We start from the raw sequence: 72,089 nt of genomic DNA on the forward strand, positions 1-72,089 counted from the left end.
CTTGATAAACAAACTACTTATAGAGGAAGAGGAAAAGGTAACTGCTACCAAAATGTTCTAGCAATATGTGACTTCAACATGGTCTTTACTTATGTTTATGCAGGATGGGAAGGAGTAGCACATGATTCGCGAGTTCTAAAAGAGATAGTAGCCAATCCAAATAATTGTTTTCCATTTCCTCCTCCAAGTAAGTGATTAGGGAAATGTAATTTATTGATACGATAACCTAATTATATATTTTAACTAATTCAATATTTTTATGTGTATACATTTCAGATAAGTATTACCTATGCGATGCAGCATATCCATGCTCTCGGAGATTTTTACCTCCTTATCACAATGTTCGATATTGGTTAGGAGATTATCGTCGTAGGCGTGCTGTAACAAAAGAGGAGAAGTTTAATCATGCTCACGCTCAACTTAGAAATGTTATCGAACGTTCATTTAGAGTTTTGAAAGCAAGATTTCCAATACTAGATAAGATGGCTCCATATGAGTTTCATGTCCAAAGAGATGTTGTTATTGCATGTTTTGTAATTAACAATTTTATCAGGAAGGAGCGTATCAATGATGAATTATTCAATCAATTTGATCAACCTCAAGTAATCTTTGAGGAAGGACCATAAGAACAAATAATGGAGGAAACAAATGAACCCAGTTGGAGAGCAGAAGATGCACAGTTCATGAACAATTTGAGAAATGAACTTGCATTAAAGCTAATGCAAAGAAGAGGAAACAATTGATACTTTAAATTTCTTAAAATTAATTCTGTTTTGTATTTAAATATTTGAATACTTTTTTTTTAAAATTAGATATAATATAATAAATTTATTAACATTATATAATTAAAAACTCTGAAAAATATATTTAGATGTGGAAAAAACAAACAGTCTATATTTTAGTATTCAGATATGATATCTTATTATTTAGATATGCATTCAGATTCAGTGGTCTAGATCTTAATAAAAACAAATACACCCTTAGACAATGTTATTTTATATTTTGTTAAACGGTCCGCTAATCGTGTTGCTCATGGCTTAGCTAGAGACTTATGGTTACATGCTGATCGTAGCCACTCAGTTACTTCTATTCCGAGTAGTATTTATGATGTAATTGCTCAAGAGATGTTTTATTAAAGTTTTCAGCTTTTATTAAAAGAAAAAATCCCATAAAAAAACTCAAATATATATATATATAAAAGCTATAAAAAATGACAAACATAAATATGTCATATTTATAGGAAAAAATTTTAAACATCCAATGTGTAATTTCCACATTTCTATAATCTCCCAAAGTGTTTTTGGAGTTTCAAAGCTCAAAAATAACTTTTAAAAGCCTAGCAAAAACTTTTAGGGTGATTCTACAATGCACTCTTTTAAAAGGGATGTACTGATGCACCTTTGACTTGTTTCGGTATCCAGAAAAAAAATTTAGTCTAATTTTTTTTCGTATTCATGTATGTTATAGCTATTTAAGATATCCTACAAAATTTTGAGAAATTCGGAATAATTTACAATATAGAAAACAATATTCAAACAGTCTATTTTACACGCGTATAAAATAAAATAGTCATGCGTGCAACACACTGTTTGAACGTAGTTTTCGGCATGTTAAACTTTTCCAAATTTCTTAAAATTTATACAGGGTGTCTTAAATAACTATAACGTACATGACCATAAGAAAAAATTTGACTAAAAAATTATTTCGAATGCTAAAATAGATAGGGGTGTATCAATGTATCCATTTTAAAGAAGTGCATTGTAGAATTTTCTAAACTTTTATATGGGCCTTTTAAGTGGCATTTGAAAAATTAACTCCATTAATGTAAAAGAAAAAAAAAAGCTCCTTTCTGTTTGTCTCGGCAAAGCAAGAACCTAACTGAAACTGAAAGTGTGGAACTAACAGGGCTGTTGCCGAAGACGACGACTGTGGATACTTTGAAATGGTTAAGACGAAGCATCAAAAGTCCAAACCCAAGAGGCAAACTCACGTAAGTCTCTCTCTCGCTCTTCTCTTCTCTTCTCTTCTCCAGTCCATTCATGTTCTTATTAAATGTTTATGGTTTTGATCGTACGAAAAGAATTGTTCCTTCTTATGAGTTTAATGTATACTAATTTTCCTTTTGATTTTTTTACTCTGCTCTTAAGATTTTGGATTTCTAATTGGATCGATGCAATTAGAGTTGGGTTGTGGAAATGGTTACTTTCATGTAATTGATTAATTGTGGATACAGAAAAAAATTTCAAGCCTGAATTTCATATGGCAGATATTGGCGAGACGTGGAACATGGTGATAGAAGTTGTGCTAGTAGGATTTTGGACTTTGTGGTATGATATAGTTAGGGCCTAGAAAGCCTAGTAGTACTTTATTTGAAGCAGTTTAAAGAAGTTGTTGAGTTGGTCTAGGAATGAGATGAAATTTTGACTTACGGGTGTATAGGGTTTTCCTGTTATAAAAAAAAAAAAAGATGAGGTCCACACTATGTATGCTTGTGTGACTTTGGAATATACATTGTTCAAGATGGGGCATGGTAATACCTTAGTTGGAACAGTTTCTCTGGTAGTGCTGGGCTGGTCTAGGAATGAGATGGGGTTGGACTTTTCGAAGTAAGTTATGTGTATGGAGTTTTCTTGGTGTGAAATTTTGCGAACAAAGATGTGGCCCGCTTTGCTTTAAGCATATTGTTGGGCAATCAAGGTATTACAAAGTTGTGGATATGAGTTGGTTCTGTTGTGGAAATGAAGAGCGATTATTGAGGATTAATATGGAGGAGGAAATTTGGGTAGATACATCATATATTTTATCATTTTAGATAGTTTTGTATTATATTTAGTTATCATCCTTTTCAAATTAGATTTGGTTGGATGCTTTAGTGAATGCCTTGAGAGATTTTATAGCCAACTGATATGTTGTGTTAGATAGAACTGAAGACACAAACTAGCTGTGATCCTTGATAGAGTAAATTGTGTAGTCTTTATAAATATATCATCACGACCTTTGCTTTATTCTTTCGAGGATGATTAAAACCATCTTAAAAGAATTAAAAGTGATACCATCGATCATGTTGAGGCGATTTTTTCATCAAGTTACCAAAGTTTTGCCATAGGAATTATCTTAGAGCAAAATTTGGAATGATTTATAATGGAAACCAGTTAGATGTTTTGATAATCAGCTTATAGAAAACTGTTTTGGTTGACAGATCAAAAAGCAGGGCAAACAAGTGGATATTTCACAGTTTCGTGCACAACTTGATGTGTTGGGCCTAAAAATAATTCAAGTGACTGCAGATGGTAATTGTTTCTTCAGGTAAGCATTTAAATGATGACTTTATTGTGAATACTGGGGTAATGGCGTTATGTGGATACTTTTAGTATAATTTTTAATGTTAAAAGTAAATTATTAAATTAATTTAGTATATGCAGAATGACAGATGTATGTCATTAGTTAAGTGTTTATTTCATCAAAAATGTTCCCCACGTGGTTGTACTACTAGCCAATGAACCGCATGTATAAGCTTGTTCAATCCTTATAATTTGCAGAGCTCTTGCTGATCAACTAGAAGGCAATGAAGAGGAGCATGCGAAATATCGCAGTATGGTGGTACAATATATTTTGGTACATGAATCTAGGAACTTTCGGAAGAGAAAAGATTTATTTTTTAAAATCTAGAATAGGTGTCTAATGTTGGAGTTACAATCAACAGAGGAATCGAGAAATGTTTGAGCCATTTATTGAGGATGAGGTCCCATTTGACGACTACTGCCTAAACATGGAGAAGGATGGTACTTGGGCTGGACATATGGAATTGCAAGCTGCTTCTCTTGTAACACGCAGTAACATATGCATTCACAGGGTGATTAATATACTGTAGTTTATGTTTGTTTCTTCTTACATTTATCTAGATGCTTCTCACTATTCTGAATCTCTCAAATATGCGTCATGAAAGCCTTGTATGTACTGTCTATATTGGTATCCTTGTTGGATAAGATTTTTCTTGGTTTCTGCTTTTTTTATTGTTAGTTAATGTACTGTATGTTGGAGTATTTTTTTTTTCTTTCCTGATTTACTTTGTGCTATATTCCAGGGCAATCTGACTTTTATTTTATTTTATTTTTGTTGTCGGGAAGTTTCTTATGTCTTACTCATATCTTGTTATAAACTCTCAAATTAAAAAAAAAAATCATAAAAATCTCATGTCATACAAATTATTTATTTATTGCAGAGCATGTTCCCTTGCTGTTACATAACAAATTATTTAATGAAGATCATTGTTTTATTTAATACAGAGTATGTCGCCTCGCTGGTACATAAGGAACTTTGAAGATCAATGTTTTCATATGGTTCATTTGTATGTACTCTATAACTAACATGATTTTACTGTTCTTTTTTACCTTTCATATCTATATTAAGGAGAGGATATGAAATGTTAGGATTTTATATGAAATCTTAATCAATGCTACCTAAGGATCTTTTAGATGACTTTGGGTGCTTGTGGAACTAAATTGTTTTTGGGTTATATGTTTGAGGATCAACAAATTGCTTTGATATCATGGGCTTGAGCTAGGGACTGTAGGGAGACATTGTTGCTTTTCATAATATCATAAATGTCTATGGTGTTCAAGCTCTGCATATTGATCTTTGAATTGTTTCCTCAGATCATATCATGATGGTGAGCATTACAATAGCGTGCGATCGAAGGAAGATTCCTGTGAGGGACCAGCTAGACCTATCACAATTAAGGTTTTACATTGTTTTCTCCTCATATGCATTATCCCCTCTTCCATGATTTCTTTTTAATGTGGATAATCCATGCATTTAGAATATTTTAATAGTAGCAAGGGCTTAATGAGTTCTAGTTTGTTAAAGGTTGATGCTGATCTTACCAAGAAATCTGATCAAACAAAAGCTGCGGAGAACAAGTGGAAAGGGGGAGCTGGCAGGAACATTATAGATGCTGGATCCATCAAATTGGTTATTGCTGGAACAGGTTGTGCTAATGCTGAAAAAGTTGAAGAGGTGATATATTGTCGCCTTATATACATAAAACCGTATATTGGTGTATGAATGTATTTATATATATTCATGTGAATGGTGTACATTATTCCTTCATGTCTATTGTTGATTTCATTTATAACCAGCTTTCTGACATGAGGTGAATATGTGGAACTTTGAGGTGTTCTAAACAGAAGATGGTTTTACATCAGGTTTTACTACAGGTAGATGGTGATGTGGATGCTGCCATAGAGTTTTTGGTAGCAGAACAAGGAACAGAAGAGTGTTCAGTGCGACCTGATTCACTTTCCAATGCTGCAGATAATTCTCCTTGTAATGGCTGGTCTGTATGTTTTTATCTTACATAATTTTCTTAAGAGTGGTTCACATATTTATTTCCCATTCTAAGAGTAGTTAGCAAGTTGGAACTAGTGAAAGCACTTTATCTATCTGATCAGTCTAGAATGTCCAGGAAGGAAACATGATTTTGGTATGAAGCTTGAGAATTAAATGCTTTCGTGTTTTATTTTTAATTTAATGCTTGAATCTGAAAGGGAAAAAAAAGGTCTCGTGTGCATGAGGATTGAGTAATATGAGAAAGAACAATGGTGTAAGGAAGATAATATTTGTTTTGGGGTCTTGATGATCTTTTATTCTTTCCCCTGTTGTTCTGTATCACATTTTGAATCAGGCTTCATTTATTGTTATTTTCTACATTTAAGAATTTCGTTGAAAAAAGTCACACAAAATGAGATGAGTACATGTTATGATTTTTCTTGAAAAAATTTAAACCAATGACAATATTTAAAAATTTGGCATTATTTTATTTTTTTTCATTTTAGTATGCGGTGTCTCAATTCTATCTATGCAAAAAATTATTGAAAAATGCGAACTTTCTTTGTATTCTCATAGAAAATCTTTATTCAAATGGTTTTATCAACCTCTCTTCATTTATTTATGTCTAGCGGTGATGACAGGGGTGAAGATAAACAAGCAATAGAAGTGGAGAAGACGTATAGACAGGATGTGGCTAGCAGTAGCAATAATCTTGCTCATGAAAACATTAGTTCCCTACCAGATGATAAGGTTATTCAATTATGTGAATGAGAATTTTTTTTCCCTCTATCTTAAGCTTGTATTTGTTGTCTACTCATTTACATTTATCTTACATACTGCAGAAGATCTCTAGAAACCAGCTCTGTCCATGTGGTTCGAAAAAGAAGTATAAAGCTTGTTGTGGAACAGTCAGTGCGAAGGCCTCTAATAAGTTTGTAATGTATGCTATTCCCTACTTGTTATATCTTCTTAACCTATACATAGGCTACTAATAACCACACCTTTTTTTTTATGGCATACTTCTGACTTTGTCATAAGTTAGCAAAGTGGTCAATAAATTCTTTAGCATAATTAAGCATTAGGTCCTTGAATTTACAAAATTAGTACATTAAATTTAGATGGAGCAAACATGCTAGTCTAAAATGCAAATCTACGATATGTTTAAGGAGTACACGTCAATAACTTGTTACAAAACTAACGGTGCACATTTAATTGTACTGTTGTGTATTTACTTAGTGTGTGATAATTACTGTTGTGTAAAAATTCGAGTATCTGATTGTCAAGGGCCATTTTTCCAATCCATGTATTATCTTGAAACCCCTTTATAATGTAAAAAAGGTGTTAACCCCATCATCTGGTTTGGCTTCTGAACAAGGATAAGCTCAATTTTGGTTGATGAAGGGTGTTATAATTATTTGTCACGAAAAAATATTCTGTTAATCTTTTTCCATGCATTGCGTGACCGTAATTATGGGCCTAGTTAGTGATGGTATTATTGTTGTATTTCTATTCACCGCACACGCACACACACATAAAAGGGGAGAAACTAAAACTAACAAAAGAAAAACCTATTTGGAACTTTGTTGTATCAGTAGTCAAACTATGGACTCTAGAAAGGGTAGAAGAGAGAGGAAGCATGGCAAGAAAGGAGCAAGCATAAAAGTTGTATCAGCCTGCGGCCCTAGTGGAGGGCCTCCTGACATGGGTGCACTCTGTATTTGATCTGTTATCCGTAATCTCAAAGTATGGGAAGATGACTTGTGAAAACACTTATGTACTGACTCTCTCCTTCCTGTTTACTATTGTAACATTTTTGTCTATCATGCTGTTCTTGACAGGTCTTACCACCTAACAGGATCTCATCGCTCATTCCCTTAGTTTCTGCCATGAACCCTGAAACCGAAAGAGCTTATTAATAAGCGAGGAACTTTGCATCCCAAACATGAACTTGGGACAGTGTAAAAAAGTTGGAAGGGAAAAAAATCAACTCTCAGAGCATGCTCAGTCCATGAATTCTCCATTGCTTTCTAAAGTAAGGATACTTTTTGTGCTGGTTTTTTGAGTGATTTCTTGTTCTTTTGTTGATTTTTTTAGACGAGTCCCTTCAAGACAGGAGTGAAAGAGGGCAAAGCTGAGGGAAAGGAAAAAGATAGATCAGTACAAGTGTTTGTTTTGGTTAAAATAGATGAAAACTACATGGGGAGAGAGCTTCTAGTTAGACTTTGAGTTGCCTGTGAGTGAATATACGAATATAAGCACATAATTGTTATTAAATCGGCATTTATCAATTTTATTGGTTTGGAGATTTACCTCATGTACTATTTGGCCATCTTGCTAACAAACTTTAAAATTGAAAAATCACGCAGATAAAAATAAAAAAATTGGTGTTTGGTAACACTTTTGTTTTTTAATTTTTTAATCACGAAAATGAAAGTAAAATTTGTGTTTTTAAAGTTTTGCTTTTAAAAGACAAAATATGTATTATAACTACTTGTTTTTTAATTTTAAAAATAGAAAATAAAAGTGTGTTTTATAATTTTTATTTTTGTTTTTTTATTTTATTTAAGTCGGGTTTGGGGTTGGAGTTCAGGTCCCAAGGTCCAAGTTGGGATCAGAGTCTAAAATATTGATTAAAAAAATTTAAAAGTGATTTTTTAAAAAAAAATATTGAAAATTTTGATTTTCAATTAAAAAATTAAAAAGTAGAAACAGTTTTATAGAATATGTTTTTGGAAAATAATTTCACTTTTCTAATTAAAAAAATATAAAAATAATTAAAAAAGTATTATCAAACGCACCCAAAATTAACAAATATTTTTTTTTTTAAAAAAAATAATAATAAGAATAATAATAATGATTTGCTTTAAATTCTCGTTCTCAACACATGATTCATATGAGCTTGAAGTTTCTTTAGTAACGCTCAGGACTTCTTTGTGGCTTTGTTCCTCTTTGATCGTGCAATAGGCAACTGCCCTCATGGAACTAAAAAACACTACTCTCATCCCTCTCCCGATGTAGCTATATGTATTCGTGCTTCTTAAGTCGATGTTGACTTGTATATAAGTCAGATGTTGGAAGGCTTGCAGACCATAATATGAATACTCTTTAAGTTGATTACCAAGTTGAATACCCATTTTAGTCTTTATTATAGTATAGATGGGTAGTTTTGTGTTCGGAATTGCGTGAATGAGGAATTTATAGGCACTTCTCGATATATTACTCAAAAAAATTGATATAGAAGAGTTGCTCTTTGAAGAGCAGTATGATGAAAGTTGTAAGCTGTGTTCAGGAGGAGTTATTGTCTATCGCTGGCCTCTATGGTATAATTAGTCGGGGGCCTGAGAGGCAGTGGTTTACCCTGTAGCGGATGTCAGCGGTCCGAGTCCGCTTATCTCCAACTCATGAACTTAGCCGATACAAAGCTATATGATAGCGCCCTATTTTTCCAATTCAGGACAAGTGATCCACAAACGACGAAAATATCTCTTTTGCTTACCTTTATCCTGATGGCTTATATGCCTTGCGAGGGGTACAATGCAGTACTCATTAATGAGCATTTGGTATATGGGGATATTTATACTTCTTTTAATATACGAAAAAATATGAAATATCGTCGGCTCCCCTATCATCAGGTCACCAACTTCCTTGAACTTTCAAAACTATCAGGCGTCAACCAAGGCCGACCCTAGACTAAGGCAGGCTAGGCTTGTGCCTAGGGCCCACTCATTTTAGGAGTCCAAATAAATAAAAATACCTTTAAAAAAATACATATTTTTTAATAGTTTTTAAAAATACAATTTATCTTTATAGTAAGGGCCTAAATTTTTTTTTACCTGTGGCCCATTTCAACTCAAGGTCGGCCCTGACGTCATCCCCCATACATGATCAATAAAAATATATATATATACGCATGATTCTTTCTTGAATAAATCTTATGTTACAAAACAGAAATCCATTTTTCGTGTTTCGACTTTGATTCCTATACTATGAAGCAAAATCACTATTTTTCACCATCAAACAAAAAAAGTTGTAGAGTTTATTAATCAGTTTATGGGAGGTAGTATGGGATCTGTAGTGGGCGAGAAAATAACACATTTGATCGAGTATGCTACCAATCAAAATTTATGGCTCATTCAAGTGTGTGCTCCCAAAGAAGCGCACACTTTGGAAGCGCACAGTGCTTATTTATGTCATGATATGACATAAAAGTTAAGATTCAACTTATATAATAAAGTGGATTCCCTACGTTCATTTCTTAAAATATCCCTTATATGTAGGCGGGAACAAAGGAATGGGCCAAATTTATCTCGTTTAACAAGCAACTCTATTCAATGTTAGTCAGATTTATCTCAAATATGTAGGTGAGAACAGAGGAAGGGGTTAAGAGAACGAATCACACTTTTACCACTAAATTGTACCCGCTACAATCCCATTATTATATATAAAGGGACTTTTTGTCGAACAAGAAACTCAAGTTAAAAATGCATCAGTAGGGGAGTGTTCTGCCTAGAGGGAAGCACCTATGCAAGTAGTGGTAGGCGAAGCGGAAGCGAGAATGTCAGCTTGAGTAATGCAAATATTGGTGAGAATCTAATGTCTCGCTACGTCAGGATAATTCTTCTTTGAAACACTTTGGTAGTGCTCCTAGATTGGAATGCACATCATGAATCAAAGCACGTGGAGCCATCTTTTTATTTTTCTATCAAAAAAGATATGGTAGACTAACCAATATTTATATCGGTTAATGAAAAAATCTCAATGCAAAAAAAAATAAAAACATGTTGGTTCTTTGAAACAGTTCAAATCATTTTGATAATAAAAATTTTGGTCTGTTTTACCGAGAAGGTCTACAATCATAATTTTTTTTTATAGAATTCCATAATAAATTTTCCAACAAAAATTGGGGATCTTCCCGATCTAAATAAAGCAGGTTTTACATGAAAAAGATTTGGCTCAGCATGTTTAATTCGATATGGGTAAGAGAAGAGCTCGACTCTGTATTCTTAAAAAAAAATATTCAAAACCAAGTCAAGATGATACAGATCAACTCCTTCTTCTTGGGCCAAAGATCTTACCGTTTCTGAGGGGAAGATCAACCTATTATCCCTAGAGTAATTTATATCCATTGAGTGACAACCCTTCCGCTCGGCACCGTCGAATCACTTGGGTTGCCCAAAAGCAGTATATAACGCGTACCCAGTAAAACTTACAAGTAAACCAAATATAAATTTGAGAACTATAATTGCTATTTCTATTATTATCTACCATTTGAAAGTATATGAGTAGGACTAAAATTCTAAGCGTTCATAGCTCAGAAACCACACACAGACAAACACATGGAGTCTTAGTCCAACTCATAAATCTTAGACTAACAAATATACGTGACATACACAACTTGCATGAAGTTGAGAGCTAGATTTTCTTCAATTGTTTGTCTCTTGCCTTTATCTTTACTCAAGTTAATTTATGTTATAACAGAAATTCAATGCGTAGTCTTAGCATTCAATTTGTATTACTGAATAATTTCATTTTTCAATTTGACTATTTTATTTTACTAAGTTCAATATTAGTTAGATTAATACAAAAGAACAGATTGCTGTGGGAAATTATTTTACCAGGATCTTAGATCTACTCACAAGTATGTTGATTAACACCCTAAATATGAACTTTCTAAAACGATGAAATAAACACATATAAAGTTTAGTAAACCTTACATTGGGTGCAGCGAAATATAATGACTCCTTCCGTTCAGATATCTAGCCCTTGATTCCTTTCTGTAGCAGAGCATTATCAATATCTGAACCTGGATCTCTTTCTCTGATTCTTTAGTGCTGAAACTCCTTCTTGCTGAAAGTCTTTCTTCACGATCTTCCTCACTATGATTGAGGTATCACTTGCTGTGTGTGGGCACTACTCTTACACTAAGAATTTCGAAATCTCAATGAGGAAGAGAAAAAGAGAGTGGTTTCGGCCAAAGATAGGGAGAGAGAAGGCTCGGGTTTTTCTCTGAAGGAAAAATAGAAAATTTAAGTGTAATTTTCCTGAAGCCTTCACTATCTATTTATAGCATTCCACTAGGGTTAGGTTTGAATTATTTGGCATTAAAATAATATAAATATCAGTTTAAAAATTCAAACCAAGTGGCCGGCCATGTACATTAATGGGCCTTACTTGGATTTTGCAGTTTTCTCAATTCTGCATCTGATTTTCTCAAAAACGCCAATTTTCTAATTCAACCATTTAAATGCCAATTCTAACTATTTAATAACTATAAATAATTATTAAATAATATTGTCATTTATCATATTTATTAATTGAACCATACAAAGTATCATAATTAACAAATATGCCCCTATAAACTTTTTCTTTACAATTTCGCCCTTACTTAGTGATAAATTCACAAATAGACATAGTCTAATTTGAGAATTATAATTGATTAATCAAAACCAATTATATGAGTCTTACAAGCAATATTATCTCAACTAGTGCGGGGACCATGGGTCTATATAACCGAGCTTCCAATAAGTAGATCAAGAATTTATTACTAAAATTCACTAACTTATTAATTCTTCGTTGAATCCACGCATAGAACTTAGAATTGCACTCTCAGTATAATAGAATGCTCTATATGTTCCACCATATAGACGCATCATCAGTTATCCATTGTTATAATCCTAATGTGATCAATGATCCTCTATATGAATGACCTACACTGTAAAGGGATTAGATTACCGTAACACCCTACTATGTATTTTATCCTTAAAACACTTGACCCCGTATAAATGATATTTCAGCTTATGTGAAATGAGTACTCCACCATTTATGTTCGTTTGGTCAAGCTCGAAGGAGATCATCCTTTGCTTACTATTCGCCAGATAGAAGCTATAGATTCCATGTTTATGTTAGCACTCCCACTCAATTGCACTACCGTGTTCCCAAAATGTACGTATCACCCTGACCTAAAAGTAGGCTTAACTAACAAATCAAAGAACACGAATAGCCTTTCAAGATTGAGCCTAATCATAACAGGATTAAGAACATTTGATCTAGGATTAACTAGGCGATATTGACTTGAATAGATATTACGGTAAGTTTAATAAATCTAAGTCAAAGTTCAATATCGGTCCCTTCCGATGCATACTCCATGCATCCAACCTGAGCTTTACTTTAACCAATGCTCTGGAAAGAACATAGCATTTCTCCAAATGCAAGTAAACTCTTGTTGTAGATTATCATATCAGTAAAACCCTGTGTTTGATAAATCTAGGAAACTTTATTCACATAGTCATGTTTACTTTCAATGTGATGACAACACAATAAACATGATCAAGTATGTGAAAAGGGTTTCAGATGAATTTATACATTATGTACATATAATCATGAAATAAATCATGTGAACCATGCAACATTAAATGTTATTTCTGATCTATATTAATAAGTAAATCTGATTATATTGAAATGAGTTTTATTTAGGGCATAAAACCCAACAATTGCTTGTTCAATGTTAGTCAGATTTATCCTGACGGGAACAAAGTCTTTTTTTTATTAATTGATTTATGTATAGGATTCTATTTGCCCTATAGTTGGGAACTAATGATTGACTCTATCTACAAAGATTTTGATTTGGCTCGTAATGAATAAATTATATTTGGTCTTGTTTCTACTTTTCTAATTATTTTAGATTTAATTTTTAAATATTAGATCTTTCGTTATTTATATATCCAATTATTTTAGTTTATTTTATTTTTTTGAAAGCATTATTTGCTGTCCAAGCTGATGAATATTGTTAAAGAAAGGTAAAGTCCGATTCTTGTTCAAGTGAGCATGTTTTAGTATTATATTTTACATCATCAACATTGTTGAATTAAATTAAATTTTTTTGTTTTCTTCGTAGATGTGTGGAATTTTTAACGTTAGTTTAAGACTATTAATTTAATTTATCACTATTAATGTCATTCTGAAATCTGCAATGCAAATTGAATCAAATTATTTTTATAAATTTCTTCAAAAGTATAACTACATTAATAAAATGTCATTATTACAAAAGGATTATTATAATTTGTTGACTCCCAAAATTCGCTAAGTGTAAATTTTGGAGTTATTAATTCGGACGAGAATTAATATTTGAAAAGTTATCTAAAAAATACTCAGTCATAAAGTCGGGGTTGTTCCACAATGAAGATCCCTGCGCAAAGAAGGTCCTGACACGAGGAGCAACAAGTCAACACAGGTCTCCATACGCAAGAACCCATGCTTCGATGCGCTCCTTGCACCCAACACGTTCCATGTGACAAGCACACAATGCTCCTCACACACGTGTGCTCCATGTGATGGTCTGCCTGTGTGCCAACCTGCTCGTGCACGTTAGCTAGCAGCTCGTCAGCTAGTTGTGCGTTATTTGGTCATGCGTCAGCTAACCGTGTGTCAGTTGGTCGTGCGTCAGCTGGCCGTGTGTCAGTTGGTCGTGCGTCAGCTGGCCGTGTGTCAGTTGGTCGTGCGTCAGCTGGCCGTGTGTCAGTTGGTCGTGCATCAGCTGGCTGCCCATCAACTGGTCATTCATTAGTTGGTAGCACGTCAACTGACCGTTTGTCGACTAACTGTTCATCAGCTTGCCGTGCGTACTTCTCATCCGCAAGCACACCACCGCCTTAGTACAATGATAAGGGGCAAATATTAATAAAAATTAAGTCTAAAATACCTATAACAAATAAGCTCAACACTTAGTGAAATTCTCAAAATGTCAAGTTGGCTTAGTGAACAAGAGAAAAATATACAAAGAAGGTACAAGTCCATTAAAGCAAGCACGCATCTGCCAAAGCCCGTGGAGAGGAGGTGTGTGCATGTACTAAAGGATTCAATGTGTACAAGTGGTGTAGGCATCATCTGCCTCATGATCAGTACGGGTTGACAACAGACCAACACACCTCCACTATTTCCCTTACATGTTGACCCACAATGTACTACCAGAATATTACCCGTTAACTTTTAGAACCACTTGTATTTTAAAGTCATTAGAGCTCCCTATAAATACCCCTTTTTTTTATTTTAAATGGGGTTTATTAATCAAGTTTTGTAGTCTCATGCTCTTAAAACTAATACAGGAAATATTTTTCACCATTGCTGCTTCTTTTTCTAGAACTTATTTAGTCGATCATATCTAAGCTCTCATCTACATTTGATTTTCCAACCTTAATATAGTTGATGAGTTCCTACAGTCAATAATTAGACACCTTCTGTGGGAAGTGCAAGTCCATAGGCTATGTCCTTCCCTAAGTATTAACCAACCACCATGCTTAGACATTCCTGATGTCTCCAAAACAATAGAGTTCACCAAAATGACAACCAGTTTGTCACCGCCATAAGGGAACCTCCAGTGCCGGTCGCCAGAGATGACCTCTAGGCCAATGCTCAAAAATAGCCCCCAACACAAGATGAGGCGATGACGACATTGATGGTTAACCCCATCAATATAAGTATTGAGCCATTGAGAGAGCTATCTCCGGTAAAACATATTCCACCATCTATGCTAGAAGACCATGATATTTCAAGACGTGGACCCAAAAAGGAGAAGTGGGTGTACTTAGTTAGCTCAAGCTCCCAAACTCACTACTATGAATAGGAGATAAGTAACCTCCGCTGGAAGAACCAAAGGCTAGAAACTGCAGTGGCTGACATGCAAAAAAATGTTGAGTGGTAACTCAAAGGCAAAGCCCGAGCCTCACGCTTCCAGTACAAAAGCCACCGACAAGGGAACGAGGTCTCATCTACATATGTTAATTGAGGAAACCCCATGTCCTCCGCTGATAATATCCCGCAAGGTCAGCTTTGAAACACCTGTCACGAGGTAAGAACTCTATGGGTCAGTTGAGATTACCCGAGCTTACTCACCATGAGAAGGTACACTAGAGGGAACACCTTATAACCTTAGGAAGAGACTTCACAAGAATGGTCTTATGTTAGGGGGCACCTTGCCTATGGCCCTTTCCCAAGAGCAAGCAAGTGTGAGGCCTTATCCTTCAGCCTTAGACAGAAGTCACATGATGATGGGATAGGAGTATTACATCTCACATGCCCTTAGAAAACCACAAAAAGGACCCAAGTTTCACTTGCTAACTCCCGAGAAAGGATGAAGGAGCTGGGAGCGGAGATGCAAGACTTACGTCATAAGATAGCTGACGCCTCAAAGGGAGACTTGGATGATGATGAGTTTGATGAAGAATCCTCTTTCACAAGGGAGATTCAACTTGAACCACTTCCACCCAATTTAAAAGGACTATGAATAACGCCATATGATGGTACAACTGATCCAAAATACTATCTCAGTGCTTATAATGAGCTAATAAAAATGAAAAGAGTCTCAAACAAAGCCAAATGTCAATGTTTTACGATCACATTAAGAGGATTTGCATATAAGTAGTTTAAGGGACTAAGGCTAAGGATAATCACTTCTTGAAAATAATATTCAAAAGAATTCCTCAAACAATATCAAGCTACGTGTGAGTATATTATGCCCGTCACATGTATCCCCAATGTGAAGCAAGGAGAACAAGAAACTTACAAAGCTACATCCGACGCTTGAACACGAAGTTACCAAAGTGGGGAAATTTTCTAAAGATGAACTCAAGATCGTCATGTTACAGGTGTATGCCTTAGGAGAGGGGACTATGGGTTAACATGATTAAAAGAGAGTTGGATGGTCTAGAGGACTTCTACGAAAAGGCAGAAAAATACATCTGCGTGGAGGAGGGCAATAAAGGCTTAAAAATATAAATGAGTGAACACTCATCTGGAAGCTCATTAGACCCTTACAGGGTCTGCTAGGTGATACCCCTAGCACCAATAAGCTGATACATTTGAGAGAAGTCTCCATCCCACAACCCGTAAACATTAAGCATCCAAAGTAAAATTCTCCTATTTCCAACAGTCGATCGAATAAGGTACTCCTAGTGATGGCAAGTATATCTTTAACAAGTTGTACTAAATTAAATAGGCACCTAAGTTGACCTTTAGAAATAGAAAATGTACCCAGGCATTACGCATTTGTCTTATCAATGAAATGTTAAGTTTTTTCCTTACATGTGGCATTCCTCACCCTCCACACTTTTATTCAACTTGTTCATGTTGGGTTTTATGCCCTAAATAAAACTCTATTTCAATGTAATCCAGATTATTCAATATCAATAAAGTAACAGAAGTATTTTTCATTCATTTGTGTATGTTTTGGTTCACTTAATTAATTGTTTGTCTATTTGATTTATAAATTCATCCAAACCCCTTTCACATACTTGATCATGTTTATTGTGTTGTCAACACAGTGGAAAGTAAACATGACTACGTGAATAAAGTATTCCTAGATTTATCAGAACACTGGGTTTTATTGATATGATAATCTAGAACAGAGTTTACTTGCATTTGGAGAAATGTTATGTTCTTTCCAGAACATAGGTCAAAGTAAAGCTCAGGTTGGATGCATGGAGTATGCATTGGAATGGACCGATATTGATCTTTGAAATAGATTTATGAAACTTACCGTAAATATCTATTCAATTCAATATCATAAGTTGATCCTAGATCACATGATTGAAATCCTGATATGGTTAGGCTCAATCTCGAGAGTGTTATTCGTGTTCTTTGATTTGTTAGTTAAGCCTAATTTTTGGTCAGGGCAATACATACATTTTGGGAACACGGTAGTGCGATTAAGTGGGAGCGCTAACATAAATATGGAATCTATAGCTTCTATCTGGCGAATAGTAAGCAAAGGGTGATTTCCTTCGAGCTTAACCAAACGAGATAAATGATTGAGTACTCATTTCACTTAGTTGAAATATCATTTATACAGGGTTAAGTGTTTTAAGGATAAAATACATTGTAGAGTGTTACGGTAATTTAGTCCCTTTACAGTGTAAATCATCCATATAGAGGATCATTGATCACATTAGGATTATAACAATGGATAACTAATGATGTGTCTATATGGTGGAACATATAGAGCATTCTATATACTGAGAGTGCAATTCTGAGTTCTATGTGTGGATTCAACGAAGAATTAATAAGTCAGTGAATTTAAGTAGTAAATTCTAGATCTGCTTATTGGAAGCTCGAAAAAAAAAACCCATGGTCCCCCCACTAGTTGTGGTAATATTACTTGTAAGACTCATTTAATTAATTTTAATTAATCAATTAAAATTCTCAAGATAGACTGTGTCTATTTGAGAATTTATCACTTATTAAGGGCAAAAACAATAAATAGAGATTTTGAAGGGCATATTTATTAATTAGGAAACTTTAATTAGTTTTATTATTAATAAAATAAATGACAATATATTATTTGATAATTAATTTTAATTATTAAATAATTAGATTTGACATTTATGTGGTTGAACAAAGGAATTGGCAGTTTTTGACAAAACAGGAAACTATCAATGTAGGAAAAGGAAAGTTGGAAAAGTGGCAAGCCTTGTTTCCACAATGCCTAGGCCGGCCACTTAAGTTCCCTTTTCTCTTTGATTTTTTCAATTTTAAATGTCAATTAATTCAATCATAGCCCTGGGTGGTCTTCTATAAATAGAAGGCAAAGGCTTCAGTTTTCAACAACACATTCACAACATTATTCTGATAGAATTTTCTCTCTGAAAATTCTCTCTGAGCCGCCACCCTCTCTCTCTATTCCTTCACTGTTTCGAAATCTATGAGTGTTAGAGTAGTGCCCACACACATCAAGTAATACCTCAATCATAGTGATGAAGGCTGTGTAGAATTCAGAAACAGCAAAGAAGGACTATCAGGCTCAGATCTTGATTATACTCTGCTACAGAAAGAAATCAAGGGTTAGAGATCTGAGTGGGAGGAGACATATATTCCGCTGCACCCAATGTAAGATTTCTGATACTTTTATGTGTTTAATTTTCCATCGTTTTAGAAGTTCATATTTAGGTTGTTAAATCAACATACTTGTGAGTAGATCTAAGTTCCTGGTAAAATAACATCCAACAGTTCACTATACTTGTCAATCAAAATTGACAAAGTAAACAAAGTGATGCGATGAGCAAAAGTGCCTAGCGGCGTTGAATGACCACACAAGGGTAAAAAAAAAAAAGAAAAAGAAAGAAGAAGAAAAAGTACGCTTATGAGAGGGGCAACTCTCTAAGTGTAGTACAAATTCTCTAGTATTCAAAACACGGTCCAAGCGCCACAGATGTGGTAGAAAAGGTTGAGTGATGCCTAAAAGTCCAAAAGCTCCCCTAATCAAATATTATACCACAAAAGGGGTTGAGTGGTGTCTAAGGGGCCAAAGCTCCCCTAATAAAACCTTATATCTTACAAAAGGTTGAGCATAGCCTAAGGGGCCCAAAGCTCCCTTACATCCCATGAGTAATCAAAAGAAGAGGTCGATACTGCTCTAAGAGTCAATACTCCATCCACGAAAAGGTTACAAAAGAGAAGAAATCGAGAAATCCCAAGTGGCAAAAAGCTCCCTCAAACAAAATGATAACTCATGAAAGAGGTGGATCTAACTCTCCCACCACATGATAAGTACCTACCATAAAAAGGGTTGAGATAGCTCCTAGACTTAACACTCCCCCATAAAGGGTCATAACAAAAAGACTCAAAGGTATAAATGCCTAAAAGGGTAACCATGAGACCGAACAACGGGAGAAAATTTCACCAAAATTAGTCTACAAGAACACTTGAAAGAATTTTTATAGACTAGGGGACAAGTGTTGACCCCCAAAATTTGCTAAGTGAAATTTTGGAGACACTATTTCGGGTGATAATTAATGCTTGAAAAGCTATCCGAAAAATACTAAGTCATAAAACACGGGCCATCCTACAGATCCCTGCACAAAGAAGGCCCCGACACGAGGAGTGACAAGTCGGTATAGATCTCTGCACTCAAGGCTCCTCGCGTCCTTGATCTCCCCATGCCCAGCGCATTTCTCACGCCCACGTGCTAGCCTGTCCGCGCGCATCAACTGGCCATTTGTCAACTAGTCATGCGTTAGGTGGTTGTTCGTCAACAGATCGTGCATCAGTTGTACGTCTCATTCGCAAGCACACTGCCACCTTAGTACAATGATAAGGGGACAAAGAACGATCATACTAATTCTAAAAGACCTATGACAAATAGGCTCAACACTTAGTGAAATTTTCAAAATATCAAGTTGGCCTAGTGAACAAGAGGAAAATATAAAAGAAGGTAGAAGTCCGTTTAAGCAAATATACCTTTGCCAAAACTTGCGGAGAGGAGGTGGATGTAAAAAAAGGATTCGATGAGTAAAAGTAGCGGATCCTCATTTGCCTCATGGTCAGTACGGGCTGACAACCGACCAACACACCTCCACTATTCCCCCCGACATACAACCCACAATGTATTAACAGAATATTATCCCCTAACTTTTAGGACCACTTGTATTGATGGTGTTTTGTGAGTCCATTTTCTAAAAAAAAAATGAAATTATAAAATAAGTGTATGAGTACATTTATTTACCCTATAATTTTTTAATGTTTACTAGTGACTTGTAAGTTGTGTAAGGAGGGACGTGGCCTTTTAGTATGATCCGCCTTATGATTACAGAAAAAGACGCAGCGTAGAGAATTAGAGTTCCCTTTTCAATGCTCTGTTAACAATATTTGATATTCTTTGAGTCCATAAATTCCCAAATCCTGGCCGTTGACAATCCTCTCGCCGGCGCCCATGGAAGATGCGGCGGCACCACCGTTTATGGCAGCAGCTGAAGGCGTATCGCAGTCAATCACTTCTTGTGAGCTGTCGGCCTATATCGATGGAGCGGTGGACGATGACGAGTGTAGAATATGCCGAAGCCCTGGTGAGCCTGATAACCCTCTTCGCTACCCTTGCGCTTGCCGTGGTACTATTAAGTACGTGCACCAAGATTGCTTGCTACAGTGGCTCAATCGCCGCAAGATTTCTCATTGCGAGGTATGATTTCCATTTCGTTAACTATCTTAGTTGGAACATATCTTTATTTCTAAGTTATTACAGTAGTGTAATTAGGGTTTACTCTTCGTTTTGTATGATAAATTGAGTTCTAAGATAGCAATTTACATTTTTTATGTCTAACGGAATGAATCATAATGGATTGTGTGGAAATGAACGAGAATGGATAATGAAATCAAGTTGTTTATGCTTAAGTACTAATTCTGTAAGCCATTTACCAAAATTTGTGAAGGCCTTTGGTTGGGAGGAATGAAAATATAGGAATAGGAATAGGAATGGGAATGAGAATAGGAATAGGAATGGAATGGAATAAAATTTAAAATGTATAAAAAAAATTGATAAAAAAATCATTAATTTTTTTTTCTTGTTACATTGGAATGGTCATTCTTTTCTTTTTAAAATGGAATAGCCATTCTACCAAAATGGTCGAAGGAGCATTCCAATACTTTAAAATGCAACCAAACAAAGGAATGGAATAAAAATTATTTTCTTTCCATTCCATTCAATTTCATTACCTCCAACCAAACACCACCTAAATTTATAGTGAAGCTCATGAATGGATTATAAAAGGAAACATTGTTTATGCATCTTACCCTTTTAAGGCCAATTATGAGCTATATACCTCAATAGGAGTCTTTTTAAGGAATCAAGGTATGTAGTTTTAATCTGACCGGAAATTTATCTCATTCTTTTTAAATTTGATGGAAATTGTAGGTTTGTAAGCATGAATATTCTTATGCCCCTGTCTATTCCATTGATGCTCCAGCAAGGCTTCCTCCCCAGGAGTTTGTAATTGGGCTTGCAGCAAAACTTTTTCATTTGTTACAAATTTTGCAGCACTTTGTGTATTTGCTCGTAGTTTGGCTCATTGCAATTCCATTTGTTACACATTGGATTTGGGAATTTGCTTTCTTCAAGGGTTTTAGTGAATTTCAAATTCTTTTTACAAGTCGTCTTACTGTTGCTGCGATCTTTGCTGATTGCATGCATGGCTTTCTTCTTTCACTTGGAATGGCATATATATTTCTTGGGATTTCTTTTATTAGGATTAGTTTTCTGCAAGAACCAATGGGAGCTCCACGTTTGGCTAATAGGATGTTAGCCGGAAATGAGATTGGTGAAAATGCTGGTAGAAGGCAAGGGACCTTGGCTGTTCTCCAGTTCATTAAAAGAATTGTAGCATTTCTTTCTCACTGGTGGAAGGTGTTGATTTCTCGAATTGTGATTTACCTGGGCGTCATTGAAATTGTTCCCCCAAATGAGTTTGAGAACATGCAGTTTCCTTTTGATGAGAATGCATTTGCCGTAAGCATTTCCTCTTTCCTGAAACTACCATTTAATGTTATTCATTTCAATATCAGTATTTTATCATATCCTATTGTTCTTATTTTCTTTCTCCTTATGAATGAACCAGCAGTTCCTATAAAATATATATATGTGTTCTAATTGTATCTCTTCTTCTGCACTAGTTTTTTCTTCCCAATGTCATTTTGTGATTTTAAATGTGCCCTTAATTTTGGTAATATATGTAATGGATCACTGGAGTATGATCTTAATAGGATGGTCTGAATAAAGTTGTAAGTTCAAATCTCAAATATTTATGCCATCTTGAAAGAGATGAGTCTAATGTAATCATTATCTTGTATGTTTTCATCTTTCAGTTTTGGTTTCTTTTAGTACTACTATTAAGGTGGTCAAAGTTATCTATATGCTGAAGTTGTGTGAATTGATATATTTCATGGTCTATAATATATTAAGGAACAAATGTAATTGAATGAAATCATTTCCATCTTACTACTAGAATATTGCTGATCCATGGTCCACCCCTATGGTTATTCATTTAGATCAGTATGGGTTAATATTTTTTTTTTCTTTATTTTTGTAGGTTGTTGCTAGCAATATGGCCTTTGTTGTTGTTCTCGTTTTTTTACCCTTTTGTTTAGGGCGGACAACTACTTTCTTGCAATATTGGTTTTTCACTCATAATACTGGAGAAACGCTGTCATCAGTTGTGTCAATGATAGAGGTAGCTCTTCTGTCAGTAAGTACTACAACAAAGGATGCACTAAATGCTATCACATATTTTGTATTATACCATCGTGGAGCTAGCATACCAAGCCAAGTTTTAAAAGGGGACTTGGAGATTCTTAATACAGAGATAATAGAGATGAACAAAGCCTCCATTGGTGTCAATGGCCTAGTTTCAGCTGGCCTCCTTAACGAACAACTGGAAGGAACACCAATTTTATCTGATGATGCTACTCTTTTAACCGGATACATAGTTATACTATCATTTGTTTTGCTCTACCTTGGGACTGTTTCTATGATGCGTTATGCTAGAGGCGAGCCTTTGACCTTGCAGAGGTTATCTGGAATTGCTTCAAAGATAAATGCTGTTCGGTTCCTTATTAGAAGATTCTTTACACTATTTAGGCAGGTTATGACGATGGTTAGTAGAAATTTCCTGGCTATTGTTAAGGTTTCTGCTGTATTCGGAGTGAATTTTGGTATTTTTCCTGTGATTTGTGGGTGGTGGTTAGATGTTTGTACTTTGAAGATTTTTGGACAGACAATCACTGGAAGGGTTGCTTTCTTTGTAAACAATCCTATTCTGATGTCATTGGCCTACTGGACTGTTGGAATTTTCTACCTCATATATGTTTTCATTCATGTGAACCTTATGAAAGAGGTATGATTTCTGCTGTGTATTTACTTCATCTAAGTGACATGGCTGGCATAATTACATATTTATCTGTGACAGGTATTGCGAGATGGAGTTTTCTTCTTTTTTCCAGACATTGCTGATCCAGAAAACTACTTTAGTAGAATGATTGAATGCCCGGTGTTCAAGCATGCTCGTGGGTTTCTGTTGCTTGTCGGTGTTCATGGTAGTTTGATTGTGATGCTGGTGTTTTTACCTATCAAGCTAGTCATTTTATATGCACCTTCTGTGTTCCCCCTTAATCTTTTGTAAGCGACTTTGTTTCTTCTCCTGTTGCATATGTCTCTTGCTTTGTTTTCTCCTGTTGCATATTCCTCTTGCTTTGTTTCTTCTCCTGTTTCATATTCCTCTTGCTCTATAACTATTAGTGATCTACACTTGAGTGCAGTAGTTCAGAAGCAAAATCTGTTGCTGCTTTTTCTCTGCGAAGGTGTCTTTTTCATTTCGGTGTCCCATGTACCATACGCTTTTACTATCCATCAGCAACATTTAAAGTCCTTGTACAAAAGTGGCTAAATGTCACTTGCTCACTACTCAGCTTAAGTGATCTTTTACTTCCTAGACATGAGAATGGTGATGGGAATGTTGAGCCCTTGAGGCAGCAAAGAGCACATAATGTATCAATGGTTGCCCTAATTGAAGGTCAGAGTGCGGGATTACGTACTTCAGGTCCAGGATCCGAGGTTTCTGATGATAACAAGGGTGAAGAGGGCCAGGAAGCTGACTCTCGGTAACTATTAATCTCTACTTTGATATGTCTCTGATACAGTTATACATTGAGTTTTAATTTTTATACTTCAACTTCTCTGGTATGTCTTAATTCTGATAAATAGTAGCAACACATCTTCCATCTTTCTTGCTGCTGCTGATTTGTTTTAATTATTGTGTACTTTCAGATTTCCTCGTGCAAAACCATTCTCAATTAGTTTTATTTTAGTATGTTCTGCCATAGATTGCACAGATTGAAGAATTTTTATTTAATTTCTTTCTTTCTTAATGTATCTAATTATAAAATGATTTTCCTTTTTTCTCAAGGCATGTAAGGGTCTATCTGACGAACTATTTTAACGTTCTAAACTATTTTGCTGGCTTATACATGTTAGTTGGTCTGATGAATAAGAGGTTCAAGACAGATTATTTTTTATTACTATAATCATGAAAAGCTGTTTTATTTTTTCCTGCTACAGATTTGTGCTACGCATCATAATATTGTTGGCGTTGGCATGGATGACGACACTTGTTTTTAATTCCTTAATGATGGCTTTGCCAGTTTTACTTGGCCGAACACTCTTTAAAGCAGCTTCTCACCTACTTTTATCTTATGGATTTAAGTATGATGGTAATATTGCTCTCCTATGATGTCTACCTTGTCTCATGCTTTTTAAAAAGGAATATAAATGAATATATGGTTTATTCTGTAGATTTTTGTTCTTTTATTATTGGAAGCTGCACGATGCGGGCTGTTATAGTCTGTGCCAAGTATGCAGTAGGGCATGTCCAAACAAGAGGTGTGGGGGCACTTTTCAGCCAAATGAGGCATTCTTGTATGAGTGCCTTCAAATTCTGTGCTGTTGTGTCGTCTGTGGTAGGCAATCTTATTCTTCCTTTCCCGTTTTCCATTTTTTTTTGCTTCAAAATGTTTAAGCTTGTTTTCATTCTGTTTCTGATTTATCTTTTCAGATGTTTGTCATTCCTGTTGTGATTGGTCTTCTTCTCGACCTCGTGGTGGCTGTTCCCACTCCATCACCTTTCTATGAAGGCACACTTTTCACCTTATTTCAATGCTGGGTACTAGGATGGCTCTTCCTGATAACTTTATTTGGGCTGGTAAGTGTTAAATCCTCCTGTTACATAGCCACAGTTATATAATTAGATTGTGATACGTGCAAATAAAGGAAAGCTTTTGCGTGCAAAAGTTCCAATAAAGTTGCATAAATGATTGTGGACATAGTAAATACTTATATCACATGGAAAATAGATTTTCCATAAGGATCTCGATTAGTTTCTGATAAGGGTATGTTTAGGTGATTCCAAGTTGTTAGGATGAGAGCCCTTTGAAAATTTATAAATCTATGTTGTATAAAATGTAATTTATTCTACAAAATGCAAACGACCAAGGTGAAAAACTGAATCTAACACTTGATTTGCTAAGGGTGCTGCAAATTTAACTGGTCTTCAATGTACAACTTTTAGTATTAATTTTTTCCTTTTTGATGTATATTTTCTGCATGGAAATTCTGTTAAACTTTTTTATGGAAATTCACTTGACCTCTATCAAGCCAAGGCTTTGTATTAGCAATACTATTATGTTGCCGAAAAGGCGTCACAGTAGTATGAATCCAAAACTCAGTCAGCTTACGTTAATCATCTTCCACATAGTAGTATCTTGGGAGGCTATTTTCTAACAAAAGCACATTCATTAACAAATAAACTCTGTTTTGTTGAACTCAATGTCTTGTGTGCACCACAGGTAATGGCCGATAGTGTGCATTCTGTTGACGAGAGGTGGTTGGTGAAGCTTCAAGGGATAGTTAATGATGGTCTTGCTCATCAGCCTGCCCTCTGGTTGTTAAAAGAGATCCTGGTTCCTACTATGACAAGGCTTCTCATTGCAGTTTGTACACCCTACATGCTTGTTAGATTGGCATTTACTGTACTTGGGTATCCCTTTCCAGTGAACTCGGCCATTCACCGGTTTTTCTTGCCTGGATGTTTTGCCTTCAGTATACTGTGGTTTAGTTCCAAGATTATATATGCATTCATAATTTACTTGCACAACAGGATCAGAGACGACCGCTACTGTGTGGGCCAGAGGTTACAAGATTATGGAGAAAATACTGAGAGGAAGCTAATTGAGAAGAACGCATTAGTATTGCAAAATGAATGATCAGAATCCTACCAAGTTACTTGCCTAGTAAGTAACTATTTTTGTACATATACAGGTTCATGGTCATATCTTCTGTACAGAGATATCTGGATGATAGGAACACAAAAAGGTACACTATATATAAATATAAAACTAACATTGGGAAGTAGTAGTTAGAACGGTGAGAGACAATCTTCTAATGGTAAAGCTTCAATTGTACAATTATGAAATTTGTTTGGGATGAAATATATGAGTAAGGGGTGAAAATGGTATTCGTTGGATAATTCTTTGTATAGTAATAGTAGTTTTCCCAACAAAGTGTGGAGTGTTATGCTTGCTTCACTAGTTGTCCAAGTTGGTTAAATTATAAGCATTTCCCATTAAAAAAAAACATTTTATTTTCTTCCTGGGAGTTCCAATATCTGATTTTACACTATGTTTTGTGGCATGGAAAGAAAATTAATTTATCCAAATTAATTTATGAGGGATAGAAAAGAAAGAAATGAAAACATATTTCTTTATATAAGAAAGAAAAAAAATTGGCATATAGTAAAGTTACTATATACATCATTATTTCATGGCATGGTTGTGAGTGACACCCTCAAAAGGAATAGGTTAAAGTGAGATGCCTAGTGTAGAGATAGAAAAACAATATCTTTAAGAGGATTAGGTTCAGAAACTAAATTAAATTTTAATCACAATAGGGTTTTTTTTTTTTTTTGTCAAAGTGGAGCTTACCTTTTAAATTGAAATGGTGGTAATGTTAATCTCCTCCAACATTTGAGTTTCATGTTCCCTTTAAGTCTACTCCCTCCAATTGTACTCTCTTTAACTCAAACTCACATAATAAACACTCTATTAGGTGGCATTTAGTTGGAAGGAATGAACACATAACTAGAATATGAATAACATTCTAATATTTTAAAATGAAACTAAACAAAAAAAATAGAATAAAAGTTATTTTTTTAATTTTATTTTATTACCTCAAACTAAACAGCACATTATTTAGGTAGATATATTATTTTGGTATAATTTTATTTTTTTTGTAAAAATATTTGTCATTTCACTTCACTTTTACTTATTTGTAGGAAACTTTTTTCTCCATTTTCTTTTTTCTAAATTGAAGAAGAAGAAAATTGGTGGGTTCACACCATATTTTTCTTTTCACTTTTCATTTCTCTCTATTTTTCTTCCTTACCAAATAACTTAATTTTATTTCTTCTCACTTTTCTTTTTTTTTTTCTTCCTACTTTTCTTCTCTTACTACCAAACATAGGGCTAGAGTGAAATGAACAAAAAGAAAATGTGATGAACTATACTTCTCTCAACAAAATTACATCATTATTTCATGGCAAGATTATAAGTGACATGCTCAAAAAGAATAGGTTTAGACCATCTCCAACCGAGAGGTAAAATCATATATATAATGTGATTTTTTCCACAAAGTACTCTAATGGAATTGCAAAATCTATTTTTTTTTTTATGGGAGTCTATAGTGTCTCACTAACAATAATTGGTATCGTAGACCACAATATTTTTTTTCATTTTACTTTTCAATAATTAAATAATACTTTTTGGATTAGAACTTGAAAAGTATTTAGTGCTAAAATAATAAAATAATAAAATAATTAAATAAAGTAATATAATAACAAAGAAATACTTTTTAGTGTAATTTATATTGTGGTTGGAATTCGAAAAAAAATTAGTACTTTTTTTTTTTATATTGATTTAACATCAAATTTAAATTTCACCATGAGAGAGTTGCTCTAACTCTAAGGGAAATAGAGATAATTAGAAAAATAATATCTTTAATAGAATTTTCTTTTTTCAGAAAAGGTCCTAAAGAAACTCCAACTTCTCAAAGAAAAGACTAAGAAAGGAGAGAGGACTCAAATTTGTATTCATCCAAAATTCGCATCATCCAAAATAAAAGTTTGAATACAAATAGGGGACACCAAACCTTGCTAATAATAGTCGATAAAACATATTTAGCTAAGGTATGAGCTGTGAGCTAGAATTAAATGTGAAGGGGCCAAATTAAACTAAAATTTAAATAATAAAGGGAAAGCCTGTAGTACACCCTCCTAAAGGGTTATTGAGGTAGACTTGATATCATGAGTTTTGAGCACATTTTTTATAGGCTAATTAGTAATTTTTCTCCCTGAACTTTGACATGTACTAAATCGTGCCCCTTGAACTTTTTTGGCCGTTAAAAATTTCCCCCGAACTATTGAGATTGTTAAATTTAAGGACTTTTGTCGAATTTTAGTAAAAAATTCTAACATGGATGAAAGTTTAAGGGGCATGATTTAGTACATATCAAAGTTTGAGGAGCATGATTTGGTAGATATCAAAGTTGGGGGAGCATGGTTTAGTACATAAACAATTCCTGAAACAGTAAAATTGAATGAAATTAGACAGAAGTCCTTAAATTTAACAATCTCAATAGTTCGAGGGGAATTTTTAACGGCCGAAAAAAGTTCAGAGGGCATGATTTACTACATGTCAAAGTTTAGGGGGAAAAATGACTCATTAGCCTTTTTTATATATGGTTGCTTACGTTGCAGCTATATAGGATTGCCTGTGAATTTTTAAAAAATTTAAAATAATTTACAATATCGAAAATAAGGTTTCCTTATTTTGTTGCATACATACTGTTCAAACTTTATTTTTCAGCACGGTAAACTATTCAAATTTCTTTTAAAAGTTATAGATGATTCTATAGATATTTTTTGAAACAAATTGGAGATTCTATCGAAACAACCTTTTAAGATGGTGTACTATAGATATTTCTAATAATAAATATTTAATATCAAGATTTTTTATATTTATTCACTATTCTTTGTTTTGTTATAGATTGCTCTTCAATTTATTACGGAAAACTATTATTAATTAATTATATATACTATTACTATCTTAATATTAATTCAAATGTATCTATTATTTAAATAAAGCTCAATCTAATTACTTCATTTGCTAGGTAGTGTATGTCAGGTGTAGCTTGGTTTAAATTGCTAAATTTTAATGCTATGATAAGAATTTTAGTGATTTAATAAATATTATCTTTTTTTTAAACTATCTATCAATTTTTTTTTTTTTTTATCAAGATAAGATCTTTATTAATCAACAAGCAAAGTAGCCAACTTACAACCTCAACACAACACAAGCCTACACCTACAAATAGGTCATTTTTAACAATAATAACCTCTCCTCATCTTTCAACTTCTTAAAATTAAAATTACTAATCCTATACTTTGCATCTTTTCTTAATATCTAATAATTAGTTATTAATAATAAATAAGAAAAATTATCCTATATACTATTCTTTATTTTTTTAAAAAAAATTTACGATTTGGGTTGCTCTGGTAGTTTCTCCAATGATTTCTATGTGAGTTGCTATGTGAATTTTGATTGCGATCGATTTAGGTTGTTTCATTAATTACTATAAGAGTTTCAATATAAAATTACGTAAAAATACAAAAAAAAAAAAAATTGAAATATAAAAATGAAAAAGCCCCTATAATCAAATGTCTAATTTTTTTTTTATCCCAAAACCTATTATAAAATAGTAATAGTGATATTGGACTTAATTATTGGCCGATTGGGCCAAAATGGGTAACTACAAAAAAAAAATATAAAATACAATGACATATATAGGGATATAATTTTGTCCCGTGATGTACTTTCACAGAATGTATTCCGCGGTACATTAGATGGGTCTCAAGGTACATTAAATGAGTGTCAAGGTACGTTTCTACTTTTTAACCCTAATTACCCCTACATCAATCTCAACCGTCAGATCAAATAACTCCCTCATCTGACGGATGTCGTACATCACGGAATACAATCCGTGAAAGTACAATAACGGGACAAAAAAAGGACAAAATATATATGTAAATAATATTTATATAAGCACCATATATATTTTGTGGTGGAGGGTCATGACCACTCTTGTAGGGTCGGTAAAATGGGTCAGACACGATAATATGACTCGAAACTCGTATGAGAGTTAACGAATTTGAGTTTGCCTTAAATGAGTTCGGATCGTATTTAGGTTGACTCGTCTAACCTGTTTAATTAATAAACGGATCATGTTCAGGTTGACACGACTAACACAAAACTGACCCATTAATGACATATTTAAAGTTATTTTAGTACTTTAACCTATCATAAATGGACCATATGCTTATAAACGGGTTACACGGGTTGTGCCATATCAACCCGTTTATAAAGAAGTCGTGTTTGGCTTTAATTTTTTGATACGATTATTAAACAGGGTCATATTCGGATCAAGCATATACTTACTATATATGAGTCTCGATACGATACGAATACGACCTGTAAACACGAATTACCACCCCTACACTCTTGAGATCTATGTGCCTCTGCCTAGTTCTAGGACAATACACAAAACTCACCTTATTAAAACAACAAAAAGACAAACTAAAATCATTCAACACTACTTCTAAATAACACTTCAACAAAATATAATTATTAAATTTTTTCAATAAACTCAGACAGTGAGACTCAAAAATAGTTTAGGTAGGTATATTGGTATAATAACATCAATTTAAGAGAATTATTAAATTTTATCACCAAACATGAGTATGAATCTTTAAGAGGATTATTTAGGTAGGTATATTGGTATAATAGCAGCAATTTCATCATTATATATATAAAATAGTTTAGTTTAACATTCAGTTTCTTTCTAGAAACATGATAATGTTTACTTTGTTTTTACTTATAGGACCAGAGGCCTATCTCCTAGGCTAGGCCCCTACCCCTCACTGGCTCTCCTCCTTCAATAGTTATTATTATTAATTATTACATAGAGTTAGTAGTAGAGGAGAGGTTTAGGTATGACCTTAAATGAGCAAGTGAAAAGAGAGACAAAAACTAGTCACTAGACCTGCCCTCTTTGACCATCCTTTCCTATGCTAGACTAGACTAGACTACACTAGACTACTCCTCAACCTCGAGCAAGCTCCCTAGCATTTTGAGCCGCCACCTAATGAAACTGAGGTTACACCATAACATCATACACATTTTTGTACGAACAAGAAACTATAGCAAACTCTTAAAATAAATAAATAAATAAATAAAATATCTCTCTCTCTCTCTCTCTCTCTCTCTCTCTCTCATAAATACTTGTATGAAAAAGGGAGATGATTTTGCAAGGATAAAGAGCTACATATCAAAGTGGAAGATACTATATTTTTTGTACATGCATGGAGAGTAAATGAAGGAGAGGTAAAAAAAACTAGAAAACAAGGGAAAAGAATTTACAACCCTAAAAGTCATTATATAATGTAAGCAAACGTAGCCAAATCAATCAAATCTAAGGAAAACCAAATGAGAAAGAAACCTGTTTGAGATACATCTATGTATAAATATTTTGGGGGTAGAACTAGCTATGCCCTTTTCCTAAATATGGAATTGTAGGTTATATTTTATACTTTTATGGGTGCTCACCACAATTAGTTGCATGATGAGACGTAAACTCTTTTATGTGATAGCAAATATATATCTATTGGAAATACAAGGCAGAAGACATTTTTTTTCTTCCCTTATTTGGAAAATTCGTAACCTCTTCTCTTACTGGCTATATAAAGAATTTTTTCATTTTTTGAAAAAAAAAAAATCAAACACTTATTGACGATGGAGAGCACCGTGAAGAAAAACTTTGTGATTTTTAATTTGAATGAGTGAATTTATTCTTCGTATTTATTCTATAACTTATCTAGAGCAAAAATCTCCAACTCAAACTCATGTTTTGCACTTAGTCCCCAATCCCTCACTTTTTTCCCTTTTTCTTTTTAATTAAATTCTTAACCTCTTCAAAAGTTAATCAGTATAGTCATTTTCACTTTTTTAATTCAATTTTTTCTATTGAAAAACTAAGATTTTGTGGTAAAAATATATGTTTTTTTTTTTTTTTTTTTTTTTTTGCATTTAGGTATATTTTTTAAATTTATTTTGAAAAAATAGGAGTCCCCAAATAATTTTAATAGTATTATGTGCAAGTGCACAAATCGAATAAATAAGAATAATTAGTATTTTTACACTCTGAACTTTCGATACTATCTGATTTTATCTCTTAAAATATATGGTCTTTTAAAAATTCTTCCTAAAATATAACAGTTACATAATTATATCATTTCTGTTATGTTATGTTTCTTTTACCATTAAAATTTAGTGTTTTTACTCCCAAAATTTTGACAAATACAAAACTCCTTCACCTTTTATTTTTAAAAAAATAATTTTAAAAATTATAATGTTCTATTAATTTTGGAAAAAAATAACAAAAATTCTTAATAAACCTAATAATATTTAACTAATAAATAAATATTAAATTTATTTAAAAAATCTAAATTATTCCTAAAAAAAATATTTTAAAACTTTATTTTATTTATAAACACGTATCTTAGAAAATCAAACAAAAAATTATGAAAATTCAATAAATAATTTACACAAACTAAGATTTTTTGAAGAAAAAATCAAGCTTATTTATATTTATAAACTCATATCTTAAAAAATAAAGAAAAATAATTAAAAATTCGATAAAAATATAAAATTATTTTGAAGAAAAAAGAGTTAGAAATCAAACTAAACAAATGTTATGTTTACTTTAACAAATCTAAATTTTTGGAAAAAAAAAATAGACTCAAACTTGTTCATGTAAAATTTTGTTTTTACAAAAATTGAATTTTTAATATTTTTTTTTATATCTCAATAGATTTTTTAACAAAAATAAATAATTTTTTAAGTCGCTTAATTTGTTAAATATTTTCTTAATCATTTAAAATGATTTGTAATTTAAGATCTAAATTAATTTTTTAAGATTAACTAAAAAAAAAATATTGAATATTTTTATTTTTATTTTGAGAGGGTATGATTTGATAGTTGTCAAAATTTAGGGGGCAAAGTTCATAATTTACCAAGACACGTTAGCATTTAGATGGAATAATGAGACGAAACGTAACAGAATGACTAAATTTGTGTAAATGTAAAAGTTCAGGGGGATTTTTAACGAGCCGTATATTTTAGGAGAGAAAATCAGTATTGTCGAAAGTTCAGGGGGCGAAATTGCTAATTTTTTTTTATGATTTTGATTTTTTTTGTGTTGTATAGGGTTTGGATACTCACGGTGTTGGCCGGAAAATCAACGACGGTGCTCAAAAATTTTATTAGTGGTGATTGAAAAATCAAGTAAAAATTTCTAACCTTTAATTTCAATCCGAAAATAATGTTGTTTAAGGACTTATTGTTGAAACCTATTAATAATTTATATAATTGTGTAGGATTAAGTGGGTTTAAAGTTAGAAAAATAATTTTTTGATTTTAAGGTTTTGTGGGTTTAAGGGCTCAGCGGCAGCGGTGTTGAATGGCGGCTTTAGTTTATGGTATAAATATCAATCTTTTTTTTTTCTTAAGAAAATACCTATATATTTTGTTGAAATAATCAAAGACAAGGTACCCTATATGTTTTTGATCATTTCGATACTTACGTCTTCGCCTTCATAGTCTTCGCACTTGAGTTTTTTTAACCGAAGATAAAGGCCATTTGTCTAGTTGTGACTACCAAAAATCAACATCCAAGCCATTAAGAATACTAAAAAAATTGAGAATATTTAAAAATAAATTCTAAAACTATCTAGAAAGTTTGAGTTCAACCCATTGTTGGAAATATTTTACCAGGATCTAGATTTACTAACAAGTATGTTTCATTAACATCCTAATATGAATTTCTAAAACAATGAAATAAACACATAAGGGTTTAAGAAAACCTTACATTGGGTGCAGCGGAATATAATGACTCCTTCCGTTCAGATCTCTAGCCCTTGATTCATTTCTATAGCAGAGCATTATATCTGAACCTAGATCTCTTTCTCTCCTTCCTTGAGCCCGATTCTCCTTCTTGTTGATTGGATTCTTCACAGTCTTCCACACTATGATTGAGATACCACTTGATGTGTGTGGGCACTCACTCTATCACTCAAGACTGAATAATATGAAGAAGAAATGAGAGGAAGTGGTTTCGGCCTAATAGAAAGAAAGCTCAGGAAAGTTTTCTGAAAGTGAAATTCCATCAATCTTTAAGTGTGAGCCATCACTATCTATTTATAGGTAACCACCTAGGTTTAGGTTAGATTTAATTAGCATTAAAATAAAAGAAAAATAAATGGTAAATTACACTAGTGTGGCCGACCATGGATTGTTATTGGGCCCCACTTTGTAATTTTTCCATTTTGTCATTTTCCTATCTTATTTTCTCAAAAACGCCAATTTTCCAATTTAACCACTTTAATACCAATTCCAATTATTTAATAACTAAAATTAATTATTAAATAATATTTTCATTTAATATATTTATTAATTAGACTTAATAAAGTCTCTTAATTAATAAATAAACCCTAGAAACTCTTTTCTTCACATTTAAGCCCTTGCTTAGTGAAAATTCATAAACTAGACATAGTCTAATTTTATAATTATAATTGATTAATTTAAACCAATTAACTGAGTCTTACATGCAGTATGGTCTCAACTAGTATGAGGAGCATGGGCCTATATAACCGAGCTTCCAATAAGCAGATCAAGAATTTACAAAGTAAATTGACTAACTTATTAATTCCTTGTTGCCTCCACGCATAGAACTTGGAATTGCACTCTCAGTCATATAGAACGCTCTATATGTTCCACGATATAGATATGCTATTAATTATCCATTGTTATAATCCCAATAATCAATGATCTCTATAGATGATCTACATTGCATGGGGATAAAATTACCGTTACACTCTTTCAATGTATTTTATCCTTAAAACACTTGTCACCTATAAATGATATTTTAGTGAAATAAAATAATCACTAAAATGAGATCCCAATCATTTATCTCTATTTAGCAAGCTCGAAGGAAATCATCGTTTCACTTCTAAATACCTATAGAAGTTATAAATTCCATATCTATGATTAGCGCTCCCACTCAATTGTACTACCATGTTTCCAAAATGTACGTATCACCCTAACCAAAAAGTAGGGGTAACTAACAAATCAAAGAACATGAATAACACTCTTGAGATCGAACCTAACCATGTCAGGATTAAGATCATTTGATCTAGGATCAACTAGGTGATATTGAATTGAATAGATATTACGATAAATTTATCATATCTAATCAAAGTTCAATATCGGTCCCTTCCAATGTATACTCCATACATCCGATACTGGTAAACTTTGCCAATGTCCTGGAAAGGACATAACACTTATCCAAGGTGTAAGCATACCTATCGCTGATTATCATGCCAGTCTAAATCCAGTGAACTGAAAAATGAGGGAATTAAACTTTCGAACATATAAACATGATTATATTCTACTATGCTGACAACACTATAATCGCAAACAAATACATATGTTCAGGACTTAGAATTTATACATAAAATTATGAAATAAATCATGTAAACCATGTAACATAAAATGTGATTTCTGATCTTTATTAATTAGTAAATCTGATGATATTGAAATAGGTTTTATTTAGGGCACAAAACCCAACACCCATACGTCTAGATCCATCTCTGGCTCCATGTTTTGATGCTTTACCACCGTAAACATTCCATAGTGCTAACCCCGAACTATGCCAGGCCAGGCCTTCACCAAGAACCCACTTAGCCTAAGAGTCCCCAAAAAAATTCTTTTAAAAATAAACATATTTTTTTTTTGGTAATTTTTGAAGATATCATATATTTTTTTAATTAGGGCCCAATAATTTTCTTTTTATTACTAAGGCAGTTACTCAAGGCCGACCCTAACATCCCATAAAACAATTTCTTTTGGAAACTCGGAGACATAAATCCATTAATACCAAATCATTTACAAGCTAACAACACATTTTTTTATAAAGAAGGCCTGATTGAACTATGCAAGTATATATCACATGTTAATCTATAATCTATCAAACCATTCCCTATCTTGCTTGTCAATAGACTTTGGCCAAACAAACAAAACTCTATTTTTAACACTTTCAACTATCCTCTTTACAAGTATACCGATTCGGGTAATTTTCAAGGACCAATAGGCCTCATTCTTAGCTTGCCAAATGTGATAAATCAAGACAGCTATGCAAGCTGTTGAACTTACTTTCTTTTGATTTATCAATCCACCTCACCAACTGTTGAAGAGAGATAGTTGAAACCTTCTAGTTAAGCCAATTTTTAACTTCCATCATCACCTTCTTGCTAACAACACACTCAAAAAAGAGGTGAGTGACAACTTGCGTCCCCACTCCACAAAGAAGGCACGAGCAATCTTGCACCAAATTAAGGCGATTCAACCTGTTCCTAGTCTTTAAGCGATTTTGGATAGCCAACTGAAAGATGAAACAGTGTTTGGGTAGGTTAAATCTATCCTAAACCTCTTTGCTCCACTGTAATTTATCAACCTCTGGTCAAATGAGCTTATAACCCTATTGAATATTTTAAGTTGCAGTAGAAAATTGAAGCTCACTTACCAAACTCTTAAGTTCTTCGTTCACTGCAATCACCTTTTTCCAGTGCCAACTACATTAAGAAGGAGCAGTGTAATCCTACCAATTCTTACTTCTAAATGTTTACACTATTTACCCACTCGATCCAAAGGTCATCCTTTGTTGAGATACCCCAAACATACTTGTCAATTGTTGTTTTATTCTAGATAAGGATATTTCAGAATATTAGACCTCCAACCTTCTTAGGCTTATAGACCCTGTCGAAGCAATCATCCCCGAGCTAATACCACAAGATTTCCCTTACCACAAGAAAACCCGACTAATTGCATTAATATCTCTTTAAAAAAATTTAGAATCAAGAAGATTTGGCTCCAATAAGTGTGAATGGAAATGAACACCGAGTTGATGAGTGTAATTTGTTCGACAAAAGACAAATTTCTAATACTCCATCTTCGTATCTGCGCAACCATCTTCGTATCTGAATTGTTTTTTTTTTTTTTGCATAAATTGAAACTCCCAAATACTGAAATGGCAAAGTGCTTCGCTGAAAACCTGAAGCATCTAACAACCTTTTAACCTCACTTTCAACCATTCCACCATAGTACATGGCTAATTTTGCTTCACTTGGGAATAACCCTGAGGATTTGGAGAATAGTTTTGACCCTTGTAACAAATAATAGATTGATTTGAAGTCACCATTACAGAAAAATAACACATTATTGAAAAAACTAAGGTGGTTCAACATAAGATCTTTGCATATTTCATGAAACTGAAAGTCAATTTTTTTTTCAGTTCTCCCCATTATGTGAGACAAGTACTCTATTCCTAAGACAAACAAGATGGGTGACATGGGATCACCTTGACACAACCTTCTTTTAGCCTTGAAATAACCGTGCAACTCTCCATTAAACATTAGGGAAAATTTTGGTGTCCGAACACAATTCACAATAAGCTTTATAAACTCACCAAGTATTGCCATTAAAAAGTGGCCAACACTAGCTCGTTAGATTGGAGAAATAAAATAAGAGATGTGCAAAGTAAATAGAGAGACACATAATATATAGTAGTTCACTCCCTATGTCGCGATAGTAATAAAGCTATGTGTACTTCGAGTTTTTATTTCTCACGAGAATTATAAAAAAATTGACTAAGTACGAAATTCTAATTTCTAGAGAGAGATGCTCTGACCTTATGGGTACTTTTTTGAATGTGGAAAATGAGTTAGATGAGCTCTCCTTTTATAGGAAATGAGAACCTATTAAAATCATAATGAAATATTCCATAAATATATATATAAAAAAAATATTTAGGCTATTTTTGACTGTTGATGATGATATAATGTTGAAATTGACTCCAGAGGTCGGTCGTTAATTTTTGGAACTTGGGTCACGTTCACGGGACCCACTTTGGGTAAGTTGTAGCTTAAATTTGTAACTCTCTTGAGAAAAAATTTGAAGTGTAAGACATGACTTGATAAAGCATTGAAATATCTTCAAAATGAAAGTTTAATTGCATCAATCAAATCAATATAGAGTGCGCTATGACTGTTTTACTGAAGACTACTCTGATAGAAGCGCCCAGGTTGACAGTCCAACGCCTAGGTTAACATATGACGTCAACATGGATGTTGGGTGAGTGGAAAAACATACTGGGATGTATTTTTAGATTCCCAAGTGATATTTTGACTTAGCTAGTTTCTTACTCTAGTGAAGTCGTTCACCAATTCTCGGAGATGTTGCTATTTCTCAAAATTGGGAGACTCAAAACTACTCGATTTGTGACTAAGTTACTTTTCCAAAAAAAGTAAGATTATGAAGTTGGGAATTTTACTTATCAAAGTTCATAGCTTTTGTTTACTATGAAAAACTAGACGAACGCTCGAGATGGAATCAAAATTGAATTAGTAGAACCCAACGCACCACGTCCCTTGTCAACCTGCGCGCTCGGTACTCTTTTTGGAGCTTTCAGGATGTCGTCTTGATACTTCCAAGGTTCTTGAAATCAAGAACAAGGTCTCCTAGCCTATTTATGACCATGCCGAAGAGAATGCTTGGAGAAGAATTTGCATTTGAATGATTAAAACCATCGCACCAGGTTGATTGTCAACCTAGTCGCTGCGCTCAGTTTTCATGTCCTTAGAATTCTCTTTTCTCTCCAAGTATACTTGTATCTTTGTTATTTATGATAGAAAAAATGCCTGAAACACTTTTTTAGAAAATATGATTAGAAACAGCCTGGGTCCAGTTTCAAGCAATTAGATGGTTCCGTTTGATTCTCAAAAACACTTGTGTCTTAATATTTGACAACAACGGAGAATATGCCCTATTGAATTCTCAAAAAAACTCCTTGAAAATGGTCCAGATTGACAAAATGTCAACTTGGGCACTGGGACCTTATTCTGGCTCCTAGAATTGTTTGTTTCTTCCTCAAACACACTTGTTTCCTCGTTTTTGATGAAGACAAAGAACATTCTCGAGATAGTTCTTTAGTTTCATGCTTGGAAGTGACCTAGGTTGACAATGTGTCAACCTGGGTGCCAAGTGCCTGGGGCACCTGGTGCTCCGGGTGCTCAAAAATGAAAGTGCTCCAAATCTGATTCTGATGCCTCAAATATGTTCGTGACATGTCTAATTCATGTCCCAGTACAAATTTTAACCCATTTTACTAAGACGGTCCTAGATTCCAAAACCTTAATTAGAATGTCAACTTGGGCGCTGGGTGAAACCCGACGCGTTCGGATTGACTTTTAGGGTGTTGTTTCATGTACTTTTAGCTTCCAAACCTCAGTCTTGGTTTCCTCTTGACTTCATTATTCAGAATACTGAAGGATGGATCCAAATACCCATTCCAAAGCCTCAAAGTCAACCTAGACACAGGGCTAGGGACCTTTTCCCAATTGACTGCCATGACTCGAGTTCCTTCACCTAGGGAATGTTTTATTTTTTGTCACGAGTCAAATATCGATATCCATGTCATCAGAACTACTTTTATTGTAAACACTAAGAAATATAAAAGCTTCAAGCATCTCCTCTACAAAATCCCATTCCATGGTGCCATATGCTTTCTTGAGATCAAGCTTGATCATACAACTAGGCTTGAAACTTTTCCTTCCATAGTGTCAAGATTCGTATAGATTATGATATTATGCGCAATGAATCTCCCGTAGAAAAAAACCACCTTGATTCATAGCTATTAAGCTAGGCAACACTTTCTTTAATTTGGAGCAAATCATTTTTCGTGTCACTTTATATAACATTATAACAAGCAATTGGCCAAAAGTCACTTACAGATTTAGAACACTTACTCTTGGGGATAAGTGTAAAGGATGTAGAATTAATCTCCTTCAAGATTCTACAAGAGTGAAGAAAGGATAATCTATAGAACCAGTTAACCGGTTCTCTGGAGAAAACCCTAAAAACCTTACCACAAACTCAAATTTTCCCTAAATCATACCAAACCTTTCAGAATACTTAATTAAGCCACAACAAACATAAAACACCCATAAATTGCAAGAAAACCCCCTAGATTCGATTTTTCCATTAAAGACCTAAGTTTGATCTTTCTAACCTTTCACCAAATTAACAGCTAAACCAGCTTAAAAACAACTTAAATAATCATAAAACATTAGCAGAAAACTCAACAAAATAAACTCAGCTTGTACAGAAGCCAAACCCTAGAAATTTAAGTATGAACTCTAACTTTTTCTCTCAAAAACACAAAGACAAAGAAAACTTGCTCAAAATGAATAATAAAACCGAGAGAGAGAGAGAGAGAGAGAGAGAGAGAGAGAGAGAGAGAGAGAGAGAGAGAGAGAGAGAGAGAGAGAGAGAGAGAGAGAGAGAGAGAGAGAGAGAGAGAGAGAGAGAGAGAGAGAGAGAGAGAGAGAGAGAGAGAGAGAGAGAGAGAGAGAGAGTGGAAAATAATAGTTTTTTTGTCTATTTGCTTAAGTGTGGATTAAAGTATATTATTCAGCTTATTCAACTAAAATTGATTTTAAAAAATTCACTAACTTAACTAAAAGACAAGATTAAGGTAAAGAAAATTACCTATTTGTCCTTTTCTTCTCTAAGAAGTAAGCTCAATTCTTAGGGGTAATATGGTCCAAAACTATAATCCCAAAAAAAATTTAACATTCCAAATGTCTAACTATATTGCCCCACTATTTCTAAACTACTTATCACTGTCTAAGTGACTATACAGGCCATATGTCGCATTCCACTATTACTGGACATAAAATATGAAAATCATAAAATTTCACATTTAATATACTTAGAATTTAAATATATCTCTATAATTACATAAATAATAATTAAAAGTCTATTTCTGAATATAAGCTCTAATTATTTGCTAATTTTCATAATAAAGCTAAGCAGTCATTACAAGTTTACTTTTAAAAATGTATTAAGAATGACTTGAAGGTTTGATTACAAAGGAAGACAAAATGGTTTGGGTTTGAGGTTCAATTTAAAATATTTCATAACTTTTTAACTAACTACATTTTTTTTACAAATTAATTTTTTTTAAATAGGGATATTTATGAAAAGTAAAAATAAATTATAAAAATACGATTTTATGAAATTTTAATTTTTTAGGGTCTATAAGTTTTGAAGGAGCACTATTCCAGGATTCCTTCTCTAGAAGTGGATAAGATTTAAATTTTGGATTCTTTAAAATAAAAAGAAAAACCATTAATAGGAAATTTAATATAAAATTTCTCTCTAAAATATGAAGATTTTACACTATATATGTAGTTGCAAATAAAAATAATTAAATAGGAAATGAGCTATTATACGCTTAGTAGTGTCTAACATCATCACAATGTGGTGCTTTATAATTAAATAGTTATTAATATTTTTTATATATAATAATTATAAATTAAAATATATGAGACTAAATCTTTAGGAATAATTGTTTGGTGTATAGAGTAGAGTATAGATGTTGGTGAATTAATGTATAGTAACTATAGTTTATAGTTCCTCACCCGTACAATACTTTCCAAGCTAATTCCTCAATAATCATAACAAATATTCCCTTAATCAATTCTTGTAATAGTGAGAATTTGTAAGAATTAAATTAATCATGGATGACACCAGTTGCTCCATAAAGCCACCTAACTGTCTAAGTGCCAAAATTGACTCACATTAAGCTCTTTAGTATTACTTGTAACTTTCATGTAGGTATGTGAGCAACTAATCATATTAATTTATTATATGGTTCTATTATAAAGCAAGTGTGTGTAATGTTTCCTAGCCTAAAAGACACTTGCATCAATAACAAATAGTAATTCAAGTGAAAAAAGGTGCACTTATTTTCCACTCAAAGTAGTCAGTGCAGTGCTACTGTGTAAGTGTGAAGAGGTTTTGGTTTTGATTTTTTTTTTAAATGAAGTGCGGCAGAGTTATTATTATTAGATTTTTTTTTTTTTTTGCACAAAAGTAAATAATAAATAAAAAGAAGGATTTTATTATCTCTGTTAATTTTTTTGAGAGAATATCTCACCTAAATTGAATTATATATATTTCTGTATATACGAAAACAAAAGTTTTCTATGTACTTTCACCTTGTGAGCTACCTAGCTAATAGTAATCTATAGAATTGTCTCTCTTTTGCTATGCTCTCCTCCATTTAAGAAAAAAAAATATTTATGAAAGTCAATATATATCATTACTAAAATATCCTCTTTAACTCTTATTTTTTTTTTTAAGAACTATACTATTACTAAAAATAATATTAAGAACTAAGGTGCCATTTGGTAACACTTTTGTTTTTTAATTTTTTAATCACAAAATGAAAGTAAAATTTTTTGTTTTTAAAAAATTTATTTTTAAAAAACAAAAATGCGTTCTATAACAACTTTTGTTTTTCAATTTTAAAAACAGAAAACAAAAGTGTATTCTGTAAAGCTCATTTTCATTTTTATTTTTTGATTTTATTTAAGTCGGGTCATGATCCGGGGTTGGATTAGGGTTCGGGTCAGAAGCCGGGTTCAGCGTCAAGGCTGTGAGGAGGGGATTTGGGTCCGGGTCTGGTTGTAATCCAAAAGATTGATTAAGAAAAAAAAATTGTTTAAAAAAATATTAAAAGTGATTTTTTTTTTTTAAAAAATTTTGATTTCTAATTATAAAATTGAAAAGTAAAAACTGTTTTATAGAACATGTTTTTGAAAAATATTTTCACTTTTCCACTTTTAAAAACAAAAAACTGATTAAAAAATTGTTACCAAACGCCACCTAAACTTAGTATTATTAGCTAGCTAACTCTCTGATGGTGCTTCAGGGATAGAGTAATTGTCTTAATTAATGCTAATTATAATATTCTATTTTATTTATTTATAAACTTCAGTATGTATACTGTTACTATACATTCCAACTTTCTATATTTACAAGTGCCCTATGAAGAAATAAGGTAGCACATTTGTTGACAAAACTCAATCCAGGAGATGATTTTCTCATTTGTTTATAGATGTAAATTAAAAGCTGTATTGCTCACCAAGTTGGTGAGTATGTTTGTTGTTGATCAATGAAGAATTGACCCTTTTCAGGTAAAAAAAAAAGTATGAGCTAACTCACATCTCACGAAATAGGATGAATCATTCATGCCCCCCACATTAATCCTTTCTTGTTAAATCATAAGTTCAATAATAAATTAATTTTAATTAATGTGGGAAAATGTGGACTTTAGAGCTTCAATAAAATAGAAATAAGTGATACAAATATAAAATATAATTTATTTTATGAAAAATCTACTCCAATAGCTACTATGATAAATTGTTGAGCAAATTTCGTCACATAACAAAAAGTGATTTAAATTTGGATCACGATATAGCATAATACAAAATTTACATCACAATAAATGCTATACTTTTATAATATTTATCATTATACCATTTTTTTTAATATTTTATTATTTAATTTTAGTTAGCATGATCATTTGTATTAAATGACTTACATATATAAGATACACTATTAGTGCTCAATACTCTCCTAGTTGTCATATCACTATTAGTGTAATTAAGTATCAAGTCTCATATAAAAAAAAATAGTTTTTAGACAATATCACTAACCAATCGTGGATGCCACCTAGAATGTTCTGGACACCACTAGTGCCCAATATGAATGATGTTATTATAAATTTTATATTTATTATTACATTATTATTATTATGGTAAATACTATTTTGGAACTTGTGTTTTACAAAAGATACTAATTTGGACCCTCTATTTTGTTAAATGACAAAGTGGACCATGTATTTTCTAAAATTATACAAATAGGACCCTGAACTGATTTTTTGTCAAAATAAAACTTAATAATAATCTGATATAGAGATGTTATGACAAAACTGGTTACATTTTATGTATCTGTTCGTGTTAGAAATTGTCTTAAAGTTGGTTATATTAAAAAATAAAATTGTTGAAAATTGGCCTCGTGGTCTCATTTTTACTATTTTGGAAAATATAGGGTTCGTTTTGTCATTTAATAAAACAGATGATCCAATTGGTAACTTTTACAAAACACAAGGTCCAAAATGGTATTTACCCTTATTATTACTTTATCTTTTCCATAAATTATTAGATGAACATTAAATGTGACATATTAAATTTTACATCAAAATTTACAATTATGTATTGCAGCACAATTGTAAAAATTAATACAAAAATATCACAAAACTATTTTTTGTGCTATATATAGATTTTGCATCTCCCATCTCTAATAGAAAGATCTAAAATTTGTGTTAAGTTTGGCACAAAAAATAAGTTTGTGCTATATTTGACCCACTATTTATAAATGTGTTCCAATGGACAAATGTAAAATAAGGAAAAAAAAAATAGGGGAATATTTAAAAATACCCTTCTTTTATGTTTTATTTATAATTTAATTTACGGTCTAAAATTTTTAATTGCAAAAATACTCTTGTAAAGTTTTAAAATTACAAAAATACACTTTGTTCAGCAAAAATTAGAAAAAAAAAACAACTAAAAAATAACGTGAAATTAACCCCACGATAACTATAAATCAACTTAAAACAATAAAAAAAAAAATCTCATGACAACTATAATACAGCTATAGATAGACTATAAAATAACTAAAAACAATTTATTATTTTTACTTGAGATATATTTTGTAAATAAAAAAGTTTAAAGAGTAAAAATAATAATAATAAAAAATCCGTGTTGATATATTTTTGTAAGAAATTTCAAATTTTTGGTTGTAAATATTGATTGTATTGATGGTCATTTAATATTTTATTGAGAATATATAAAAATTATTTTTTTATTATTTTAATAATGGTTATATATTAAATAAAAAATATAAATTTAGTAAAAATCAATAAATTATAATAATTAGTAGCGTTATAGTAAATAAAAAAAATAGTATTTATTGTGAATTAAATTTGTTACAACTTTTAATATATGTTAAATTTAATACATTGTTTTTAAAATATTATTAGAATAATAATTTTTTTTTTAAGTGTGATAAAATATAATAATATTAGATCATTTTCTTAACACTTTATTGGAGATGCTAGTTGATTATATGATGCATATAGTAACTCCATTTTAACATATATGAAAAATAAAGAAAGAGAGTGACTTCATCCTTATCATTTTAATTTGAGCATCCCCTTTGTTTTGAATCGACTCTCTCTCTCTCTCTCTTTCTAGCTCATACACATGTGTATATATATATGTATAGATACAAAAATAAAAGGGACCATTCATTGGACCAAACCTTCCATTTATAGGGGGAGCACCCCACTAGAGCATTTTTCAACTTGTTGTGTGGTCCAAAACCATATTGATAAATCAATTACACTCTAAATATATAACACAAAAAGATCGTACGGACGACTTGGGTCATTTGGACTAAATTTTTCATTCTTATAATTGCTACTTCTTCTTCTTCTTTCTTTTTCAATAAAAAAAAAAAGGAAAGAATATATATGTAATACGAATGATATATATAAAGCGTTATCACTTTGCTACTAATTGTTTGTCTACCTTTTCTTTCTTTGTTCTTCGTTATCCAACGAAATATTTTTAATATTCAATTTACTATATACACATATATGTATATATAGATAAATAGTATTTTATGATAAGACGTTGATGTGCGTTTGGTTATATATTGAAGTAAGGTCAAGTAAGCATATATTTTACGAGTCATATCTCTTTTCTTATTTTCATTCTCAAGTGGCAAATCGCATAATGTATTGACTGCCATAAATTTATATTAAACGAATATATATAACATAGGATATATATATATATATATCACTACTATATACTAGGCTATAGATCCTTACAGAGTATAGTATGGTCTTCATATTTTTTTTGAAAGCAAAGTATGGTCTTAATATAATTTCATGTGTGTCTTTTTCTTTAAAAAAATGAGTGAGATATTTATATGTATAATATGAAATATATATATATATATATATTGATTATGTATAAAATACGAAATTAATCAATATATAGACTATAATTATAGAATTGAAATACTTTTAATTATTGATTTTTTAAGTATTAAATTCTACACAAGTTTTGGATTTCCTAAAGAAAAGAAAACTGATTAGTATTTGTAATCGAGCTTACAAGCTCTCTCTACTTTCTTTAGATGGATTTATTGTGTTTCACAGAATGAGTAGCGAGCTCGGAAACCGAAATCCTATATCTATATAGGTGAGACCTTCCATCAAAATCTCTCTCACATTTAATTGTCAGAATATTTTAACAATTAATTAAGAAATTAAATTAATTAGTAAATCGTAATTTGACCATATAAAGAATATCAACCAATTAATTGTATCCAAATTCAATAAATATGAAATATTCAATTATCTTAAATTAGTTCATTGATTCTATTCTTAAAATGGATATTTGCGGCATAAATACTATATGTTTTCGGTTTTATACACTGAAATAACACATGTTTTTTTTTTCGACGGATTAAATACCTTAAGTTACATTTTCGTTATTTCATTCACTACTTTTCTATTATAAATCATATTCAAACATAGGAGTATTTGCGGTATAAATACATGATGTTTTAGATTTTATACATTTATATATCACATATATTTTCTTTTGGCGGATTAAATACTTAAAGTTACATTTACATTACTTTCATCACTACAAATCTCTTAAATCCTATTATAAGAGATTTTTTCAATATTATACCTAAAATTGATTTTATTTACAAAAATACCTTCAATAAATTTATTTGCAAAAATACAAAGAAAGAAGGAAAGATATAACTATAAATAGTATTTTTTATATCTCTAAAAAATAGATTTTTTTATAATTTTATTTATTAATTATATAAATATTATTTAATTATTTTTTTAACTTTAAAATTATTTAATAACTTTTTTTTATTGAATAATACTTAGCAAAAAATATTTGTTTTTTATGTTTTATTTACAGTTTAACAAAATTTTAAAATTATTTAATAATTTTTTATTGAAAATATATTAGCGGACCACTAATATGTTGATAGGTGTCAACTTAGTCTATTTTGATAGAATTTAACGAATTGATAATGACAAAAGTAGCGTAAACGTAACTTTAGGTATTTAATCAACTAAAAGAAAAAACATGTGGTATATAAATGTATAAAATTTAAAACATCAGGTATTTATACCGCAAATACCCCTATGTTTGAATAGAATTTAACAGAAAAGTAGTGACGAAAGTAACAGAAATGTAACTTAAGGTATTTATCCCGCCGAAAAAAAACATGTGATATTTAAGTGTATAAATCTAAAAACGTATGGTATTTATGCCGCAAATATTCCTTCTTAAAATAGAAATTATTCTAATATTCTCCTACTTTGTCAACATTTAGATTTACCATTTAAATCCAACGATTATCCTTGCTATATAATAAACATATGAATCATGGTAATATACCCTCATTATATGGCGAGTATTATCTTTCATGTATTAATACAATATATTCATTCCATAACAATGTACTTTATGTGGCAATGTACTTAAGTAAATAAATCATAAACCTTATGTTTATTCTGGTCCTCTTATGATAATTTTCTCAGATGAAATTAAGGTGCACATGAATATGAGAAAATATCGAAATTAAAGTTTCATTGAATAATTTTAGTTGTACAGCTAAAAACTGCATATGGATATTGAATCCCATATTTACTTTACTATCCTTGAATTTGTGTTGCCGCATGCCTTTAGTCAAGGATATTGTGATCACCCAATTCAGTGTTACATGCTTAAAGACCAGCTATCACGCCTCTATATGGTTAAGTACTTAATGTTGATATGCCAACTTCGACCAGAACTATTATAGTTCTTTGCCATAAATTCTATAGCTGAATCACTACTACAAACTACACTTTTGGTGTTAGTTTTAAACTGGCACTTATACTTTTAGTGTCGGTTCATAGAACTAACACCTATTCCACAGTCACAAAAAGTTAGATTTTAAGTGTCTGTTATAAATTGATACAAATGAGTTTTGGTGTCATTTTAAATCTGACACTTAAAGTATACATAAATATTTTTTCCTTTAATGACGGTTTAAAATCGAGACTAAATGAGTAATAATAAAAACAATAATTGTTAAAAATAAGATTTAGTAATTCCAAAATTACTAAACCTATCAAACTCATTAACATACAAATTTTAGCATTATAACAACTATAAAATGAACAATTCTCGTTTTCAAAAATCTATTCAAACACATAAAAATATACAATTTTCATAATCATTTATTAATTTCACAGTACAAAATGAAAAATACATACATTAAACTCAATGGAAAAACAAATCCCAAAAATATAGGTGCTAAATACAAACAATTATCAAACAAAATCAACCAAAATTGAACTAAAAATTACACCGAAATATATACAAAAAATTCTTGGATCCGCCTGGACCATCGATGACTGTGGACGACCTCTCTCTTCTTCCCTTAACCTGCACAGCTAGGGGTAGCAATTCGTGTTCGCAAGTCTTGTTCGTGTCGTGTTGAGACTCATGTATAACAGGTGCATGCTCGACCCGAACACGACCCGTTTAATAATCGTGTCAAAAAAATGAACACGACACGTTTATAAGCGGGTTGACAGACCCGACCTGTGTAACCCGTTTATAAGTATATTTTGTTCAAACATGTCAATTAATAACACGTTTATGAAATATTCAACACGTTTGTAACCCATTTATGACACGTTAAAGTACTAAAATAACTTTAAATAGGTCATTAACGGGTCAATTTCGTGTTAGCCGTGTCAACCCGAACACGACCCGTTTATTAAACGGGTTAGACGAGTCAACCCGAACATGACCCGAACCCATTTAAGGCAAACCCAAACCCGCTAACTCTCGTGCGGGTTTTGAGTCGTGTTATCGTGTCTGACCCGTTTTGCCGGCCCTATGCACAGCCACGGAGCTACAGTAGCCAAACTCATTTTCTCGACGAGTTAAAACCCAAAAAAAAAGAAGACAGAGAGACTTTGAGGCCGAGATCGATGGAGGGGACGAATGCTTGAGGCCGTCGAATCTGCCGTGGCCTTGGAGATTGAGAGTGAAGAGAGAAGAGAGTGAGAAGCTCGACGTCGATGCTCACCAGGAGCTATTCTCGGCCACACCGTGAGGAATGAGAGAGAGAAGCGAGGAAGGGAGAGGTCTCATGGGGTTCTTAGGCATGGATTTTCTAGGGATACCGCACGAAGAAGAGAGAAGCAAGGAAGGGAGAGGTCTTTGGGGGTACTTGGCCTCTGGTGCCACACAAAGTGGAGTGGAGAAGAGAGAGATCTAGTGAGAGAGGGAAAATAGGGTTTGCTTAGATTAGGGTTTTCAAAAAATAGGGTTTCACACTTTCTATTCATACCCAATTTATTTTAAAAGAAATAAAAATAATAAAAAATTTGATATCTATTTATATAAGTAAATTTTGAATCCCGTTGGTTTTAAGAGGTTTAAAAAAAGTTATTTATTTATTTTTTTATTCTGAAACTTTTTTAGTTTTACCTTTTTCTAAAATAAAGTGTTTATTTGTGTCAGTTTATAACCGAGACTAAAAGATCTTTTAGTGTCTATTAAACGACACTAAAAGTCATTATAGGTGTCAGTTATAAACCGAGACCAAAGAGTTGGGATAGTCTTTAGTGTCAGTTTTTTTAGAAAAAATGTCCATTGAACTGACACCAAAAGTCTAGTTTGTAGTAGTGAATTTGTAGCAAAATTTTCTTAGTAGCCTGGAAATGTAAATTCTAAACTCTAAGCCTAGTATGAAATCCTATAATACACCATACGAGATGTATCCTCAAAACAATAAATAAATCTGACTTATATAATAGAAATAACAATCAAGGCTCTCCACGATACAACTTACTGGTAATCTTAAGGACATAGTCAAATGTTAATTTACGTGAATCAATATAACCAGTGAAAGAATCAATTCATCTCAATAAAATATGTATGAATATAATCTTTAGTATCTTAAAGATACCTCATCACTTTGTATGAAAAATAAAGTGGTTTTAACTTAAATTATTTTGATACTACTTAATATTCCTGAAACAAATGTAATGTAAAGCCTTATATAGCCTCTTAGGCATACATTAGGCTTCTAAAAATAGAAGCAAATGAATATTCTTAATTTATTCTAATTCTAGATCATTTTTTAGATACTGGTTTGAGTTGAATTCATCATACTTAAAGATAAAAGTAACATGAGATAAATAATACATAATTATACTTAATCAGAGAAGTTGTTGCTACTCTCTAATTAATTAAAATTATATATATTATTTATATTCTTTATCTCAAAATAATAATTTGAGACATGAATTATTTCACCTTATGCAGAAAAATTTTATCATCATTTACAAGTAATATATTGTCTATATATAAAATAAATATTACTCTTACTGACCTTCTGATATATAATTAATTTATAACTTTTTTTAAAACTAAAGGAAAAGTTGACAAGATGAAATGCCATTTGTAAAAAATTTGTTTTAACCTATAGGTTGACTCTTTAAGCTTGCATATGTTCACCACTATTAGATGAAATTTTGTATAGTAGTCTGTATACCTTCTCCTCTATAGTTCACTGTTTTGAATTAATTAATAAATTGAAACCAGCAACAAATGCCAAGGTTACTATAATAGAATCTTTTATAAAGACAAAGTGAGAATGTAAATCTCATTTGTATTAATTCTTAGTTCAAAATAAAATTCTTAGCAATGAATATTCTTTTATATTTGTTATACCCTAATTTCGGCTGACAACCAGAAGTTGACACGTGTATCGGAGAAGGAATCTGAATCAGTTTAAGAATTGTAGTATTAAATTGTAACACCCTAACTAGAATAGGCGTATTACGTGATTTTTAAATGTACTGTGCAGCTCGTTGCTAATCAACGAGGTTTATGGAAATCGTGATTAATTAAAATTTTTGCTTTTTAATTAAACTTATAAAATATTTATACAAAAATACTCGGGATCCCGATTACAAAACATTTTACAAAAGTTCACTGACTATACAAAATACTTGTCGCCTAGCGACTAATTACAAAACAAGCACTGTTGTCCCGAGGATCGTACGCTCCAGGCCTAACCGCCCCGACATGTACAATCTTCACCGGCTCGCTCTCACGGTCCTTCAGCCTTAGCCTTGCCCTTACCTACACATAAACATAGCACTGTGAGTCGACAGACTCAGTAAGAAAAGCATAAATCATAAACATACATAAATCCCGGGTTATGATCAGACGCCCATACCCCTGACCATAACCCTAACTGTCGTGTCCCACACGATACTGAGTCCCGAACGTTCATAAGACGGTACTATTGACAAGTAACAGCCTATACTCGGTACACTGGTCATACTCCAGCTGCTAGTCATACTCTAGCCTGTACCGATGTGTTACAGTATCAGCCTATACTCGGCTCACTGGTCGTACTCCAGCTGCTAGTCATACTCTAGCCTGTGCCGATGTGATACATCAAATAGTACAGAACCACCAACCCTAGTATCAGCCTATACTCGGTACACTGGTCATACTCCAGTTGCTAGTCCTACTCTAGCCTGTACCGATGTGATACAGTGTCAGCCTATACTCGGTACACTGGTCATACTCCAGCTGCTAGTCATACTCTAGCCTGTACCGATGTGACACAGTCGGATGGTTCGAAGCCAACATACATATCTAATGTAATCTAACAGGCTTCCTACTTGCACGCTAAATATGTAATATATATGCATACTGTCATACTAATCTTACCTCAATTCCGAATTCAGGTGTGCCGGTCAACCTGACTAGAACGAACTGCGCGACGGTTTACAGGCTCCTAAACCATAACAATCACAACACTATAAGTGATACGCTAAATCACTTCGCGGGGACTTAAACTAGGAACTAAAAGTTTCCCTATCGATAAAAAGCATGGCAATACCCGAAAGAACAAAAAAACGAGAAAATCTAGGGTTTCTGAAAATCACCCAACCAGCAGACCGGTTGCCCAACCGGAATTCCGGTTCTGGGAATTTCAGAACCCCATCCAGAATTCCGGATGCACAACCGGAATTCCGGTTCCTCGCAGGAAACACTCAAAAATTCACACATTGCTCAAATCAAATCCAATTCACCCCAAACCTTCCAGACTTGTTCTAAATACCCCAAAGAACAAATCCAAAGCACTAAAACAGCCCAGAACACACAGATAATAAAAATGCCATGTGAGCTCCAAGCTTTGAGTTTCAAACTCAAACTTGGCTAAAGCTCACCTACAAGCATCAAAACTAGAATCAAACTACATAATCATGCATTTAGAAACTGCAGAAAACATACACAAACTCAACCAAACTTAACAGCAACTATTTTCAACTTTTCTCTTTGAAAAACCAAAGCTTTTGAACTAGAAATTCATAAACTTAAACAAGGGTAACAAGCATGCATTACAACCCTTCTAAACCATTCAATTCAAGCATTTTAAACACAAAAACAACAACAACAACTAACAGCAGCAACAACAACATCAAAAATAGCATGCAATACTCTATTTTCTTTCTAAAATTCAAGAGACTAAAAGATCATGATACAAGGGTCTTACCAAACACTTGAAGAACACTTAAATTGAATGAATTAAGCTTGGAAAATCAAGAGAAACTCTCAGCCCTAGCACACCATACCAGCCGAGAGAGAGAGAGAGAGAGGAAAAGAGCTTGAGAATTTTTGGTTGTTTCTTCTAACTTTTCAACTTTTGTAAAATAAAGAATAAATGCAATGAGTCACATAAATTCAGCCAACATAACATTAATAAATCTTAAATTTCCACTTACTAAGTCCACTAAAGGACAAAACATAAATGGGGAAAAATGACCATTTTGCCCCTCCTCATTAAAATAACATAAAGAGCACTAAAGGGGGTATTTTGGAAAATTCTAAATTCCTGGCCAATCCTGACATTCCCAACGTCTAAATAACCGTCCCAAAATACTAACATACTAAGTTGTAATTTTACTGAGCCAGACACCGAGTTCCATGTTACCGGGCACCAGAAATGCAAAATTATGAAAATCACTAAATAACATAAAATGCATTTCAGAATTCAACAATAACAGTATAAATAATTATTTAAATATCTATAAATAATGTTCCATAATTAAACATAATTAACTGCTAATTTCCAAATTAAACTAAGCGGTCTTTACATAAATGCACATCAAATAACTTACCTCGAGAATTACGGTTGATAGAAATATTCAAACTCGCTGCCACATAGGCAGAAGCGAGATAAGAATAATAATTATTAACAAGCGAAATTGGCGAGACAATAAGTCCATCTCGAGATAAAGAGAATACGCAACTCATTGACCCATATACTCATGAGTAAGAGCTTGCAACTCATTGACCTACATACTCGTATGTACAAAGAATAACAACATTCATCCATCTCAATTTTTATACGTTGAAGTAACCACCTCGCTAATGCCTTCCAAATTAGCAAAAGAGAATCGCGAGAAGGATTATATCTCTGTACTTCGCATTTTTTCTACAAAGATAGTAAAGAAAAATAACATATACTCAGCGAGAGTCATCCAATATAGTCAGCATAACTCCCTATGGATAAAGATAAAAGAGTAGATGAACGGTTATTTAAGATTATCCCATATGCACAATAATGAAACATGAGGGATGTCCACATTTCATGAGCGGTTATGAAAGAATAGATCTCAAGGGAATAACTGTCACCCTACATATCTATTCTATATAAAGTGTGCCTATATAACTGAATTCTTGGTTTATGAGAAATTCATGGGTTACTTTTTATTTATATTTAATAAAATAATAAAATATTATTTATATATAATAAAATAATAAAATAAAAATAAAATAAATCTCATTAATATTTGAACTGATATTTGATGCTAATTATTCGAGAGTCACAATCCTCTTTCCTTCTTTATTCGAGAGTAATATATAGGTAAGTTTTGATTATATAGCCATTAATATTTGAACTGATGTTATTTATCTTTTTATTAAAATTTCTTCAAACTAGAATTCTAAATTGCATTACTGAGAACAAAAAAAAAAAAATTTTAAGCTTTAAGCTGTAATACATATAAAATGTATAAGATTTTTTCTAAACTTAAAATCTTTAATTTCATAATAATTAACAATCATTTATATATTTTTATTTTTTAAAAAATACTTGAGCTTACCAAAACCTATAAGAACAAAACCAATGAGGAAAACTTTAACCAAAAAAAAAAATGAACGAAGAAAAAAAGTGTCATAAACATTATTGAATAATGACAATTGCCAACACAAGAATTTTAGCACAAAAAATTATACTTGACCCTTAGACAAGATTATCATTTTCCAATCCTAAGAATATAAATAATGAACAATACCTCATTAGTTATTCTAGGAGAATGATGCATGGTAATGTCAAAAAAAATCATTAGATGATAATAATATTTCTCTAACAATGATACCCTAAGTAAGAACTAAGAAGTATTGTAACGTTTTATTTTTAAGAGCATAAATAATATTAAGACAATTAGATTCCACAATCAAGCTCTTATTCTCCTATTAAAAAAAAACACATTAATATACATGTAAATGATTCTTAGTTTTACAATAATAAATTATTAATAAACTCACAATTTCATAAAATTATAAAGTAGTAATTTCAATTAATTTTTAAAAATAATTTATAATTTTTTCAAAGTATTGTTATAATATTATTTTCAATTTTATAAAAAAATAAATATAATTTTTTCTAAAAAAATAATTATTAGAAACTTGCCATAAAAGGTTATTAGATTGTTATCTTATTAATTTTTCTTAGTACCCATCAATAGGTATTAACCATTTAGAAGTGTTCTAGAAATATAAAGTATTTTAACTAAAACATTTCACATTATAATTTGTGAAAAAGAGATTTTTTATCTACAACTTTTAGATAGATATTATCTTCAATTATCAATAATTTAGAGATTTATTTTTAATTTTCTTTTTTATTTCACACACATTTAAGTTGTGTTTTCTTTAGTATTTGAACATGAATTTTTAGTTTATTTTTGGATTATCTTAAGAACATATTACACTTAAATTATCAAGTTTTCTTAAACACTATAATATATTACATCCAGTATTTATTTTTAATTGTCAAAATTATAAATTACATTATTTAAATATACATAATAATAATCTAATTGTTAATTATATCTTTTAAATAAAGTAAAAAATACCTAACATAAAATTAGTATACGTGCCTCGCACGTAATTTTTTACTAGTCTATAAATAGGGATAAAACCCAAGGTAAACGAGACAAAAAAATCTAGGAAGAAAAAGCAAGAGATAATTACCATTGATATGATTGTATTCTGTAATCCAAATACTTTTCCTAATAAGATGGACTCGTGGACATGAAGAATTAACTTTAAAATCATGTTAAAATTTTTTTGGTATTCATTTATTATTATAACTAATTTGTGGTATATTTATTACATAAAGGCTAATATTTTTTATTAAAGAAAAATTTGCGTTAACAGTTTGGTGCTTTCATTGAGAGTCTTTTTAGTAAAAACTCAAAAAATACCCTCCTCAGAGACACAACTCAAAATCTGTAATTATGGCGGATGATACTCAGCGTAATGAAGAAAATCATCCAGAGGAGGCAACCTGTTGCCTTGAAAATGAGCCTCAAGGATCACAAAGATCCAATACAACTTAAATTCCCCGTTCTAGAAGGAACGATGGAGATTTCAACCCAACTGGTGAACAGATCCCAAAAAGGCAAAGTGAAGACGCCTATGATCCAATCAGATTTTCAAACTAGAGAAATGTCGAATTAGAACAAGAAGCGACGGAAGCCAAGGTTGCACAGGGAGTAACTCCTCAAACTTAACCTGGTCCATCTACAAGGCGACCACAAGGAAGGCCCTGAGGTTCAAGGACCAAGAGACAAGAAAATAATCAAGGGAATCCCATAAATACTCAGGAACAATAACCTGGGAATGCGAGGGATATCCCAATGGATAGAGAAAATGTAAAGACCGCCTATGAATAGTACTTTGTATTATTAATTATTTAAGGTTTATGTATTAATAATTATGGAATGCATATTTTAGAAATATATTTTATATATCATATATGTTTTTATGCTATTTTATATTACCTAATTTCTGTGATTGTGTTCGGAAGCTGTGGAAAGCGACGTTGGGCCTAGAGAGTTGCATTTTATAATTTAGATTATTATCGGAGTATTATTGTTTAATAGTAGAGGCGTTAGAATTTTCGGGGATTAGTGTTTGACCATTTTACCCCTAATCTTGGAAAATATTTAAGTTGGATTTAAAGGGTAATTTAGTCTTTTTCTAGGTGTGGATTAGTGGCTGCCCTATCTTTTGACACCTAGCCTTTTAATGACTTCAGCAAAGGATTAGATAAATCCTTTTCATTTGAGGAATTAAGGAAGTGAGAGAAAAAGCCAAAATTGAGGAAATTCATTCCATTTCCTCTCTTTCTTTGTTCGGCCAGCCTAGACCAGAAGGAAATTCAGTTCTTCTTCTTTGTTTTGCTGCAATCAACTAGGGAATCAAGCACTCTTGAAGCTAAGGTAAAATCCTAGAACCCTAGAACATGTTTATTTAAGTTTTCTTCTTAGTTTGAGCTTGTGTTTTGAGTGTTAGTGGCTGTTTTGATTTGAAATGCTTAGGGATCAAATTCTAGGTTTGGTTTGGGTTAATTAAGGTTTATAACAACTGATTTGGGTGGTTGGTTTAGGTGTTGTGTTAATTTGAGCATAAAAACCTTAACTTAGGTCTTTAATGGCATATCTTGACTTAGTGGTTATTTCTGGGATTTGTTGGTTGGAAAACGTTGTAAATACATTATGCAGGTGTTCTGGAAAGTTTGGTGAAGTTTGGTTGGATTTTGAGGTCAAGGGGAGATGTTTCGGGTTCCCGGCACGAGCCGGAATTGGGTTACAGGGGACCCGTAACCTTCGGTCGGCCAGGTTGGTGACCCAGAACCGGACTTCCGGTTGGGAACCGGCCTGCCGGTTGGGGCTTTTTCCCGAACCCTAGTTTTTCCCGTTTTTAAGTATTTTAGGGTATTGGCATCCTTTTCATCGATAGGGTTAAGCTTAGTTTGTATTTTAAATCCCCGATAAGTGTTTTAGCGAGTCTCTCATCGGTTTTTGAACATTATGGTTTAGGGCCCTGTAAAACGTCGAGCTGCACTTCCACTCAGGCTGACCGGCACACTTGAGCAAGGAACGAGGTAAGATAGCGTAAGAATATATATATGAATATTTATGCTTGTTTTGGATGTTAATGTAATTACGGTGTTACCAACACGAGTACCCAGGGTACGTCGTGTTCGTGGTACAACACTTAGTAATTCTCGGGAGTACAGTTAGGGCTCTACCAACACAAGTACAGAGTTGGTACTTTAGTGCATTTGGTATAGTAGTCGTACTACCCTTAAGAACGTTCTTAATCATTTGGTGAGCTTCGTTGTTAAGCTCAGGGCAGCTTGATCATAAAGCTGGCACCGTGCTACTTTTATATTTCTTGCATATCTTACTGAGTCTGTTGACTCATCAGTTTGCTACCTTGTGTAGGTAAAGGAAAAGCAAAGCTGGAGGAACAGTGAGGTGGAACTCGGCATGATTGTACATATTGCGGCAGTGCAACCTGGAGGGTTTCGGTTTATAAATATTTTGGAGTCTGTATTTTGATGATGCATGTCCGCAAAACTTTTAAAAAAAAATATATATATGTATATGTAATAGTAAAGTACTTTTATCCTAAATTTTGATACTCGGGATCCCGATCCATATGGTTATTAATATATAAATTATTAAAGTTAATTTCCGAGTTTATTATTATTAAAATACGGGCGTTACAGTTTGGTATCAGAGCCACTGGGTTGTCCACTGAAGACCGTCAAGATATGTACAATCAAGGCCAGTGTCGAGTTCAACTCACGGTTCCGTAAGCTTTATTCTTTTTTTGCAAACTATTTTAAGATATGTTGCGTTATATATATATGATTAAATAAGATATTTTAAATTTTAAATTGCGGTCTTGAAAGTATTTTGACCACTGTCTGACCTACGTGCCTTGTGGGTTCGCAGGCTAAGTCCTAAATAATGGACGACCAGCGAAACGTTAGAAGGCAGGGTGAATTGGTTGAGACCGGAGGTGGTCGGGGTGGTAGAAATCCCCAAAACCCCCGTGGACGCGGTAGAGGCCGCGGTCGAATTCCGAGAGGTGGACAGGAGAATCCACCTCAGGCCCCTGTTGATTGGGAACAAAGGTTTGCTGAAATGCAAACTAGAATTGAGCAACAAGAAGAAGAGATCCGGCGGCTCAGGCAACGAGATGCCCCTGTTGAGCCTCCCCTGCAACCGGCTGTTGCAGTTCCTGCAGCCCCTGCGGTGCCAGCTGAGCAACATGTTGCTGGTAACCGCATGGAGCCTTTATATGAGAGGTTCAGAAAACAAGCGCCTCCAGTATTTCTGGGAGGCCCTGATGTTTTAAAGGCGGAGCAGTGGTTGACTGTTATTGAGAAAATATTGAACTTTATGGGAGTAGCTGGAAATGATAGGGTGGCATGTGCCACGTTCCAATTTCAGGAGGATGCCCTGATTTGGTGGAAAATGGTATCCCTCACTAGGGATGTGACTAGAATGACCTGGGAAGAGTTCCGGGAATTGTTTAACGCCAAATATTACAATGAGGCGGTCCGCAGTGCAAAGCGGAAGGAATTTATTGAGTTGGTACAAAGTGAGGGTATGTCAGTAACTGAGTATACCACCAAGTTTGATCGCTTGGCTAAATTAGCCTCTGGAATTATACCAACAGTATTCAGCAAGAAAGAAAAGTATTTGGCTGGACTGAATGCCAAAATCAGACATGACCTGGTTATTACAACGAGTGATACAACGACTTATGCAGAAATGGTTGATAAGGCTCTTCGAGCAGAAGGGGCAGTGAAATTTTTACAAGAAACCCGAGAGTCTTCTGGTGTTGGTGGGATTACTACTCTCCCTATGTCGGGTCCTGAAAAAGAGAGTGGGGGTTCTACCCTTGAACAGAGGAAAAGAACTTTTCCATCTTCGGGAAGTTCAGGGCAAGGAAAAAGGTTTCGAGGAAACCAGAATAGAGGAGGACGTCAGACTTATTCTTATCCTGAGTGCCCGCGTTGCAAGAAGCATCATCCCGGGGTTTGTAACCGGAGAGCCTGTTTTCAGTGCGGTTCGGTGGGACATCTCAGGAAAGACTGTCCTCAGCTGAGGAAAGAGGAACCGAAGCCCGAGGTCAAACCTGTGCCTGCACCTGCTCGTGTCTTTGCTATAACTCAGGCTGATGCTGCTGCCAGTCCTTCAGTAGTTGCAGGTCAGCTTCTAATCAATGGTTTTGCTTATACTGTTTTATTTGATTCGGGTGCTACTCGGTCTTATGTGTCATCAAGACTTCTTGATCAGTTTGATAGACCTAGTGATATTCTCGAGACGGGGTTTGGAACCCTGTTGCCTAATGGGGAATTAATTATTTCAAGAAAGTGGATTAGGTCAGTAATAATTAGAATTGAAGATAGAGAATTGAGTGCTGATCTCGTGGAGTTGCCATTGGCCGAATTTGACATTATACTTGGTATGGACTTTTTGTCTAAATACTCTGCTAGTATTGATTGTAAACGGAAAATGGTGACTTTTGAACCGGAAAATGAGGAACCTTTTGTTTTTGTTGGCTCGGTCCAAGGTTCTCGTGTCCCAAGAATCTCAGCGTTGAAAGCTAGGGATTTATTACGAGACGGATGTGTTGGTTTTCTGGCAGTGGTAGTGGAATCCAGTAAACCTGTGTTACTTGGACCAGAAGAAGTTAAAGTGGTTAAGGAATTCCTGGATGTATTTCCAGAGGAATTGCCGGGATTACCACCTCAGCGGGAGATAGATTTCATCATTGACTTAATTCCTGGAGCAGAACCTGTTTCAAAGGCACCCTATCGAATGGCACCTGCTGAATTAAAAGAACTAAAGATACAACTCCAAGGGATGTTGGATCTAGGGTTTACTCGACCTAGTGTGTCACCTTGGGGAGCCCCTGTGCTATTTGTGAAGAAGAAAGATGGAACTCTTCGGATGTGTATTGATTATCGGGAGCTGAATAAGTTAACCATTAAGAATAAATATCCTCTGCCCAGAATTGACGATTTGTTTGACCAACTTCAGGGCAAGACTGTATTCTCTAAAATTGACTTGAGGTCTGGGTATCATCAATTGAGAATTCGAGAAGAGGATATCCCGAAGACAGCTTTTCGAACCAGGTATGGTCACTATGAATTCCTGGTTATGTCTTTTGGGTTAACAAATGCACCGGCAGCTTTTATGGATCTCATGAATAGGGTATTCAAGGATTTCCTCGATAATTTTGTAATTGTATTTATCGATGATATTCTTGTGTACTCTCGGTCAGAAGCAGAGCATGAGCAACATCTTCGAATGGTTCTGCAGCGACTTAGAGATCATAAACTCTATGCAAAGTTCAAAAAGTGTGAGTTTTGGCTGTCACAAGTGTCTTTTCTGGGGCATATTGTTGGAAAAGACGGAATTATGGTTGATCCAGGAAAGATTGAAGCAGTGAAGAATTGGCCTAGACCTAAAACAGTCACTGAAATTCGAAGTTTTCTCGGTTTAGCGGGTTATTATCGACGTTTTGTGGAAGGATTTTCCAAAATTGCGATGCCGTTATCCGAGTTAACTAGGAAAAATCAGCGATTTATATGGTCAGATAAGTGTGAAAAGAGTTTTCAAGAGCTGAAGCAACGATTGATTACAGCTCCTGTTCTAGCCTTGCCTTCTGATCAAGAAAAGTTTGTGGTGTATTGTGACGCTTCAAGGCAGGGTTTAGGCTGTGTGTTAATGCAAGCAGATAAAGTCATAGCTTATGCTTCTCGGCAATTGAAAGATTATGAGCAGCGTTATCCAACTCACGACCTAGAACTTGCAGCAGTGGTGTTCGCCTTGAAAATTTGGCGACATTACTTGTATGGTGAAAGGTGTGAGATCTATACTGACCACAAGAGTCTCAAGTATTTCTTTACTCAGAAAGATTTGAATATGAGACAGAGAAGGTGGTTAGAATTGGTAAAAGACTATGACTGTGAAATCCTGTATCATCCTGGAAAAGCAAATGTTGTGGCTGATGCCTTAAGCAGGAAAGGACCTGATCAGATATCCAACATGGTTATGATTTCCTCTCAGCTAGCCTCGGAAATGGCTAGGGCAGATATTGAGTTGGTGACTGAGAGATTATTTAATCTGACACTTCAGTCAGATTTGTTGGAAAGAATCAGAATGGTTCAGCTAGAAGATCCTGAATTGGTTAAAATTCGAGAAGATGTCTTAGCAGGCAAAGCTAAGGACTTTTCCATTTCTGACAATGGGATGCTGTTGTTCAAAGCACGGGTGTGTGTCCCTGATTTTAGTGAACTTAAAAAGGAAATTTTAGAAGAAGCTCATACTACCCCTTACTCATTACATCCAGGAACCACCAAAATGTATCAAGATTTAAAGCCCTATTTCTGGTGGTATGGGATGAAGAGGGATGTAGTGGACTATGTCACTAAATGCTTAACCTGTCAGCAAATTAAAGCTGAGCATCAACGACCGGCGGGGTTACTTCAGCCATTAACACTTCCGGAATGGAAGTGGGAAGACATTGCGATGGACTTTGTGGTTGGCTTGCCTAGAACCACAGGAATGTACGACTCAGTTTGGGTTGTGGTGGATCGTTTTACAAAGTCAGCACATTTCTTACCTGTTAAGGTAACCTATTCAGTGGATCAGTATGCTGATTTGTATGTGAAAGAAATTCTCCGTCTTCATGGAGTACCGAAGTCAATCGTTTCAGATAGGGATCCTAAATTTACCTCAAAGTTTTGGGTGAGTTTACAAAAGGCTATGGGAACTAATTTGAAATTCAGCACAGCCTTTCATCCTCAAACAGATGGGCAATCTGAACGAACCATCCAAATACTCGAAGACCTGTTACGAGCTTGTGTCATGGATTTTGGAGGGTCATGGATTAAGTATTTGCCTCTGATTGAATTCTCCTATAATAATAGCTATCAAAGTACCATAGGAATGGCTCCCTATGAGCTGCTCTATGGAAGAAAATGTCGTTCCCCAATTCATTGGGACGAAACAGGAGAACGGAAATACTTGGGCCCTGAATTAGTCCAGAAGACAAATGAAGCAATCAACAAGATCAAAGCTCGAATGCTTGCTTCTCAAAGCAGGCAGAAAAGTTATGCAGATCCCAAGCGACGGGATGTTACATTCCAACCTGGTGATCATGTCTTTCTACGAGTATCCCCGATGAAGGGAATCAGACGCTTTGGAAAGAAAGGTAAATTGAGCCCTAGGTTTATTGGACCTTTTGAAATTCTGGAGAAGGTTGGACAAGTTGCTTATCGGTTAGCCCTACCTCCTTCCTTATCAGCAGTGCATAACGTGTTTCATGTATCCATGCTAAGGAAGTATGTGTCTGATCCAAAGCATGTTCTGAATTACGAAGCATTGGAATTGCAATCTGATTTATCATATGACGAACAACCGGTGCAAATTCTGGATAAAAAGGAAAAGGTTCTCCGAACCAAAACCATATCATTGGTCAAGGTACTTTGGAGAAACAGTAAAGTGGAAGAAGCCACTTGGGAATTGGAATCTGAGATGAGAGCCCAGTATCCTGAGTTATTCAGGTAGATTTCGGGGGCGAAATCCTTTTAACGGGGGGATAATTGTAAAGACCGCCTATGAATAGTACTTTGTATTATTAATTATTTAAGGTTTATGTATTAATAATTATGGAATGCATATTTTAGAAATATATTTTATATATCATATATGTTTTTATGCTATTTTATATTACCTAATTTCTGTGATTGTGTTCGGAAGCTGTGGAAAGCGACGTTGGGCCTAGAGAGTTGCATTTTATAATTTAGATTATTATCGGAGTATTATTGTTTAATAGTAGAGGCGTTAGAATTTTCGGGGATTAGTGTTTGACCATTTTACCCCTAATCTTGGAAAATATTTAAGTTGGATTTAAAGGGTAATTTAGTCTTTTTCTAGGTGTGGATTAGTGGCTGCCCTATCTTTTGACACCTAGCCTTTTAATGACTTCAGCAAAGGATTAGATAAATCCTTTTCATTTGAGGAATTAAGGAAGTGAGAGAAAAAGCCAAAATTGAGGAAATTCATTCCATTTCCTCTCTTTCTTTGTTCGGCCAGCCTAGACCAGAAGGAAATTCAGTTCTTCTTCTTTGTTTTGCTGCAATCAACTAGGGAATCAAGCACTCTTGAAGCTAAGGTAAAATCCTAGAACCCTAGAACATGTTTATTTAAGTTTTCTTCTTAGTTTGAGCTTGTGTTTTGAGTGTTAGTGGCTGTTTTGATTTGAAATGCTTAGGGATCAAATTCTAGGTTTGGTTTGGGTTAATTAAGGTTTATAACAACTGATTTGGGTGGTTGATTTAGGTGTTGTATTAATTTGAGCATAAAAACCTTAACTTAGGTCTTTAATGGCATATCTTGACTTAGTGGTTATTTCTGGGATTTGTTGATTGGAAAACGTTGTAAATACATTATGCAGGTGTTCTGGAAAGTTTGGTGAAGTTTGGTTGGATTTTGAGGTCAAGGGGAGATTTTTCGGGTTCCCAGCACAGAACCGGAATTCCGGTTCTGGGGGACCTGTGGCAACCGGTCGACCGGTTGGTGACCCAGAACCGGACTTCCGGTTGGGAACCGGCCTGCCGGTTGGGGCTTTTTCCCGAACCCTAGTTTTTCCCGTTTTTAAGTATTTTAGGGTATTGGCATCCTTTTCATCGATAGGGTTAAGCTTAGTTTGTATTTTAAATCCCCGATAAGTGTTTTAGCGAGTCTCTCATCGGTTTTTGAACATTATGGTTTAGGGCCCTGTAAAACGTCGAGCTGCACTTCCACTCAGGCTGACCGGCACACTTGAGCAAGGAACGAGGTAAGATAGCGTAAGAATATATATATGAATATTTATGCTTGTTTTGGATGTTAATGTAATTACGGTGTTACCAACACGAGTACCCAGGGTACGTCGTGTTCGTGGTACAACACTTAGTAATTCTCGGGAGTACAGTTAGGGCTCTACCAACACAAGTACAGAGTTGGTACTTTAGTGCATTTGGTATAGTAGTCGTACTACCCTTAAGAACGTTCTTAATCATTTGGTGAGCTTCGTTGTTAAGCTCAGGGCAGCTTGATCATAAAGCTGGCACCGTGCTACTTTTATATTTCTTGCATATCTTACTGAGTCTGTTGACTCATCAGTTTGCTACCTTGTGTAGGTAAAGGAAAAGCAAAGCTGGAGGAACAGTGAGGTGGAACTCGGCATGATTGTACATATTGCGGCAGTGCAACCTGGAGGGTTTCGGTTTATAAATATTTTGGAGTCTGTATTTTGATGATGCATGTCCGCAAAACTTTTAAAAAAAATATATATATATGTATATGTAATAGTAAAGTACTTTTATCCTAAATTTTGATACTCGGGATCCCGATCCATATGGTTATTAATATATAAATTATTAAAGTTAATTTCCGAGTTTATTATTATTAAAATACGGGCGTTACAGAAAATCCACCAAATACGTGAAATACGAGAAATCAAGAGCATCAACGTGACATTCCAGGAACTTCCCATGGATCGCAAACCAAGAGAATGAACAACCTAATATACCTGAATCATCTCGCACGAATGCAAATGCTAGGCAGTCTCTACCAGTAAACCAAGAAATTCTAGAGCATGGAAGGAGAAACGCTAGAAATCAACCTAGGATAGGTCGACCCCCAAGGCATCCACAAAGGCTTACTTGCAACGACAAAGAAAGCACACACACATACTTGAGTAGGGGTCGTGTGTCAAATCTCTTTCAAAGAAGGATGCCAATGCGAGAAGAGTCACGAAAAATTGGCTCGAGTACAAATTTAGGAGAATCAAGATCAAGGACCTGCGTGCACAACCTGGACAGTCAAAATAGAATCAGAATCGGATAAGCAGAACCCAACACACCAGGCCATTTGTCAACTTGGGCGATGGGTACCTCATTTATGAACTCTCAGGTTATCCTTTTGATACTTTCAAGGTTCTTGAACTTGAGGATGAGGTCTCCTACCCCATTTTTGACCATTACGGATTCAATAGTTGAATCAGATTTGACATTTAAGCAATCAAAACCAGCGCACCAGGTTGATTGTCAACTTGGGTGTTGGGCCCAGTACCAGATCAACCAGGGCGATGGGCCCTATTTCTACGGTCTCAGGTTTGTAGATTTCTCCTCGAGTTTGCTTGAATCTTCATTATTTATGATGATAGAAAAAAATGCGTGGAACACTTTTTCGAGAACTTGATTAGAAATGGCCAAGGTTGACAATGTCAACCTAGGCGTTGGGTCAAAATTTTGGCCCATCAAAAATTTTGTTTGGTCTCCGAAAATAGTTAAATCTTAATCTTTGCTGAAAATGGAGAAGATACTCGGAAGAGTTCTCAGAAAACATCATCAAAATCAGTCCAAGTTGATGAAATGTCAAACTGGGTGTTGGGCCAGCCCCAGGTGTCAACCTGGGCATTGGGCCTTGCTTTAGCACTTAGTAAGTGTTGTTTTGTAAAGACCGCTTAATTTTATTATGGAAATTAACAAATAATTAGGGTTTAATTTAGAATTATAATTTTAATTATGATTTATGAAGTTATGATGATATATTTAAATTCTAGGTATATTATTTAATGTAAAATTTGATATCTAATAATTGATATTTTATTATAAAAAAAAAAATAAAATCTAATAACTCTATAATCAATTCTATTATTATTTTAATATGTAAGACAATAAAAAAATGATATAAATATTTTATAATTTAATGTGATAGTTAAATATATTAATAAATTAATAGAAATGATATAAATGTAAATGAAAAATTAGTGCATTTATTGTGGTTAAATTTTACATTATAGTAAATATTGTTTCAAATTTAGCACAAAATTTACTATGTGCCAAATTTATACTACTTTTTGGAATACCAATAGAACATATTTTTTTTAAAATGAATTATATTTTATTTTTCATCACTTATTTACATTTTCATTGGAGATACTCTATAAAATAGTGTTTAATTAATTACCAAATTAGGTCCTAATCTAAACCATATAATTGGTGGCGCCAAGTGCCAATGCCCTTGCGTTATATATATTGTTTATAAGAAGTTTTGATTTATGTTTCCAATTCCAAATTCCAGCCCCTTTGTTTGACTAATAATTGCATGGCACTTAACTTTAACAAAATACCTCGACAAACATTAATTAAATAATAATAATAAATATAGCATTGTGGCTAGCTAAGCTAGCTATGATAAAATGATCTATATAAATAAATATATTAATTATAACCTTTTTCAAAGTATATATATATTAATTATAACACAATCGTTCCAAACCCTAGTTATTACACGTACTTATAATATCTAACTACTATACCAGAGTAGCTAGTAACAAAATTAATTAAGGAGAATTATTTGTATATTATTTTTTTATTTTTTTTAATTTATAATTTGAGTTATTTCAGTAGTTGTTTCAGTAATTATTTTTGTAAGTTTTTACGTAGATTTTGATTGTAATTTAAGTTGTTACTAAGTAATTTTTTATGTGAATTTTCGTAAAAATAATTAAAAAAAATTATTTTAAAGTGTGAAAATAAAAAAATTTAATTAATTAATGTCTTGTACTTTATATTACATATATTTTTTTGAATATAATATACGTTAATTAAATAATTAAATAGAATAGGTTTCAAAAAAAATTAATTAAAATTAGTGGTTAATTAGAGTATGAATTATATATATAAGAATCTTTAAGATCTGGCAACCTACAGAAAAAGAAAATAGCAGTTACATAATATATAAATATAAGATTTATTTTATATATATATATCTTTTTAAAAATAAGGTTAATATTGGAGTGGGGTATTTTATGTTAATCGGCAACAATATTATTGTAAATAAGTTAGTAAAATAGGTAGTTTCCTAATTATTTTAGACTCTAATAATTATAAAATTGTATAATTCTCCCAATAAAAATTGTGATACTAAAATAATATTGTTCAAAATAATACCATTTTCTTCAATTTTATTATATCATATTTACTTACATTTCAATAAAATAGAATTTTAAAATAAAAATATTTTTAATACTCATTTTAAAATAAAAATCATGCATGACATAATAAAAAATAATAAAAGCTCATGTCAAAAAAAAAAAAATATGTAATAATAATAAAAGCTTCAAATGTAGACTAACTTTTGAAGAAAATACATATGATATTAATGTATTTAACATATATATTTATTAATTATGTTGAATTTTTTTTTTTTTTTGGTGATGCAATTATGTTGAAAAGTTAAGTCTGAAAGGGAGGTGATATATATGCACTTTGCCGTGAGCTAATCCACCAGTATATATATATATACACACTGTATATATATGTGTATATACATAGTTGTGTGTTTGTGTGTGAATTTAAGCATAGATTTAGCATTTATTGTACGTTTAGAGAGGCAATTTTCTAAGTTAAATGTGTTAGATATTTATATCATATATAGAAAGGGCAAAAAAGACTGTCACGCGGTTCACAAAGCTTTTTTGTCTCTCTAGCAGTAGTACTACAAATTATTATCATTATTATTGGCTATGTTATAAATTTATAGATATACATACATAAACATAAATATAAATATGTATGTATAGAGTTCAATAAGAGGTTGCTTTCCTAGCTGTGTCAAACTACTACTGCTGGTACTAATAATCAAGCCCCAAATTTTGTGTCGTTTATACCACCCTTAAACCCCACGTTACAGTACAAATATAGAAACCCTAGCTACTTTTTTCGTATTATTTTAGCTTATTAGCTATAGCACCTCTGGTAGTAAATTAATATATATATATAGATCATGAATATATTTTATTTATTGTAATTACGTAGTGGTAAGAAATTATAATAAGAAAAAACTAAATAGATAGAGATATATATGGGATTGGAATTGGAAATACCTAATATGGAAAGTGTTAAAGGAAAAACTAAAAGAGTGGTCGGTGTTTTAAGGAGAGAGAGTAAAAGGTTAAGCTCAACCCAGAAAGGGAAACCCAAAGGAGTAGTTTTGTCTCTGTGAATCATGAAAGCGATCTAACATTGTACACTTACACTATATATAATAATAAATATATATAAATACTTACACGTATCTATACTACCTACATGCATATTTATATATACACACAACAACAACAACAACATTAATTAATAATATAATATGTATTATTAATACTAGCTAGCTACCTCCAAGCCAATATTTCCATCTCCACAGTCAAGTCTCACTCGTAGTCTTAGTCACACACAGAAAAAGAGATATATAAAAAAATGAATACTCTTTTCAATTTTCTTGTGTAATATTATCGATCTATATTTGTTCATCAATTATATATATTGAATAATAATAAAAGTAAAAAAAAAAGAAAAGAAAAAGAAAATAGAGAAAGAAACATAAACAAGATTATTCCCAACCGTTGAAGCAATCCCATATATGGAAAACTCCATCATCATCTCTAAAAGTCCAAAAAATTTGTGTTTCAAGGCAAAGAGAGAGAGAGAGTAATATTATTTTGCCTATACTCTACTTTATACTTTACCTTTTGTTTTTTCTTCTTATTATTCTCCAATCAATTTCTTTTTGTTTTTCTAAGGATTTTTTTTTTTTTTTTTTGTATTTTATCCTTTTCAAAAATTTATTATTATTTTTGGTCTGAATAGTCTGTTTTACTACGTACACTGTTATACCACGTTTTTTTGGGGGTTCGATAATAATTATTTTTATTTATTGTTTTGAATTTTTACAGGTAAAGTAAGGTACGATGGTATTAGATTGAGATCTGTTTGGTCTGAGGTTTTGGCAGTGTTTTCCTCAAAGAAAAAGGATCTAGTGAGAGCGGCTTTAACCTGCTACAACACAGACTTACTTTGTTCCCTTTTTGGAATATTATTATAAATTATTTTATTTTATTTTACAATCCTAAAAATACACATACACATACACATATATATTAAAAATTACTAATAATAATAATAATAATAATAATATCATCAAGGCTTCGTGGCTTTTAACTTATAGTATATAGTGCTTTGGACCACTTTGATGTTTGCCTATAGAAAGTGACAATGGACCTATACAATAGTACCTATATATTGTTTCTTATATAACTATTAATTTTTTTATTTTTATTATTATACAAATAATAAATTTGCAATGAAACTTATAAATAAAATACAAGTATTTTATATCTTACCCTTTTTGACATGCAAAGGTCACAATTATATTATCTCCTGCTCCACGCAATAGGTACAAGAAAAAGGGTTACATTTGTTCTCTATTACTTATATAATTAATTATTACCAATTAATTGTAGATTATTATTATTATTAATATAATAAAACAAAATTTTAAGCATGCATGCCATAAAAAATTAAGTTAAATTAATTATTAATAACCAGAGAACTTTCTAGTTACACGAAGGAAAAGAGAATAAAATAAATAGTACTTAAGTTTACTACTTTATCATTAATTAAGATAATCTTATATATAAAATACTATGAGTAAAACGAGACATCTCTCATAAATATGTATATTATAATATGAATTTTATGTATATAATACTAAAAATATCTGAAGTATGACGCTGGTGATGATGAAATCTGCACTAATATTTTAATCAAATAACCTTAAACTATATAATATTTATCTGAATGCGTTGGATACGTATTTATTTATATATAAATATAGCTAATAATATAAATATAGGGAATAAATATATACAAGAGTAGGAATCAAGAATCATTTCATACTATTCATAAATTAAAAAAATATATTTTTTATACATAAAAGCATGTAAAAGTATTCCTCGTATTCTTGGAGGATATTGAAGATACAATACAACCACAAGACTTAATAAAACTTTGACCACACATATTTTAATGTTATATCATAAATTTTCTAATTCACTTTTTTTTTTTGAAACAGATAAATTTTCTAACTTTGGATTCTCTTTGTAACTTTAATAAATGACTACGATTTATATTTACAGATATTTCTGCTTTACGCTAATGTATATATTTATGTATTTAACTACAAAAATTGTAGGTTATGAGTAAATTTTGTCAAAATTAAAATAAAGAAAATTTTATTTATAAATAGATGGCAGTTATGTGACACTCATTGTCACTATATTTTATATATTACAAAAAAAATTTAATTTGCACCCTATAAATACACTTTAATATTAAAAAAATAATTTAACTTTTTTTTTAAAATGAAAAAATAATTTAACTTAAATTAATATTTTTAAAAATCATCCTTAATATTTTTTTTTGAAATTTCTTTTTTATATTTTTTTCATTTAATATTAATAGTCAGTTTTATTTTATTTTCACATTTTTTATAAATCATTATTTTTTTAAATCTTTTCTAATAGAATTTTACATAATTTTTTTGTCTTAATATTTAAAATAAATTTTATTTTTATTTTATAAGCATATTTTTTAATAATATAACAAGGAAAAAAATTAATGTAAATTAAAAATATATATTTAATATAAAATAAAAATTATTAAAATAAGATGTACTTATAATTTTGAAGTGTAAATAAATAAACTCTTTTGGTAAGCAAGTGAAATTTTTACTGCAAAACCTCAACCAAATACAATAGTACAATGTAACTTAGAATATGATGTTAAATTACAACGACATTCTTAGTTATATTATACACAAATTAAAATACACAATTAAATTCTCTTAATATATATTTTTATTTAAAAAAATTACCTAGTAAACTAACAAGATTAAACCTTTTTTTTAAAAAAAAAATATATATCATTTATTGGTTTAACTACAAAGTCTAAAATTATAGGTTATGCGGAAACAAAGTGGCACAAATCTCCTAATGAGATATGACCAAACAACTACCAAACTAAGTTGATTACAAAGATAAAGGCAAACACCACTAAAAGGCAAGGGTAATAAACACCAAAATTACAATTAATAAAAAAGAAAACAAAACTTGCACAAAAATAAGTGAAATGCTAAAAGACACTAGTAGTGTTTAATATTTTTTTTATGTGTTAATATAATTATTAATTCAACTAATTATTGAATTGAAGAATCTCGTCTGGTTTAATGTAATAACTTATACAGAATATTACTAGTCAAGATAAAATATCTAGAAGTACTAATACCTAATAACAGTACTCCAAAAATAAACCAGAAACATCTAAACAAAACTAATTAAACAAGGCAAAGGAAGTGATGGTTTTGTTGTAATTTAAGATTAATGAATTAAACATATAAATATTTATATTTTTTTCTATATATAAATATAATTAATAATCTCTTCTGTTTATTAAAATTGTGTGTCCTTTGGAAGGGTTTGGGCTACAACAATGATAGGTCCCTCTCGTAATAATAGCAGTGTCTGACTGCTTTTAGGCAAGAGAACTGATTCAAAGGACACCTATGATAGTGACTATTCATTACCACCCAACCCAAAACCCAACCCCAACCCACTCATTATTCATGATATTTCCAACACATTTCTCCTCTACAAAAATACCCCTTTTCAATTTTTTTGGTCTACCTATCTTCTCAATCTTTTAATAGCAAAAAGAAAATTCAATCCTATATTTATACATGGATTTTTTTTCTTTACCTCTTCAACATAGTTATCATTATATACTTTTCTTTTACTAAAATAAAGCATTATTCATCATCACCACAGTAAAAACAAAGCATTACCATAAGTGTGCAACAAACGATACTAACAAAAATACATGTATATATATAAATATAAAACTAATTAAGGTATATATGTAGAAATATATAAACCCCTGTAGAATCATCTGTAACTTTTAGTCAGAACTCATCATATATATAATATATATATATTGTCCAATAATATTTCATACAATACTTATTGTTAGTTTGACCAAGACCAACAATTTTCCTTTTGGGTGGCTGGGAAAAAGATAGTTAGCAGTGAAAGAAAGAAAAAATAAAGATTGTTGTTGTAGATCTCCAAGCTAGGATTGGATCTTTACAA

General features: G+C 32.5%; 3 protein-coding genes across 16 annotated transcripts in view; 2 read left to right on the plus strand and 1 right to left on the minus strand.

The window, feature by feature from the left end:
• The first annotated feature begins 1,805 nt into the window (after positions 1-1,805).
• LOC115714279 (OVARIAN TUMOR DOMAIN-containing deubiquitinating enzyme 7) lies at positions 1,806-7,642 on the plus strand. 12 transcript variants are annotated; one of them, XM_061114448.1, is made up of 12 exons: positions 1,806-1,990; positions 3,200-3,306; positions 3,540-3,615; positions 3,704-3,853; positions 4,287-4,348; positions 4,656-4,740; positions 4,867-5,016; positions 5,217-5,335; positions 5,958-6,078; positions 6,171-6,268; positions 6,921-7,071; positions 7,167-7,642. In XM_061114448.1, the coding sequence occupies exons 1-11, from the start codon at positions 1,943-1,945 to the stop codon at positions 7,048-7,050; spliced, it is 1,146 nt and encodes a 381-aa protein (XP_060970431.1). In that variant the 5' UTR covers positions 1,806-1,942; the 3' UTR covers positions 7,051-7,071; positions 7,167-7,642. The 12 variants fall into 12 exon arrangements, with proteins under 12 accessions (XP_060970431.1, XP_060970434.1, XP_030498783.1 ...); XM_061114451.1 differs by having other exon boundaries at positions 5,970-6,078; positions 6,174-6,268; XM_030642923.2 differs by having other exon boundaries at positions 1,807-1,990; positions 5,205-5,335.
• Positions 7,643-19,822: 12,180 nt separating this feature from the next.
• Positions 19,823-26,285, plus strand: LOC115712804 (probable E3 ubiquitin ligase SUD1). Of its 2 annotated transcripts, none has more exons than XM_030641176.2 (9): positions 19,823-20,272; positions 21,005-21,595; positions 22,176-22,979; positions 23,052-23,260; positions 23,401-23,742; positions 24,200-24,351; positions 24,434-24,597; positions 24,693-24,839; positions 25,483-26,285. In XM_030641176.2, the coding sequence occupies exons 1-9, from the start codon at positions 20,027-20,029 to the stop codon at positions 25,897-25,899; spliced, it is 3,072 nt and encodes a 1,023-aa protein (XP_030497036.1). In that variant the 5' UTR covers positions 19,823-20,026; the 3' UTR covers positions 25,900-26,285. The 2 variants fall into 2 exon arrangements, with proteins under 2 accessions (XP_030497036.1, XP_030497037.1); XM_030641177.2 differs by having other exon boundaries at positions 19,877-20,272; positions 23,404-23,742.
• A 45,600-nt stretch (positions 26,286-71,885) lies between these two features.
• The window catches only part of LOC115712803 (floral homeotic protein APETALA 2), a 4,022-nt gene continuing 3,818 nt past the window's right edge, over positions 71,886-72,089 (minus strand). For both annotated transcript variants that reach the window (XM_030641174.2, XM_030641173.2), the window contains exon 10: positions 71,886-72,089. This exon is cut by the window's right edge and continues 435 nt beyond it. The gene's annotated coding sequence lies outside the window, so the exon portion shown is untranslated.

The sequence above is a fragment of the Cannabis sativa genome, chromosome 4, assembly GCF_029168945.1.
Source record: "Cannabis sativa cultivar Pink pepper isolate KNU-18-1 chromosome 4, ASM2916894v1, whole genome shotgun sequence".
In the NCBI taxonomy this organism is placed as follows: domain Eukaryota; kingdom Viridiplantae; phylum Streptophyta; class Magnoliopsida; order Rosales; family Cannabaceae; genus Cannabis; species Cannabis sativa.

Excerpts from the sequence above, each read along its gene's own strand:
- LOC115714279 (XM_030642917.2), top strand. The coding sequence starts at position 2,582 with ATGAGATGGGGTTGGACTTTTCGAAGTAAGTTATGTGTATGGAGTTTT. Across the intron at positions 3,616-3,703 it reads TGGTGGTACAATATATTTTG|AGGAATCGAGAAATGTTTGA; the intron begins GTACATGAATCT and ends TACAATCAACAG. Across the intron at positions 6,079-6,170 it reads GTTCCCTACCAGATGATAAG|AAGATCTCTAGAAACCAGCT; the intron begins GTTATTCAATTA and ends TACATACTGCAG.
- LOC115712804 (XM_030641176.2), top strand. The coding sequence starts at position 20,027 with ATGGAAGATGCGGCGGCACCACCGTTTATGGCAGCAGCTGAAGGCGTA. Across the intron at positions 23,743-24,199 it reads GGCCAGGAAGCTGACTCTCG|ATTTGTGCTACGCATCATAA; the intron begins GTAACTATTAAT and ends TTCCTGCTACAG. Across the intron at positions 24,598-24,692 it reads GTGCTGTTGTGTCGTCTGTG|ATGTTTGTCATTCCTGTTGT; the intron begins GTAGGCAATCTT and ends TTATCTTTTCAG.